This window comes from Pleurodeles waltl, chromosome 7, assembly GCF_031143425.1.
Source record: "Pleurodeles waltl isolate 20211129_DDA chromosome 7, aPleWal1.hap1.20221129, whole genome shotgun sequence".
NCBI lineage: Eukaryota > Metazoa > Chordata > Amphibia > Caudata > Salamandridae > Pleurodeles > Pleurodeles waltl.
The window spans coordinates 1,142,131,464-1,142,203,552 of NC_090446.1; positions in this window are offsets into that span (position 1 = coordinate 1,142,131,464).

Below are 72,089 nucleotides of genomic sequence, written 5' to 3' on the forward strand. Positions count from 1 at the left end.
GGGCAGGGTGGGATCCAAATTCTTCAACAATGTTAGGCTGAATGGGCACACGGGCACTACATTTGCATGCCACACACACTAGATCCTTGACACTGCAGCCCTGCCGTTCTTAGAGACCCCAATAACTCACCTTGGGGGACATCAGCACTCCCAAACAATGAAGCCGATGTTCCTACAGTGAAATGTCTATCCTGGAACATCAGAGGCAGTAACGATGCATGAAAAACCAGACAGTTGCCGCCTACTTCAATTGAAATCACAAAGACAAACGTCTGCTCCAGAAAGTACATCTAATGGCTCAAACTAGGTCCAGCATACAAGGGGACTGGATGTTTGAAGCCCATGTTGCCCCATATTCAGCATATGCCTGTGGGATGGTGGGTGTGATATGAAAAGGGATTCCATGGCACACTAGTGTGGTGAACTGCAACAGAGGCGGCTGATATGTTATTGTGAAGGGAATGCTATAAGAGTAGACAACCATAGTTAACTCTGCGTATGGACCTAACTCAGACGACCTGGGGTTCTTTTCTGCATTACTGAGCTGTATACTCAGCCTTGGCCCTGGATTAGACTCAACACAGGATAGATCTAGCAATACTAGATGACCACACCCACATGCTGCGCTGCACTTCACTTACACATGTCTGACAACGACCTGGTGGACGTGTGGCAACTCAGAAATATACCTGGGTTAAACCCGCACAACACGCTTGGTCTTGCATTGACTACTGGCTGGTCACTAGAGATATGAGCTGCAGAACCATAAAAGTAGAACCCCTTCCTAGAATGCTCTTGGGTCATGCTCAGCTAATACTGGAGCTGACAAGTGGTGGGGAGTGCATTCACCTAGAGGCTCCTGCCATGAACACTGCAAGACCACTTATTCCACAAAGAAATCAGTACTGAAACCCTAGAATACGCTTCCCACAACACTCAATCTGTCCCTTCACCAGGCACACTCTGGGCTAGGATGCTTTCAAAGTGGTGACACGGGGGGCTATCTGACTAAACAGATGGGAGTTTTAAAGGCACTGCAACCTCAGCTGACTTCTTTGGAGAGGAAAATCCACGCTCTAGAACTACAGCACTATGCATTGGCAGTTGGGTGGTTACTAACTAGTGTGAAGGCCAAAATCTACGAGTAGAATGAATTAGCCAACATGGAAACTAGGTACCTCATAAGAGAAGCCACAGCTCACAGATATGGGGAGGGTGATAAAGCTGGGAAGACCTTAGCCAGGATGATTTGCAGGCCTTGGGTCAGCAAATACGTCAGTCAGATAACAGGCGACCACGGTCGAATACACACCAACAATGACGACATATAACACACCTTCTACAGCTCTCTCTATCAGACCATTGTCATGACCACCCTGGAACAACTACACATCTCCCTCAACACTATACAGAGAGTATGGCTGGACGACGCACACAGCAAATACCTGGACGTGCCCTTCACAGTTGAGGATATAGAACAGGTAATCAACAGCATGCCTGTAGACAAAACGCCTGGGTCCGACAGACTGCTAATCTCGTTTTATAAAGAGTATGTCCATATCCTTACACCCCACCTCCTTGGGGTGTACGAGGAGACTCTTGATCTTGGCCACCTCCCTACTTCACTCAGAGAGGTCATAATAGTCACAATTCTGAAACCCGACAAGCCCCATGAATGCTGTAACTCATACAGGCTGCTCTCCATGAATAATGTAGACAATTAAATCCTTGTCAAATTGATTGCCAATAGGATGGCTCAATTGCACCCACACATTGTGTGACCCAATCAGTCAGAGTTCATACCACGGCCCTCTACAGATCACAATTTACATACCACTCTGCAGTCCTGCACTCCCTGGATCCCCAGCCACAAGCCGCAGCAGTATTTCAGGATGTCACAAAGACGTTTGATTTGCTTGAATGGGAATACCTTTTTTGGATCTTGGAGAGAACTGGCATCAGCCACATCCTCTTAAAATGGATCCAACTGCTCTATGTCGGGCCCACTGTGCCTATCAGCATAAATTGAGTGGTGACTCCCTTATTCCCCATCACGAGGGGCACTCAGCAGGGATGCCCCCTATTGCAGTTACTATCTGCAGTAGCTGTGGTGCCTCTGGCGGGCTACCACAGGCAGCACTATGCGCAGTGCAGCCTAAACTACACAACTAGATGATTAATTGTATCCATGTATGCTGATATCACGCTGTGTGTATGGGACCCTGCGACTCTTATCTTGTCTGTACTCAGGAAGTTTGTCTGATTTGGAGGCCTATCAGGAATAACAATAAACTGGGCTAAGTTGGTGTATTCCCCCTTACCCAAGCCACTGGCAAAGCCTCTTTTGACTTCCCACTGAGCTAGACTGACACAGCTACCAAATACTTTAATGAATGGATTAGCTGAGACATAGACGATCTCTGTCACGAGAACTACAGAGCGGTAATGACATGCCGCTTTCCCTGGCTGTCAGAATCACTATGCTAAAATGGTGGTCCTCCCAAAGCTCTTGTATCTTTTCGTAAACATATCTATCCCATTGACCTGCCAATTCTTCAAATGCATACATTCCAATCTAATTAGTCTGGCTTGGCCCGGTAAGCAGCCCAGAGTCTCGTGAGAGGTACTGATATTACAATTTGAGCAGGACTGGTTGGGTGCACCCAATCTGAAGCTATACTATTACTGTGCCCAAGCCCAGTTCGCCCAATATTGGTATAACGCCACATCGTTCCAGCCCCATGTGGCTGCAGAACATGATAATGCAACTCTCTGCCCACTAAATACCGTTGTCCGCCTGCCAGAAAAGCAGCCTAGGGGTGAGGTGGATACAGTGCACAGAACAGTATGGTCCTGGGACTGCTTACAGCAGTGAGCTCACCTGGATCACATGTATGCTGATGCACCCCTACAATAAATAACCCAAGACAGCCACTGACAGAAGGCCATGGTGTCAGTGCCCAACTGTAATAAAGGTCATCTTACTACCACGGGGAAGCTATTCCCAGGCAGTTTATTCCTTACCACACAAGCAGTGGGAGAAGTTCCGAGTGCATGCCCTAAACATTATACTGCAGACGTAGACCCCCGCAGGGACCCTGTGTGTACACCCCGGGTGAGGTACCTCTGACAATAAGACCTAGACACTGAGCTTACGGATGATATGTCTGTATTGCTGCTCGCTGATTAGTGCACTCTTGCCCAAATACAGGCCGCAACCGATACACTTTAAATACCTACACAGGATATATCACACTGCTCTTTCATTGGGCAAAATGGAGCTGGTGGAAGACACCAGCTTCAGGAGGTGTTGCGAGCTTGACACAGACTTTATGCCTCTGGCCTTGCAGTGTTTGAGGGAGGCTGCATTCAGGGTGATGAAGCTTGATTCAGTGGACCATATAACAAATCATCAGTTGCCCAGGACCCCATTAATAGCACTACTGGGATATGTCAGAGATATCCTTAAAGGGGTGCACCACTTCACTGCCCTGCTCCTGTTCGTGGCCAAACACCCAGTAATGACGCACTGGCGAAGGCGACCTGCCCCCAGTTCAAGGATTGGATACAGGACACCGACTACTGCCATGAACAACTGGAAAATTATTGAGAGCGCATGCCACCCAGCTGAGACCAAAAGATACTTGGGGCCCGTTGGTTACTTATCTGGCCCCTCATGGTCACTTGACACGTCAGACCACCCCTGCAGAGGTGAGCCCAGGGGCAGATCCGGAGGGCCACTTGGCTGCCCCACTGGCGCTCCCAGCCACAGAGCTGACTTCTCGACAACAACCTGATGGAACAACATTGAATTGTAGACACGCTGACAGTCAACCTTGAGGGGAGGAAAATATCAGAGATAGGATATACTGAGCTGGGAGAACATCCCACTGCTTTCACTTGAGTGGAGGTGGTGGATGCCCAGAGGCAGCGCCACATTATACTCATGCTCCACTGTGATTTGCCGTACCTCACTGAGACCTTGAAATTATGCTCTGTATGTCGGTGCACCCTTACATATCCTTTATTATCTATCATTATGGTATAATTGGGAGTATTTGCAATACTGTTTGTTCCTTAAAAATGCAAATAAAAAAATGACCTTCCCTATTGAGAAAATGTTTTAAGACCAGTAACAGGACCAACTCAGACTCGCATATTTCTAGAGTTGATACATTCATAGGTTGCATGATAGACACAAAAGTACACTTTGGCAGGTTTATTTTCAACATTGCACAGTCACAGCCTCACACAAAAGATACGTTTACATGTCGCCACATGAAATAGATTTGTTTTAGAAACTGGCTCTCTATTTGGCAGAGGTATGCACCCTGTCCGAGTAGGGACCATAACCCTAGTCAGGGTAAGTCACATACACAACCTAAATTAACCTGCCCTCACCCTCTGGTAGGTTAGCACAGGGCTGTCAGGCTTAACTTAAGAAGCAATGTGTAAAGTATTTGTGCAACACTAAAATTAGAGTAACACAGTGAAATCACCACAAAAAGGACTCCACACCAGTTTAGAACAATACAAAATATAAAGAATATATTTATGAGTAAAACAAGACCAAAACAACAAAAATCCAAGAAGTAGAACTTGAGATATGAATTTGTAAAGAATAAGTGCAAGGTCATGCAGTAGCACTGAAAGGTTACTTGAGGTCGTCCTAGACCAGGGTAAATCCAAAGTTCAGGCTGACCGCGATCAAGGGCAAGCCGGCTACAGGGCCCACACAGGGCCCGCAGAAAAGTAATTTGGATGAAGGGTTGTGTCGACGTTAAGAAGACAATGCAAAGGCGAAGCGTTGTTTCAAACAATGCAGTCAGGGGATGTCTTGTCATCGATCCTTCCAGTCATTGCAGCGATGACCTCGAAGTGCAGCATAAAACTCCCTGCAATGAAGGTGATGGGACATTGTTGAGCCGTGCAGCTTGCAATGAGAAGACCAAGCACTGAAGCTGGTGAAGATGTGTCAATCCGAAGCAGCTCAGTCATCGAAGCAAAGTCCTTATCCTCAGCGGCAGTGGCAATGTGTCGGAAATCGAGGAGGGATTAGGCTGATTTGATCAGTGCAACTGCATCGATGCATCAATATTTTTTAGGAAAACAGCTGCAGAGTCAACTTCAAATGCCAAGGGATGGAGCAGCACCTCCTGGCAGGGCAGGTCTCGCAGTTGGCAGAATCTAGTAACTGAGGCAGGCTTATAGGAAGTTTTGATGGCCCTGAGACTTCAGAACAGGGGCAAGCCAGCAAGCCCTTGTAGTCACTTAGGTTCTTTAGAGGATGTAGACTGATAGATCAAGTCCTTATCTCTCCCAGGAAAGAGGCAGCAGGCTAACACAGCAAAACATATTAGCAGAGTGGCAGTTCCTCCTGGCAGCACAGTGGTCCTTCTTCCTGGCAGAAAGTCCTTAGATCCAGAAGTGTAGTACTTTGGTGGGGTTTGGGGTCGAGTGCATATACCCAGATGTGCCTTTGAAGTGAGGGAGACTTCAAAGAGAGGCCTTTGAAGTGCACAAAGTCCTTGCCCTTCCTTGCCTTGCTCTAAACATGCGCTGGGGAGTTATGGAGATCTCTTTGTGGGGACAGGCACCGCCCTACTTAGGTGCAAGTGTCAGCTCCTCCCTCCCATCTAGTTCAGGAAAGCCCATCAGCCTGGTGACGGGCCCTCAGGATGTGAATGTCACTCCCTAGCTCCCTTTGTGTGTGACTGTCTGGAGGAAATGCACAAAACCCAGTTGTCACCCACCCCAAATGAGTATTCAGAAGTAGGCAGAGGCACAAAATGATTAAGGTGAGAAAATATAAACTTCCTAAAAGTATCATTTTCAGACTTACAGTTGAAAATCCAACCTCACTATGAATTGTGTTTTTAAATTGCGAGTCCAGAGACACCAAACTCCAACTTTCGATCAGAAATTACACTTTAAACTGTATCAAGATAATCCCAACGTTTACCTATGGGAGATTTCGGCCTTGCAGTAGTGAAAAACGAATTTAAGAGTTTTTCATTATCTGGACATGTAAAACTTAAAAGTAGATTCCCAACTTTTATGTATTAAAAAGGATGGTTTAGGTCTGGTAAGTAGTTGAACTTGCCTGGTCGGAATGCCAGTTTAAGGCGGTCATTCTGACAGCGGCGGGCGGCGGTTGCCGCCCGCCATGCGGTTACCGCCGAATGACCGCACCGCGGTCAAAAGACCACGGCGGTCATTCGAACTTTCCCGCTGGGCCGGCGGGCGACCGCCAAAAGGCCGTCCGCCGGCCCAGCGGGAAAGCCCCTGCAACGAGGAAGCCGGCTCCGAATGGAGCCAGCGGAGTTGCAGGGGTGCGACGGGTGCAGTGGCACCCGTCGCGATTTTGCAGACAGTGAAAATCTTTGCGGGGCCCTGTTAGGGGGCCCCTGCACTGCCCATGCCAGTGGCATGGGCAGTGCAGGGGCCCCCAGGGGCCCCACGACACCCGTTCCCGCCATCCTGGTTCTGGCGGTGGACACCGCCAGAAACAGGCTGGCGGGAAGGGGGTCGGAATCCCCATGGCGGTGCTGCAAGCAGCGCCGCCATGGCGGATTCCCTGGGCCAGGGGAAAACCGCCGGGAAACCGCCAGTTCCCCTTTTCTGACCGCAGCTTTACCGCCGCGGTCAGAATAGCCCAGGAAGCACCGCCAGCCTGTTGGCGGTGCTTCCGCCGCCCTCCGCCATGGCGGTCATTGACCACCAGGGTCGGAATGACCCCCTAAAACTGCACACACAGGCTCTGCCTTTGGCAGGCCTGAGATGTTTAAAGGGCTACTGTAGTGGGTGGCACAATTGGTATAACATGGCCCACTAGTAGCATTTAATTCACAAGCCCTGGGGACATGTATGCACTTTGATACAGACTTGTGAGTAAACTAAATATGCCAAAAGTGGCTAAACCAATGGTAACACGTTCCAGGGAAAGAGCACATGCAGTTCAGCACTAGTTAGCAGCGGTAAAGTACCAACAGTCCTAAAGTCAACAAAACCAGGTTCAGCAAAAAGTAAAGGGAAAAGGCAAAAAGTCCAAAAGGGCCAGGTCTATGGCCTATGATCTCAAACGATGGTAGGAAAAGGCAAATGTGTTGAAATGCATTTGCCTTTTCCCATTAAAACGTTTTGGAAAACAAGGGCTTGCTTTGTAAAGAGGGTGGGGTAGGGACTAAGAAGTGACTACAGATTTAAAAAGCACTACTTTTTAATAAGTCTGCATTCGAAAAATAACTGTTATTGTTTGAAAGTCATTGGGCATTTTCAAACGTAATCATGATAGTATTAAATCTGGTTGAACAAGTGTGCATTTAAAAAAAACTGTACACTTTAAAACGGATGTACTGAATAGTCATACATATTTTGTGTACATTACAACAACATGGTGCTGAAGATGATCCTCCCCTTTCCCTCTGATGATCAGGGCAGGAGGAAGGCAAACAGAGTCTGTATTGGAACATTTATGTAAAATAATGCTTTTCAGGACAGATAACACTGGGGCTGTCTCAATCAGCACAACCACAGCATAGACGCAATGAGGTGCTAGGTCTTGCACTTGGCTGCCATTGAGCCTTCCTGTTGCAATAATCAGAAACAAAAAAGGAAAGACCTTGCCTAGAAACCCCCTCATCTGAACAATAGAAACAATAAACCCCCCATGGGTCTTACCACCTACCAAACCTGCAATGAACAATAAAGACCACAGCACACAATGTACAGAGCAGTGATACATAAATAGTAACATCCAAAGTGTGTAGAATTCGTTGGTGAATAAGGCACATTAATGTCCCATGTTCCTAATAGTAAATCTTTTTATTTGGAAACGCAGTTTGCTTCAATGAGAGGAAACGTCCATCAAACACAGCCAACATGTGTTTTGTCACACAGGTGACTTTTTCAGGGCTAGAGAGTGGGTTGAAATGTAAGAAATTCCAAATTTGAGACGTAGTATGCAAAATAGGAAACTGTAATAGGCAGGTAATTACACCTACCAAACCTGCACTGCTAAGAAAAAAACAAGTAATCAGTAGCCCCTTTCTAACATGGCCCCCATTCACTTTCTAAGGGGAGCCCTGTCTTCATTCTTTCTCAATTCAGTGTCTGGTCTCAAGACACAGGAATCTAGGTAACACACTGTCACTGTCTGGGGAAGCTGTCCTAAACTATCATCCTGTCTTCAAATGTCAAGGATGAACATAAAATCCTCCAACTCAGCATATGCATAATCTCCTTTACAATGTTGCATTATTTACACTGCATATAATCTCATGTTTATTATGATCATGAGGTTACTGTTTCTTTTGTGCGCAGTCTAAATCTCTTGATATTCCTTTATATATGTGGTCAGCCATCACTTTAGCTTCCAACCTCTGAGCAGATCAGCTGTTCTCCCTCAAGTGGTGGCCTCGCAGTAAACTAGGTGCAGACAAACAGTTCGTCTGATTCTAGTGCTTACCAAAAGTACCAAATATAGCATCTGTCTTCCATGCAAATAATGTTGTTTCTTTCTATAGGTTTGCAAGCTTTGTGAAAAAGCCTTCACAATATTCCTAGAAAACATGCATGAAAAACTGACTGACTTAAAACTTCAAATTGCCGACTGTCCTTTTTCTTTCTAATGACTCTTCTTCTTTTTCATGCTCTGCATGCCTCCTGTCTATGAGAACAGCATACTCTAACTCACATTCATGTTTGTCTTAATCCATCCGATTTTATCTCTGCTAATTGTGAACACTTAATTTCAAAGATCATAACGCCCCCATAACAGTTCAGGCTGTCCACCCCAGTGTCGAGCCCTTTTTTGATATTTAACGTACTTGCTCTTACCCATGCATAACTTTTTTTCCCCACATAAGGTATCCATGTCAGATTTGTGTCCTTTTTACGCAACATCATGGGGATTCTTAAAGTACCCAGAGTTTGTGGATTTCCCGAGAGACAACCAAGAAAAAAGCCAAAATATAGCTAGGAAGTGTGTATTTTTTCTGAAAATGGCTTCAGCAAAGGTTTGCTAAAGTAATCATCTTTCCTGCTTTCAGAAACAAGCAGAGCTGCATCAAACACACACACACACACACCCGCCACCCACCCTTTCCCCCGTACATTTCTGAAAAAACAACATTCTGAAATCATCATGGGGTCATTTGTGTGAATTCTTCAAGTTTCTCTCAAAGAAACCATTTGTTGAAAGTGAAAAATATTGAAAAGGACTAGTAAAAATAGCCATCTGTAACAACGGTATCATGTGTAATTCTTGTCACAATGACTGATTCCCTGTTACGTCCACTAGACCCTTCTGGTCACAGGGATATATAGGATTTAAAGGTTCTCTTCAAGAACCTGGGGTGCCCAGAACCAACAACTAAGCTGCACTTACACAAATTTTTTTAATTGTGCACCAAGTATAGAGTAATTCATATGGTAAAATATAACAAGGAAAAATGTGTATGAAGGAAAGCTATGTATTTTTGAAATGTACATCAGACATTGAGTTTGGGAGCAGTGGCTATTTGTACAACCCTGAATTTTCAGACTCAGAGGGCATTTTGAAAAATGTCTTCCATGTTTTCACACTGGCTTACATTCGGAAGCCACAAACACAGAGAAATACAATAGGTAATAACAAATGTTTTACAATTATTTGTTCCTACTAATTTCCTCATAAAAAAGGTACTCCACTTGTTTTACTGTGTGACTGGGACAGTGTCTACAACACTAAACACTCATAAATGCAACCCGAGCACATCATATTTCACCCAAAACAATCAATGCTTTTTTTTACAATATGGGTAGCTGGGAATTTTGGGCCCTAGCTCAGCAGGCACTGAGAAAAACCTACATAACCAGATATCACTACAAAATAGACTCCTAAATGGCACCCAGAGTGGTGTCACTTTTGTGGGTCTAACAAGGTTTCCTTAGTCACAAGCACTTTCAAACTCTAAGGTTTGAGAAAGTACATATATTTTCCTCACATTTCTGTGAGAGAAAGTTCTGGAATCTGTGGGGAGTCACAAATTTCCTGCCACCCAGCGTTCCCTCAAGTCACCCGATAAAAATTGTACCTCACTTGTGTAGATGAGCATAGCGCTCACAACGGGAAAGGGCTCAAAACACAACATGGACGCATCAATTTTTCCACTCAAAAATGGCCCTATTTTTTCTTTTTACAATTTAGTTAGTTGTGGCGTTTGGGCCCTAGCTCAGCCGGCACATAGGCAAACCTACCCAACCTACACATTTCTGAAAACTAGACATCTAGGGGAGACCAGGGTGGCATGAATCTATGGTGAGCCACAAGCTTCTACCAAACAGCGTTCCCACAAGTCTCCCCATAAAAATATTACCTCACTTGTATGGGTGAGACTGGGGCCTGCAAAAGGAAAGGCCAGAAAACACAGCATGGGCATATCAAATCTTTCCACTGCAAATCAACCCTTTTTGTGCAGTCTGGTCTAGCTGTAGATTTTGGACCCTATCTTAACCGGCATCCATGGAAACCTGCACATTTCCCAGGGGAGTTGAGGGCAACGTGACTTGCATGGCTCTAGCCAAGAGGTTTTTTTAATCCAGAAACCATTACAAACCTCAAACTTTGCCTAAAAACACACATTTTTCACACATTTCTGTGACAAAAAGTTCTGGAATCTGTGGAGAGCCACACATTTCCTACCTGCTAGTATTCCCCCAGGTCTCCAGACAGAAATGGCACCTCACTTTTGTAGATGAGCCCACCCACAACACAACATGAATACATCACTTTCCTGCAATAAAAACGGATCCTTTTTTGCAATTTGGGTATCTGTGGATTTTGGGCCTTAGTTCAGCAAGCACCTAGGCAAACCTACCAAACCTGCATATTTATGGAAACTAGACACATCTGTGGCTATCACCAGGGTTTTTTTTTACCCAGCAGTCCTTGCAAATGTCTGTCTAAAAACATATATTTCTCACACATTTCTATGATGGAAAGTTCTGAAATCTGGGTGGTGACACAAAGTTTCTACCAACCATCGTTCACACATGCCTCCCATTACAATGGTGCCCCACTTGTGAAGGTGGGCCAAAAATCCAAGACTGAAAGGCCCTAGAAACTCTAAGTGGAGAGATCAGCAATAGAGGTAGTTGTAGTCTTTGGGGACACGCTCCCCCAGCACCTCTGGTACTCTGCCAACCATAGGCATTTTTGAAAAGTAGACATCCGAGAGATTCCAGGGCGATGTTAACTGCGTCTATCTCTCAACAAACCCATTCCTGTTTTGGGCATTATTCCCAGCCACACAAGTGAAACAATGATCCCCTTGGAGAGAGGAATAGGCCTAACTTGCCTAAATATTTAATACAGTATGTAGACACAATTTATTATCTATTCACTATGTCAATGTAGCAGAATCAAGATTAATAATATATATTGTAGATGTTCTGACAAGAAACTATGCAGTGAAAAGTGACATGAGTGAAAAAAGTGAGCCAGTGCTTTTAACAGGGGCACAACTAGACCTGCACTTCAGGGGGGCCACAATTCAAGCGACAGTTACGTGGCTACCACTTCACGCAATGAGAGCAGACGTGTCCTCAGAGCCAGTATGACAGCACACCTTGCCAATATGTCTGGCTTTAATGCGCTAACTCATGCAAACAGCATTTGTGCATGTCTGTATTTTCATGCTTCAGCACATTAATGCACATTTATGCCAGATCTATTGGCTTTACCAATAATCTCCACTCAGACACTAAGCAAATATGGAGCTTCGAGAGTTCCACCAGACCTGTGAGCATCAGATGTCAGCAAGATATTTGGTACATATAACGTCTTGTGCCTGCGTGCATATCTCACACATAGAAAAGAAAGCACAGAAGCATTTGAAAGGTGTCTTTTCATACGAAAAGCAACATCAGAACTAGAAGATGTGTATGGCGACTTCCTAATAAACACAAGAAAGTGTCCCCACAGACACTGAAAAGTAGACTATTAGGAACCATATTAAGGGTGTGAAATGTGTACTGAGATAAAGAAATGTATATGGGGCTTCTATCAGAATGTCAGAACAAGAGGGGTTCACAAAGAGTTCAAAAGGAAGGGTATTTACAGAGTGAAATATGTGAGCTAACTAAACAATGTAAAATGTATGTTTATATTTATGTAGCACAGACTTAGCTGGGGAGTATCGAAGCACTGTAAATTTTTGGGAGTGAGACTGCATGCATCAAGTGAGGGTTTGAATCTTTGAATTATCTAATTACACACAATTACACTATTAGAACAGATTAAATGATTTGCCCAGAGCTACACAATTTCCAGGTTAGTGCCACTGTGGATTCAAAACGAGATCCTCAAGCTTAGACACTACACCACATGTTCTTCCTTAGTTGATGTAAAAAACATTCAGAAAAAGGTTAAGAGTTGAAAATGCTCCAAAAGTTCACTTTCACCAATCCTTGTGAACAGTTTCATCATTTACTGATACTTTCCCATTGGAATCATGCTGTGCTCCCCGTGCTGTCCAGTGAGCAGGCCAAATGCAAATTATTGTGGTATCTAGTTATTATATGGGTGTTGTACCTTGATTATGTTATCTCTCATTAAGGTTCAGGTGTGTCTATATTCATATGCACTACGGGTTAAACTGTAACATGATATATAATAATATTAACATTTACGTATTTAGCAACAATGTAATGGTTTCTTAACAGTGATGCATTGCTATTGTACTTATCAGAGTGGAACAGAAATCATGGTCAAGATGATACGTTTTTTCGCTGTGGCATTTTCTATCATTTAAAATATTATACATAGGGTTTCTGAATCTTTTTTCAGTTTTTGGCCCTGCATTCCTTTTTACAAATGGCTATGTGCTGCTGTGATACTAAAGCACCAAGATTGCAAATTACAACTATAAAGCCAGTTACTTCTTTTGAGCTACAGTTTAAATACATTTAAAAAATGCAAACACATGCCTATGCCAAACTAGCACTCAGTCAAATTTTCTTTTTCTCTGAAAGAAAGGGGGTTAACTAAAGATGCAAAAAGTTTAATGTTCACAAGCTTCACCAAAAATTCATTATAGTAAATAATGTTGTCGGCCATGTTTATGAAGAAGCTGAAGCTCTGAAAAAATTGGAATACATCTTTTTACTGTGAGCATCAACAGCACAAGATAGTGCTGCAGGCTTAGATTGGGAGATATGAGGATAACCAGAAGGAGGCCTGGCCATATACCTATGTGTGTGAGAAGGTGTGAGCATGCCCATGGACCTGCTGCCCCCTCACACTGGATGCTGTAGCTCCAGCTGGTGGACAATATCTGCACCACCAACAAGTGTGGAGATCATGTCCTCCAGCTGAACAGATGCCAAATGATCTCTTGCAGGAAGATGGAAGTAATAGGTAGCAGTCAACAGGGGTGTTTTTACACCTTTGACCTTTTGTCTGCTGATGGAACTATGATTGGAGCTTTGGGCTGCTGAAGGAATCCCTCCATCCATACCCTTAAAGTTGACCTGCTCTCAGATACTTTACGCTTCATCCATCCATCCACTCAGTTTGGAGTTTGTCTGCTGCAATCAAGCCTGGGGAGGTGATAGCGGAAGAACTGACAGCTGGATCGCCAGTGTATGACAGCATTGTGCATGAAGGCCCAAAAAAGTAGGGCACTGCCATTGATAGCAGTACTCAGAGTGACAGCAGCAGGAACTGACAGTATATGATGGCAGCAGCACTCACTTACAGTCACAAGAGCACGGTTGTAGGGCATGAGAGCATTAAGACATACAGGCACTGAAAGCAAGACTCTGACAGCAGCAAGGCCAAAGGATATGACAAACCTAGGAGTTGTGGTAACAGCAAGACTAACAGCTTCAGAAGTTTCAGGTTATGTCAGAAGCATCTCTAACACCATCTTCAGTAACCAAGTGTGACTACACACATACTATCAGAATGCCACTGGAATAAGAGTGGTGGCAGCACTCCTACTTTCACCAATATACCAATGAGCAGGAGAGCAAAAGACACATAACTAATATTAATAAAGGGGGCTCCATGTTGGGGCCACTGGCATTTAGGCAGGGGCCAGCAGAGGAGGGATTGTGGTGCCCAATAGGAGTTCTTGTCATTGTGTGCAAAGATTCAAACTTTTGGCATGAGCCCATCAAAGCCTGAACAAAATGAGATCCCTACAATGTCAGGTGAACTCTAGATTTGGCTCTAATTATTATCCCATGGAGGGCATGACATAAGTCAGGGGTACACACAGGTAGACAAAGTCCATCCACTATTTTCAGAGGACGGACGCTGTCACCCTGCCAAGAAGCTGGGCCCTGATTAAATATTCTGAACTGGTCCCAGTGGCATTTTCAGGGACAGGGACACATTCAGCAGCGCCTACATGTTGTCTGCCATGAGGGAACTTTGTTATTTTAAATTCCAGCTGACCCAAAACAAAGTACCTAGATGCAGATACAATGGAGGGGAAACCAAGGCACACAACTTGTTATCAATTCATAGGTACTTAAGAGAGACGTGGTTTTGACTTTGTTCAATCTCTGTATACAAGAGACTTGCATACACTATAAGAATGTCAAGTGTGTTTGTCTGTCCCAATATTTACACAAATAACAATATAAATACCACTATTTTACTTTTTTCATTTATAGCGCTACTCATACCAATGCAGGGTGTCAGAGCTCTTTACAAGACATGGACAAAATACATTGACAGTAAATCATGCAAGTGTGTAAATCAATGTACAGGAGCTGCTGCATAGGACAGTGAATGTTACAAGGTGTAGGGGTTGCATGTCTTTCACAGCTCACTGTGCTATATTAGAAGGATTACCATTTCTGAACTGCAAGTAACAAAAGATATCTGTGTTAAAAGCAGAAACCCACTTACCTATCTATGTAAAATTAAAATCTGCCATCTGCATGTTACATGATCTGCTTTACAGGAGACACATTAACCCTCTATGCTACTTTAATTTAAAACTGGAACTAGACAAAACACAGATTTCTTCAGCACATGCGATAATGTCCAGAGTTATCTTACTATATTATTATTGCCTGAGATTTACTGGGTACATAAAGTAGAGGTGGGGGAACTCACAAGTTAACAGGGAGAGCAGAGATGAGCCAAGAGTCTGGTTTGGCTTGTAGGACTTGCGCATTAGCCAATCCCTGAAAATGTATACTATGAAAATCACACAACAAACATCACTTAAAATATGATACTGACTGTTCAACCTTTAAAAAAAGCTTTTTTCTTTAACATGTGGTAGATTTGACATTAATATGGCACATTATGTCACTGCACTAGAAGTACTTTTGAAAAGTTATTGTAAACCCTGTACTTGGCCCGATTATTATACAGCAACATTATAGTCTATTAAAACAGACACAACAGGTTTTTGTACAACTAGTAATCTGAAGTCACATATTTGAAAGGGCGTTTCTACTGGATAATGAAGAAAAAGGCATTTTGGGGGAAATAAAAAGGTTGCCTAAGATCACACAATTTAAGCGGGTATGATGGGATTTATTCAGGTTTGACTTTGTACAAATCAGCCAGTAGATGGGTATATTTTTGTCTTTCTGTATGGTCATGCTTTGGTTTTATGTCTCTGTGCATTTTTCTATAGTTTTATATAGTGCAAACTCAACCCTGCTGTATAGAAGTGCTTTTTGTGAGGACCAATTACATTACGCAAGGTCCTATTCATTATTTATAGGCAGGGGGAGATTAAGTGATTTGTCTAGACTCACAGGATGTAGAGCAATGCCGAGACTCAAACCTGGTTTCTCAGCACCAAAGTCAGTGGCTCTTGACGCAAGGCCACAACCTGGGTTGAGTGAGGGTGGAAAGCAGAAGCCACATGGAAATTTGGCACTTTATGGGCTCGAGATTCCAACAGGACTTCGAGCTGAGCCAGAGCCAAGCTTCAGACTCGAGCTTGGCTTGAGCTTTAGGTGGCTTGCCCACCTCTAACACAAAGATCTCTGCACCAAGTGACTTAATCACATGGGATATTTTAAAATGCAGACTTTGCAACCAATTAAGCAGAACAGAATTACTGCCACATTTCTCTTTGTCGCCAATTTCTTTGTGGCAGAGTTTTTTAAAAATAAATGTATAGGTTGAGGCCCGACGCAAAATCTCATTTGTTAAATTTCGTAATGGACTCAAATATACTCATGATAGGCCTGCTAAACACGTACATGAAGTGTTAAGATTTGATGTCAATTCTTGTGATGTCACTTCCTGTGAGGTCCTGGGTTGTGATCACAAGTTCTATGATGTCACTTTCACCTTGCCTAACTTTGTCAATCCTCCCACCTTTTTTAAGGACTTATGCCTTGATGCAGGGGTAGTGAAGCACCAGTCTGCAGGAGGCTGGGGTTGGATGCAAAAGCAAATATATTTTGGCTGTCCACAGGTGCTTCTTTAACAGGATCTGGGGGATATTCATGAGATGCTACTAGCGCCAGGGGACCAGGATATGGCTGTATTACCCAAACCTATCTTACAAAGTGTGCCAGAAGGTGCCAGTTTTGGTTGTCCTTGTATTGTTTAGGGCCTATCCCACTGGTTGACCAAAGTGGGCTTCCTTTTGTTTGAGGGAGTTCACCTTGCTCAGTACTAAGTAGGGTTCCTAGTAGACATCTGTTGAGACCAAATCACATTTTCATGGGGATGGTGCTTGATGGACCAGCCCAGTGGGTAACTATGATTCTGAGAAATTTCAGGCAGAAAATGTTATATCTAGCATTGTATTGATATGGATGTTCAATGCACATGATACAAATATTTTGAGGTGGGTCAAAATCAAGAAATTATGATTCAGTGTCATTTGGAAAATAAATACAGCCTGAGAATGTTTAATTCTCAAAAACACGTTTGGTAGGCTTAAGCTACTTCACTGCTTTGATGGGTGGGTGTGGAATGGGACTGGTTTACTGTATTTACACAGATGTCATTACCACTAAACCTTGGTGGGTCCTTCACCTATGTAAAATGTGAACTCTTGTCTCTGGGATCAAGCTTGAGCTCTAAAATCTCCTCTTAAGGCATATATTCAAAAGAAGAATGTGGACTGTGTCTTAGCAGAAGGCGCATTATTGCACAGAACTGCAGTTGCCGTTTGAAGGTGGCATAGGGGAGTAGAAGATAGGGTGGGCACCTGCTGATTGCAACAGCGGATCAGGTTGAAGTACAAAAAGGACCAAAGGCTGCACAGCCAAGATGCATTTCAAACGTGCCTTTGAAATGTGCTTGCCTTTAAGTTGTAACTGGGTACCCTTTTTCTCTGTGTTTTCCAACCACCAACTGCCACTCGCAAAGATGGTAAGAAGGCCCAAAGGGTAAGCCAAACAGGGGCAAAGTGGTCCAGGGTACACCATGGTGCTGTGGCTGAAAGCTTTGGTGTGTGAATTGTCGGTGGCTGTTCATGCACAGTGCCATGTTGATCCACTTAGCCAGTCTAGTATATGTTCACCCAGGGCAAGAGGCACACACAGCATTCTGTGAGAGGCCAGCAGCACCCTGAAGCTATAGACAAGGTGAAGTGAAATGCTGCACCCCACGTATGCAGGAGTCCCACCCTACGCAAACTAAGCTACATAGCAAACAAATGGTAGAGGAGCACAGCGATGTGCTGCTCTCCTCTGCTGCCTATTTACAGACTGTTACATTAACTGAGTGGCAAAGGCAGAGAGGAAACGTTTACTCAGAGGCTGCCAGCTTGACCATTTAAAAATCCCTCTCCAAACTTTTAACTGGTGGGGCCACTCACCATCAACCACCGAAACAACCTAACTGCCCAGAACCCCTGTTTACCGATATGCATGTTCTTAGTTTTTAGCCAGTATTTGTAATTATTAGGAAAAAAATAACAAGCGCTTCCCTGGAGAATGCAAGATGCTGTTGGTGAAAAATTCTGGAGTGCCTTATGGACACTGTACTATTAAAACAGCTTTTTAAAAAAAAATGAAAAAAAGGTTCGCCTATTTTTTGCATTTATATAGTGCTTGCTACCATTTGTCATGGGTAATAGGTGCTACATAAATGGAATTGCATACAATATAATCAGGACCGTAGGATTTATGTGATAGAGCAGATGCAGCATTTTTCGCATCATTATGGATCTCCTGCACTTGCCACATGATTCATCATCTGCTGCATAATCTGCAGATTTTTCCAAAAATAAAATTTTTTCTAGCTCTAATGAATCAAAAGTTACTAAATACACAGCAACACGTGTCGCTGCCCAGTGGAAGGCCCTTTGTAAAGGTTGACTGGTCACTTTTCTGTTGCTTGTGGCTTTGTTTGAGTGTTAAACTGGTACCTGTGCCCAGACACTGTTAACAAGTGTAACATGCATTTGCAATACAATGGGTCTCGCGTTTGCTCGAGTTAGAGCTATTAGCGTTGTAAATTCCTAACTGGACTTTTCTTCCCACATAAATTGAAAATGTAAAGTAAAACAGTTGACATAAGCAAGTCAGTTCAAAGTGTCACGGCTGCCATGAGCATGAGTGCAAAGGAGAGACACCAAAGGAAAACGAAGTTTGCCCGCACTCAAACATATCAGCAAAGGTACAAATATCTATATAACAGGGTCGGTACCGAAGACGGTAACAAAACCGCCCCAATGCAGGACAAACGTAAAGCATTTACCAATGTCATCAACGGATTTTTGAAAGGCAAGCCAATGAATGAGTGAAAGTGATGGGCTTATTATAAATTACTGGTGCCCTCGACCCCTCCCTAGAAGACACTTTCCAGCAGCATCAGAAGCTGAACATGTCTCTTTTAGAAAACAAAATGTTTTTCTCCGACGCCCACTTCCCAAACAATACTCTGCTTGGGCTTTCCCTGAGACAAGCACCCACGAAGCTCCAGCCCGGCTACAGTACATGGCGGGGTGGGCTGAAGTCCTTTTAGATCATTGGGTATTGCGTGCCTGGCTTTTAACAATATATACAATCTAGGGGCTGATATTTGATACAGCATCAACAAAAAGACTCAAAATCAATACAATGTGTACATCATTTCCATCAACATCACTCCACTAGTGTTAAGCAGACGTTTCAACCCCAAGGTTATTTTTTAAGGGGTCATCATCAGGAACAACGTGGTAGCCACCTACACCAAATGAATAATAGTATTCTCAAATATATAAGCATCCTGTCCATCGAATGGAGAATGTATGTCAGACATAAAATGAATAATGAAAAACATACCAAAAACAGGTCAATGACTGTGCAGATTTGAGGTTATGGTCTCGGAGAAGGTAATCTACATGGGCGTAGGAAGTGTGGGGGATGCAGGTGATGTATCCCCCCCAGATTTTGGAGGGTGGGGGACACGGGGGACGAAGGTGGGGGGGACAAGGGGACAAAACAATTTCCCCTTTTACATCTATTATTCAGAGGGCCATTCGCGCACAAAAGTGCTACTTATAATAGCCCTGTACCGATCATCTTTCAATCTGATGGTAACAGAATGAAGGGGAGTCAGGAGGCCCCCTGCGCCCTCTGCCCTTTTGTTTGTCCTGTTCACAGCTGTGGGCATTAAGGGTGCTCATAAGAACAAAGGGCACAAGGAGGAGAAAAGAGTTTTGGATGATTACTGTCTGCATCACCTGCCGCCTTGAAGAGGAGCACTGCAGGAGGCCTTTAAGAGGAGCTGCAGGACAATGAGGAAGATCTCAAGAGGAAAACAGAGTCACACTCAGCCTGACACCTGCAGGCTAGAAAGGAGACTCTGAAACACAATATTTGTATTTGACTAAGATCACACCAGTTGGTGAAACAGTGAAGTCGAGATTGGGCCCAGATTTTACCTTTTCACACAACAATTTAGCTATTAGAAGAGTATATTTTTCTCAGATTTTATCTAGGTAATGAAGGGCTTGATTATAGCATGGCTAACAGGGGGAGGCCATATTTCATTTTGGGCCATTATGCCTAGCATTATTATTTATGTTGTTGTTATCATTACATACTTCAGCATATTGAAGTATATTGGGGGTCATTCCGACCCTGGCGGTCAAAGACCGCCAGGGCCGCGGATGACGGAAGCACCGCCAACAGGCTGGCGGTGCTTCCTAGCCCATTCTGACCACGGCGGTAAAGCCGCGGTCAGAAAACCGGGGCCGGCGGTTTCCTGCCGGTTTACCCCCGGCTGCGCGAATCCGCCAGGGCAGCGCTGCAAGCAGCGCTGCCTTGGGGATTCTGACCCCCTTCCCGCCAGCCTGTTTCTGGCAGTTTTCACCGCCAGGAAGAGGCTGGCGGGAACGGGTGTCCTGGGGCCCCCTAACAGGGCCCCAGCATGCTTTTCACTGTCTGCCTAGCAGACAGTGAAAAGCGCGACGGGTGCAACTGCACCCGTCGCACGCCTGCAACACCGCCGGCTCCATTCGGAGCCGGCTTCAGTGTTGCAGGCCTCTTTCCCGCTGGGACGGCGGGTGCTACCCAAGGTAGCGCCCGCCGGCCCAGCGGGAAAGTTGGAATGGCACCAGCGGTCTTTTGACCGCGGTGCGGCCAAATGGCGGTTCCCGCCAGGCGGGCGGCAACCGCCGCCCGCCGGGGTCAGAATGACCCCCATTATCTTTTCTCTATCTTTTCTTCACTGTACTCTGAAACAATCTACCCTATGCCACTGCACCCTACACCACTTTTCTCCACTCTGTGCTACTCTACGCCACTGCAATCCGTGCTGTACCACTCCACTCTACATCACTCTACTCTGCAGCACTCTACACTACGCCACTGCAATCTATGCTATTCTACTCTAACCATTGTACACTACACCCCTGCACTCTGCCAGTGCACTCTTCACCACTTTACTCAAAAACAATGCACTCTATGCCACTGCACTCAATTCCAATCTACTCTGCACCACAGCACTCTATTCCACTGCTTTCAATGCCACTGTACTCTGCGCCACAGCACTCTAGGCAACTGCACTCTATGCCACTCTACAATACACCACTGTACTCTGCGACCCTCTAATCTGCAACATTGCACTCTGCCACTGAACTCCACGCCACTCTACTCTGCACCACTGCATTCAATGCCACTGTACTCTGTCCACTGCACTCTTCTGCACCGCAACACTCTAATCTACTCTACTCTACACCACTCCACTGTAGGCACTTCACTCTACTTTGAAATCATCTCTATGACACTGCAATCTACGCAACTCCACTCTATTCTATGCCAGTCTAATCTACCCTGCACCACTCCAATGTACCCTATGCCACTCCAATCTGCTCTGCACCGCTCTATGCTACTGCACTCTACATCACTATGCTCCACTCTGCAACAATCTACTCTTCACCACTATACTGTACTCTGCAGAAATCTACTCTATGCCACGGCACTCTATGCAGCTCTATTCTACTCTGCACCACTGTACTCTAAACCACTCTTCTCTACAAAACTCTACATCACTGCACTCTACACCAATGCATTCTATGCCACTCTACTCTACACCACAGCCCTTTATGACACTCTACTCTGCACTCTGCCACTGAACTATACTCCTCTCTACTCTGCACCACGGCACTCTACTCTGCACCGCTCAACTATATGCCACTCTACTGCAATCTACACCAATGTACTATATGCCACTACACTCTATGCCACTCTACTCTGCATAACTGCACTCCACCACTGCACTCTACACCAGTCTACTCTACCTTGCACCACTCCACTCTACCATGCACTGCATCACTCTATGACACATCACTCTGAACCACTTCAATCTATGCTGTGCCACTCCACTCTGCGCCCCTCGACTCTTCATCACTCTACGCTACTACAATGTATGCTAAACCACTGCAGTCTTCGTCAATGCACTCTACACCACTTTACTCAAAACCAACGCACTCTATACCAATCTACTTTGCACCACTGTACTCTATGCCACCTCACTCTAGACCATCCAACTCCACTCTACGACACTTCACTCTGACATTCTACTCCATGATACTAGACTCTGACACTCTATTCCATTAAACTCCCACACTTTCTCCACTCTGTAACTCCCTACACAACTCCTTATACGCCACTCCATTCCACTTTACTCCAGTCTATGCCACTCCACACCACTCTATGCCACTTTAATCTACGATAATCTACTCAACGCCACTGCACAACCCTCTATGCCACTCCACTATAGAACAATGTACTATGCTCAACAACACTCTACCCAACTTTCTCTATGCTAGTTCACGTTACTTTACTTCACTCTACTCCAGTTCACTCTTATTTATGCCTTTGCACTCTACGACACTCTGCCACTCCACTCTCTGACACTCTATTACACTGTGACACTACTCCACTCTACTACTACTTTATCGCATTGGCGCTTGATTAGAGATTCAGATCTCCATTGATTGCCTTGTCACTCATATGAGACGTGAGTCAGATTTATCTTTGCCGTTTTGGTTACAAGCACTCTGTAACCCTTTTAACTCAAGCTTAACGAAGGCTTAGGATGATCCTGATACTTTTCTAGGAGATCGAAATATCATCGGCCAAAGTGCCTTGACTTGAATTTGTGATATTGTACATAAGTTGGCATAAGCCTAGGTACTATGAGCTAATGACTTCTTGATTCACTATTTGAGTCATTTATGTAAAAGTGGGTGTATAAAAGCTTGTAAATCATTATTGTGGATGCTAACCTTGTAGGAAAGTAGCCTCTTTCTAGCTTGGTTACCCCCACATTTGGCCTGTTTGCCAGTGTGTGTTGAGTGTGTCTACTGGGATCCTGCTAATCAGGACCCCAGTAGTTATGCTCTCTCCCTTAAATTATGGTTGTTGCATACTGGTAACCCAGTATTTCACCCAAGATTGGCATACTGGTGCCCCCTTATAAGTCCCTATTATATGGTACTTGGGTACCCAGAGCATTGGGGTTCCAGGAGATCCCTATGGGCTGCAGCATTTCTTTTGCCACCCATAGGGAGTCCATGCAAAGGCTTCTGCAGGACTGCCATTGCAGCCTGCGTGAAAAGGTGCATGCACCCTTTCACTGCCAGTTACACTGCACCAGGTCACTTATAAGTCACCTCTATAGCAGGCGCTCCAGCCCTGAGGGCAGGGTGCAGAGTACTTGTGTGTGAGGGCACCCCTGCACTAGCAGAGGTGCCCCCACGACCTCCAGGACCATTTTCCCAGACTTCAGGAGTGCGGGAATGCCATTTTACACGTGTACTGGAAATAGGTCACTCCCTATTCCCAGCTACATAATGGTAACTCCGAACATCAGTATGTTTGATATCAAACGTGTTGGAATCATACCCCAAGGCTTTTGCAAGCATTGGTTGTATGATTTCATGCGCTCTGGGGGCTCCTTAGAGGACCCCCAGTATTGCCATTCAAGCCTTCAGAGGTTTTCCAGGCAGCCCCAGCTGCTGCCACCTCTCAGACAGGTGTCTGCCCTCCTGTTGCTTGAGAAGCTCAAGCCCAGGAAGGCAGAACAAAGGATTTCCTTTGGGGGAGGGGAGTTACACCCTCTCCCTTTGGAAATAGGTTTGAAAGGGGTAGCTTCCTTCCCCAGGCCACTGGAAATGCTTTGAAGGGCACATTTGGTGCCCTCCTTACATAATCCAGTCTACACCGGTTCAGGTACCCCCAGTCCCTGCTCTGGCACGAAACTGGACAAAGGAAAGGGGAGTGACCACTCCCCTGTCCATCCCCACCCCAGGTGTGGTGCTCAGAGCTCCTCCAGAGGGTCCCTGAGTTTTACCATTTTGGATTCCAAGTTGGCAGCGAACTCTGGGAGCATCTGAGTGGCCAGTGCCAGCAGGTGGTGTCAGAGCCGTCCCCTGATAGGCGCTTACCTGTTTAGCTGACCAATCCCCCTTTCAGGGCTATTTAGGGTCTCTCCTTTGGGAGGTTCTTCAGATTCAGATTGCAAGACTCCAGCAGGAATCCTCTGCATCCTTTACTTCACCTTCTCACCGAAGAAACTGCATCCGGACCCTCCAAGAACTCCACAAACTGCAACAAAGAAGCAAAGACGACTTCTGCAACATTGTATCTTCAGCTCTTGCCAGCAGATGCAACTGTTTCCCGGTTGTGCATCCTCAGAGGACAGCCTGTCTTCAGCCTGCACTAGAAGAATTAAGGAATCTCCCTTGGAGTGAAGGAGTCACTCCCCTGCTTCAGCAGGCACCTCTCTGCAATGACGACCATCTGGGTGGGCCCCCTCTCCTGACGAATTGCATGGATTCTGCATCACGGGTGGTGGACTGTAGAGGTCCCCAACTTTGGTGGAGGTAAGAGCTTGCCTTCCCACGTGAGACATACCACTGTGCACCACGTGTTTTTCAGTTGCCAAGGCTTGTTGGCATCCTTCTACGAAATCCTTTGTGCACAATGTAGCTCCGGCCCCCAGCACTCCTTCCTGAGATGCACAGCTTCCTGAGTGGTTCTCTGGCGGCGTGGGATCCTTTGTTTTTGTGCTGCGTGGGCCTCCTTTTGCAACTCCTTTGTCCCTGTGCTGGGGACTCCTGTGTACGTTGGCTGGAATTCTGTGGGCTCTCTGAGCTGCTGAGAGCCCCCTCTGGCTCCCTCTCCTGGGTAGAGTCCACCAGGTCCCTCCTGGTCCCGGCAGTGCCATTTTCCGCTAACCATGAGCTTTCCTGTGCCAAGGCTTGTTGGTGGAATCCAGCGACTGCAAACATCCATCCGGTGTGGGATATCATCTGCACCAACCACGAACCCGCATCCATCTTCTTGGGTTCAGTACTGACTGTTGTTCTTCCCCAGTGGTTCTTCTTTTGCACCTTGATTCGGGTTAGCAGGGGCTCCTGTCCTCCCTGGACTCTCCTGTGCTTCTTGGACTTAGTCCCATTCTTCCACAGGTCTTTAGGTCCAGGAATCCACCCTTTGCGTCTTGAAGTATCTTCTGGTTCTTGCATTATCTTCTTTCTCGTGTTTTTGTGTGTTCTAGGAAAGTTACTGTGATTTATTCCTGCTTTCCTGGGCTCTGAGATGGGTTTTATTACTTACCTTTGGTGTTTTCTAATACTCCCAGAGCCCCTCTACACACCACACTTGCCTAGGTGGGAAACCGACATTCGCATTCCACTTTCTTAGTACATAGTTTGTGTTTCCCCTAGGTCCATTTCTAACCATTGTGATTTTCACTAATTGCACTGTTTTCTAACTGTTTTATTGCTATTGCTGCATACTAGTGTATATAATTGGTGTATTACCTTCTAAGGGAGTATAGTCTCTATGGTATTTTTGGCATTTGTGTCACTAAAATAAAGTACCTTTATTTTTGTAACATTGAGTATTTTCTTTCATGTGTGTGAGTACTGTGTGACTACAGTGGTATTGCATGGGTTTTACTTGTCTCCTAGATAAGCCTTGACTACAGCCACCACTAGAGAGCCTGGCGTCTAGACACTACCTACGTTTCACTAGTAAGGGATAACTGGACGTTGTATAAGGTGTAAGTACCATAGGTACCCACTACAAACCAGGCCAGCCTCCTCCAAACCACTGTACTATACAAGTTACTTTTTAAATTTTTCTTGTAATTGGCGACATTGGGTCATCCAGATAACTTGTGTAATGCCCGAATACCAGTCTTTCTCGATTTCCCCTGTTGATGTTTTCCCACTACATTTGATCTTTTATAGTTTGATTGAATAAATGCATGAAACATTCCATTTGCATACTATTTTAATATCATTGTTTATGGGAGTGGTGTTGCATTTTTTTCAAGCGACCCCTGTTCCTTTTAAGTTAAGTTTACTGCTCCATTCTAGGACGCTCTACTCACTCCATGATACTACGCCACACCAGTCGATGACACATCATTCTCCTTTATGCCATTAACTTTGAGCCATGCTGAATAGTAGTCTCACTAGTGTACAGCATGGCTAAAACACATTGGCAAAGGCAATAGAACTTGCATAGGCGAAACCTATTGGCTTTGCCAATGCTTGTTTATAAGGTATGAACTTTAAAGTGACTTGCAATATCCTTATGTACACAGGGGGTATTTTACCCCGTATAATAAATGGTCATACCATCAACTTTCCCACAAACCACTTAAAACCTTAGTGCATAACTTCTGTGATTCCAAGCTATTAAAGTAGAGCAGAAGAAAGAAAAGCAATAGTCAATTTTATGGTTTAAACAGCTGCATTAATTATGCTCTGTGACCTGATCTGCCTTTTACCTTGGCTGCTAGCTCTGGCAGAAGGCACTGTAATGTCAGAACTCGACTGTAATAACCCTATCATTGTCATTTTCTGATGTCTTTTCTTTATAATCAGTGTATGTCTTTTCTTTACATGCTGTGACTTGGTGCATCACAAACAGCCGTTTCTAAAGAAATTAGTGACTGCAGTTTATACAGAGATTAGAGAATCCATGTTTATATAGCCTGTAACTCCAAGAGCTTCTTCAGTTGAAATGCTCCTAGTTATGACTGATGTGGAGCTGAGCTTCCCAAGATCACATACAGGAGTAGAAGTGTTATTAGAACTATGGTTTCCGAGCACAGTTTACAACTGTTGTACCTAATCGCTTTTGATCTCTCCAGTGCGGTTCCAATTGGCATGAGGCGAAGGGCATGATGGGTGTGGGGCGCAAAGGGTATATTCTTCCTTTTTACCCTCCTACCTTGATTTGCTTGGTGCATGAAGATGCAAGGTTAATCAACATGTTATTTTCACATTTGAGCTTATTACTTTGTGAATGTAAATAACAATAAAAGATACTTTCAGACTGTGAAAACATGCCTTCCTTTCTCCCTATTTCACTTCCAATATATATCATTGTGTATATTTATCGGAGCCTGCAGTTCATAAACAACGAGCAATTTGTATAGGGTTGATTGAAAGTCCCCAAGGCTGTCCCTGTCCCCCCCCAGAAATGTATTGTCTCCTACGCCCCTGGTAATCTATAGGAAAAAACATGAAAAGGTGCAAGATAGACAGTCCACCCGGAAAAAGCTTAATAGCTACAATGCAATGTAACCTGTATTGCTGTATTCACATTATACGAGAGCACAAAAGTAAGGAAAAACTCCGCCAAGGTTACAACCACCGTCAAAAGATCGGCGATGAAGGCGCATAGGTATATTTAGAAGACGAAATAATCCAAAAATAATTATGTCAGCCAACGTGTATTAGCAATTTATGGGCACATCCTGCCATCCAGTGGCTTAGGAATGGCACTTACTTGTGTCAGTGGTTGAATGTAGTCAAAGGAGAACAGCGGTCTGACCGCGCAGGAGCTGTCATCTAAGCTATCTACTGCTGGCCACCACAGCTTGCATTCCACGGTTCAAACATCGAAACAGAGATGCGAATCTAAAATTCCATAAACTGGAAATTGTTTCAGCATATAAAGGCTTATCTATGAAGCAAAAAAGGGGAGCAATAGTTCAGAGAAAATTCGAGAACTACTGTAAAGAGTGAAAAAATATTTAATGAGAAAAACAATACTTAATGATTGTACATGGAGAATAGAAAAACACCTAAAACAGCTTACATAACAAATATGGGAATTCACTGCCAAGATGTTCAGATATTTACAATCAAAATAGAGACCATCATTATGTGCAAATGGAATGGAGTGCCAGACGCCCGAGAGATAACTTATCATATCGGAATTACAACCCTCCACATAAATCTCACCTTGCGTGAGAGTCAACTTTATCTGTCAATAGGAGGAAGACTATAGCGTTTTCTATTAACCCAGATTAAAATTCATTGTCAGGATATTCGCATAATACACCCTGAGTATGAGGCATAAAATGCAACATGAAATGACATGCAATAGGTCTGGGAAATAATTAAAAAGAGTCATAATCTAGTGAGTAAAAAAGCTGGTTTCCAGGTTTCCACATTAGCCAGGCCTTTAGTAATGGAGTCCACTTTATCCACTGAAGTTTTTTGAGGGCCAGCAACAGTGCCGGCTTTACGGCAGTGCGACTGGTACGGGCAAGGCCACACTGTGCGCTGACCTGGAGGGGTGGGTGGGATGTTTTTAGCAATAACTTACGATTTACGCCCAGCTTTTAGGCAGCAACAAAAATGTCAAGATAACTCTTGTGATTTATGTACCTGCTAGAGAAAGAGGTGGAGTTTTGTCCAGTGGAAGTTTTGACTCCTCACCATAAAATAGAGCAGAGGGTTAATATGCTTGCTGCAAAGAACAAATATGTATTTTATGTGAATAGCTGAGAGGATTAGTAAAGCCAGCCTTTACCAGTACTTCAAAACAAATAAAATGTATGTGAGAGAAGGGCCATGATGAGATGAGGGGCCTTTTTGCTGGTTGGTAGTGTGGGGATCCAAGGAGGGGGTCATTTGGACGGGGGGATGCCAAAAAAGATTGATGCACCGGGCGCCACCAGCGCTAAAGCTGGTCCTGGTCAGCAAGTTTAGTTTTGTCCCCATCTCTAGGGCAGAGTTTTGTTTCTTCAATTACTTGCCATCTATATTCCTCCGAAGTATGTTGACGCAAGTGAAAATGCTCAACTAGTGGTGCTGCAGTGACTGAGCAGTTGATTCAGCTTCTGTGCTGTGAAATGTGGCTTTTGATATTCTGTGTCATCTGCCAAACATATATTAAGTCACAAGGACACCATATTGCATAATTGATATCTTGTGAACTACAATTGATTAAAGTGTTCAAATCAAATTTAACGTTCTTATGAGTACATATCTTAGTAAAGATACTGTATTTGCAGTCCAGTTTCCATACTTGAAGTGGCCAGTGACTGGTAGTAAGCCCATCGTGATGGAAGAGTCACTTTTGCTGGATTAGGAAGGGAAACCCACACTAAGGGATCCTTCAGGTTATACCCCCGTTTTAACGAGAATCAGGGTACTTAATTTGTGGATATCTGATCTTTGATCCAACCCTAATGTTTTAGAATGATCTTGATCTCATTGCTGGCGGTCTTAAAGGCACTGACACTAATAATACGATTTGTCTTATTTTCTCCTTTCATGGGTTCAAGTAACTCTTCCCGAGGATTGTATTGGCCCCTTTAGCATGCTTATTTAACCAATCACTTAGGATATCCCCTTTCCAGAAGCCTGGTTATGAGTAAAACATATTCTCGAAATTAATTAGCTTTTTTGGATTAGTTCCGTCAAATTCTCAAAGAATGAACAAAAGAGCAAATTACTCAAGTGGGGAAGAGTTTTTATCGGTACAAGTTAGGAAGGTTAATGCATGGTGAGAGGAATCTTGTGGATTCCTGCTAATTTCAAAGTTTCATCACAGAAATGTAAGGAAAATGTGGGATTTTAAGTACAGTTTGAAGTTTACACAGGACTGTGAGTGAGAAAATGTGGTATGCACGCAAGTAACACGACCCTGAAATCCTCTGAGTGTCTACCTCGAAAAATGCCTGTGGCTGGTAGGTTTCCATGGGTGGTGGTGGAGCACAGCCCCAAAGACAACAGCTACCCTTATCACTGATATCTCCAAGTAGTGTTTTCTGCCCCACTTGTCACAGGTGCGAGGCCCACCCACAAAAGTGAAGTACTATTTTTATTAGAAAACGTGGGAGAATGCTAGGTGGTAGAAAATTTATGGATTGCCAAAGGTTCAAGAAATTTCCATCACAAATTGTAAATAAATGCATGATAGTAGCTATTTATGCAAAGTTTGAAGTTTGCAGGCCATTCTGGGAAAGTGACTGGGATCAATACAAGCTACAACACCATGCACCTGTCTGGTTGTTTGTGAGAGGTTGTTACTGTTTCTTGGAAGTGTAACCACTTCTTAGACAAGCTGGTTTTGACACCTCCGGAAGTGTTAGCTTCAAGAGGCAAATACTAATAACAATATCAGAATATTGAACTCAAGACTACTGAAGGTGAGCTGCAAAGTCACGTCAAGACACTAACTAGTTTATAGTCAATTCACATGTCTTTCATACACCACACACAAAGACTTTCATACCGCCAGCCATGGGCTAATCAAACACAGCAGTATATCCACATCAATATATCGCTACCATTCTAGGGCCCATCACATTCATATCCCACAGGACAAAACAACCAAACAAACTACCTCTCACCCAGTCATCAACCAACTTTCATACAAACACACCACTAGCAAACCTACATACATATATGGCCAAACATGTTGTCAGTTGGTGCCTCAATAAGCTTCACACCATCAAAATTGGAAAGAAACATAAAGTAAGCGTTTACTACCGTCAAACATCTGCGTCCTTCGATGTTCTGGGATATACTGAATGTGTGCCAAGTAAACATTTACTAAGGCCTCGCATGAGAGCCAAATGAGGCTCAGGAAGACGTATCTTTCATTAGTTTTTAGCACACTCACTGTGCTAAATCCAACTCCTTTCAGTTTGTGGATGTGAGTTGTGGGTGTCCAAAGATGCCTCAAGTCCTAGATTCCTCAAACTGAGTTAGCATTTCCACCTTTGAAACAAAGGTAAACATGCTAGGGAAAACTGTCCTATGTCCCATAAAGAGCATGCCCAAAATTATTAAGGATGTTGAAGAATTCAGGAGGTGGCTCTGAAGTGTAGGTGCAGGTCATTCCAGGCTTTAAGAGCAAGGTAAGAGAAGGTACAAGCAGAACAATATTTTAGAAAGGCATTGCTGGAAAAGGGAGACTCTCTTCTTTCTAGTGATGCCACCCTCAAAACTTGGGAGAGTGCCTAGGATCTAAAATCCCTCCTCGCCACATCTGGTAGGGGAAAACCTAGGGAGCAAGCACTGGAGGTTCCATTTAAACCCTACACAGCATTGGCTGTACTGAATAGGTTGTGTAGGCATTGGCCAGGGTCAGGCGGCTGCATTGAAAGGGTTACAACTCAAACTCCTCCATGCTAACAGTACCTTATCTCCTGTAGATCATCTATTAATACAGCTAATCACAGCATGTACTGACATGTTTCAACTAAATATAACACCTTTGCCCTATTAATTTCACATAAAGAAGGAAATGCATGGAATCGTTTCCTTAAGAGCACAAGACTAATGCCAATAACCAACAGTAACCACAAAACATACTCACACTGGTTTACAGAGTAGCGTGCTGCCCAGTATATAGCACTACAACGCCTCTTCAGGGGGTAGTAAGTGTTATATAAATGCAATTACAATAAAATACCATATATAACCCTTGTTACCCACACTAATCCCATAACATGTAGCAGTCAGGTAGTTGATTGTAGTTCACAGAGGCTGCACAAAATGTCCCTTTAACTGCTTGACACTCTTACACTCACATAAGGCAAAACTGCTATGGGTCATGTCCATCACCCCCGTCTACAGAAATAAATGGCCCATTACACCCATGCCAGTCCTCAGCAATAAACCACACATTACCAACTGAACAGGAGGTCTATAAGAAATGTGTTACTTATCTGTAACTCCAGTTCTCCAACACTGAAGTCTTTCATATATTGACATGCTTGAATCAGAACAGTAAGCAGTGTACATTGTAAATGATATCAAAAGTGGGAAGCAGGCTCACCTTTATGAAAACTGAGTTTTGATAGCTGTCTGCCCCACTGCTGTGTCAGTTTCTGCATTCATGGCATGGCAGTAGTGCTTCATCAATGTGTGCCTCCACTTATAGATGGCTACACAGCAGATATCTCACAAGGCCATATCACCACAGAGTGCTTCAGTTGACACCATGCTCCTGGTAAGATACACCCTCACTCTTCCCTTCAGCAGACGCTTGGCCTTGGTGTGACAGAAGGCAAAGCATGCTGAGAGCTAGTGTGCTATCTTCTGCTCGGAGTGGGGGCAGTCCTTTGTGAACCAGATAAAATGTTTCTTGATGGTGAAAGCTTGCATTTATCCTACTCACTGACATTAGTGCTAGGAAAAGCGTTGTCTTCAGTGAAACAAATGCCAATTGTGCCTTGTGTATTGCTTCAAAGGACGGTTGCATTCATTGAACTCCCAAAGAACTGCTGGGAGAGCAAAGTAGATGACAATACATTTCTTGTTCTATATCTTGATGATGCATCCAGAGGGACTCTAATAGAAGAATATTTGAGTCCATTACTGGTAATACTCATCCAATGTGGCAGCATTTGATGAGACTGTATTTGAAGCGGCTAAAACCTTTTGTCATTACATCAGAAACAGAAACGCATTGACTAGGCGTTGTAGGTTTTTGTTGCTGCAGGTTCACATACCTGTGCTAGAAGATTTCTGCAGTCCTGCGGAACATCCAAGTGGCGGAACTCTATGTGGCCAGGAACCATGCTGTCTCCTTCAGCAACATGGGGTCTTGGTGTAGATCTCTCTGTGGTGTCTGGAGAGGAGTCTGGAGTGCAGAGATGGCTGGATGTGCCTCCAGCCACATAAGTTTGCTGTACTAGTACTGGTGTGACCACACCAGAACAACGAGGCTAAGATTGCAATGATCCATCTCGGACTTCTTCAACACCGTGGGAATCAGAGGAAACGGAGTAAATGTGCAAGCAAAGACCATGGACCAACTGATCGCTAGGGGATTTCCCATGGTCTCTCGATACCAAAATCTGCTTCCAAAGTACTAGTATTTTTTGTTCTCCAGTGTGGTGAAGAGATCGACCAAGGGTTGACCCCATTGTCAAAATATATAATCAATTTGACCCTGTTGCAGTTCCCACTTGGGGCAGTCTGATAGTTGTCAATTGAGTGCATCAGCCTGATCGTTTTGATGACCTGGTAGATGTTCCACAGCAATGTCTATCTTGTCGGAAATGGCCCAGTCCCAAAGTAAATGAGCCTCTTCTGAGAGAAGGTGGGATCATGTTCCTATGGCTATATAGAACATTGAAGTTAAATTGTCTGTGCTTATGTAAACTGCTTGGTTTACCAGTCTAGAAAGGAATGCTTGTAGGCCTGGAAGAATGCCCAGTTTCTAGCACATTGGTGTGCAGGATTTTTGCTGCATCTGACCAGAAACCTTTCTTTGAAATTTTTTGGAGGTAAGCTCCCCAGGTAACAGGTTGGAAAGAAAGACCTGTCATAAGATTCCTATTTGCTTCCATTGCATGTCCAGTTCTTGCTGAACAGATCTCACCTGGACTCTACAAAAGGAATTAGGCCTGAACATAATTTAGGCGTAATAGGGACTTGTACTGTCTGACCATGACTGAATGTTTTGCAGATGGACTGTTTGTCATGGTTTGGAGCTTTATTGTTCTTTCCGCAGATGGAAATGCCTTTCCTGATTGAGTATTGTATGCAAAAACTGGATCTTCCTGTGGCGCACCAAAAATAATTTTCCCCTATTCAGCATGAGACCCAAGTTCTGTACGAGACTGATGTAGACATTTGTAGAAGCCTTTGCCTCTTCGTGTTACAGAGCTTTGACCAGACAGTCGCTTGAGTATGGGTGCACCTGGTGACCCTGTCGCCTGAGGAAGGTTGCGACTGGTGTGAGGCACTGACTTAAACCTGAAGTAGAGCACCTTGAACTGATAATGTTGTCCTCCCACTGAAAATTGAAGGAATTTTCTGGTGGATAGGTATATGGAGGTTTGCATCCTGAACCTCCAGGAAAATTAGGAAATCCTTGTCCTAGACTATCAGGAGGACCTCCTGAAGTGTGATCATGAGTAAAGACTGTTTCTTCAGACACATGGTCAGTTGTCCCAGGCCCAGCTCCCCAAATGCTGCAGCATCGCTCTTGCTCCTGTTTTGCCTTGCTTTTTACCCCGTTTTTTGACTGCCTTTGCCTTGCTTCTCCCTTATTCTCACTGCTTTCTCCTTTTTTCTCCCAATTGTAAGTGCCTTCTCCTTGTTTTTTCCATATTCTCACTGCTTTCTCCTTGCTTTTCCCCCATTTTTTGTGCCTTCTTCTTGCTTTCCTCTCATTTTTATTTCTTTATTCTTGCTTTTTTCCCATTTTTGTTTGCCTTCTCCTTGCTTTCCCTCAAACTCATTGCTTTCTTATTCCTTTTTCTCCTGTTTATTGTGTACCTTCTCTTGGCTGTTCCCTCATTTTCACTGCTCTCTCCTTGGTTTTTACCCTTTTCTCATGCCTTCCCCTTGTCTTTCTCTCATTTCTCCATTTTTGCTCCTTGCTTTTCACCCCAATTTTTGTGCAGCCTGCCATACAGCTCCAGACCATCATCTCACTTCTGGAATTCCGAAGGGCCTTCAAGACCTGGCTGTTCGAATGACTCTCCGGGACCTGCAAGTGTCTGAATACACTGTTGGGGGATTAGATGCACTTTGCAAATCCTGATTGATTGTCTGTGGTCCGGTATTGATCTCCACTGTCCCATCATTTTCTATTTCAAAAAGAACCTAGAGTAAACTTCGAGGTTGTCTTGGGATTTGGGACTTTCCCTATCACTCCCTTGAGCCTCCCTGTTGTAGTTCAATCAGCTCGAGATGATGTTCCTCTTTGGGTGGACAGACAGGTAGTTTCTGAATGAAATCCAAGGTGTGACCCGTGCAAACAGTTTGTCTCACCCATTTGTCGAAACTTACAGACTCCCAACGGGGGATGAAAATGGCAAATTCTGGTTGCTACAAATGAGGTGAATGTGCAATTATACAAACACTGCTGTTCAGGCCTATGGCCATCTTAACTCTATTTACTGCTATTTGAATGTACTTGGAATTACCAGCATAACAGCAGGGAACGATTGAAGAATGTGAATATTTGAAAGATTCATTGTTAGAGAACTGAAGAGATTTGCCACATAATGCTGGCTAAGAGAATTAATCAGATTGTTGACTGATGGAGGCTGAGACGGAGCACCAACACCGCAATCATTAAGTTATTAAGTCATATTCAGATGGATTGATGGATTTCATACATAGATTTAAATAAAGGTTAGAGGGGTTGCTATCTTGCTTTGTCCTGATGAAGACTCCTCCAAGAATGATGCTGTAGGTGGTTGAACCATCAAGGTGTTTATATATATTAAATGTATATTTAAAATGTAAAGCTTAAATCCTAAACTCAAATTAGAGCCTGTGTATTGCGAATTTTAAGTGCTCTACAGTCAAACTTTTATCTTATTACAGTCACAACACAATTATTGTCACTAATCGCTAGCACTGCACCGTTCTATGGAGCACCTATTTCTTTGAGCAAAGATTTGGATAACATTGTCATAACAGTGATTCAATTACTGTCTATCCAACCCAGTGCAGTAACCAGCTAAGTGGAATATGATCGCAAAAAAAACACCAAAAGGGTCCTGCAAAGCTGCTAAAAAATGGAGCTTCCATAAAACTATTAACTGTGAGCAACTCTTTAACACTTCTTCATCCATGACACTGTTAACCTCACCTCAGTGGTCATCATGCATGTCATGGAAACACTTCCACGCAGTATCAAAACAAAGACAACACATTGTATAGTGTGCAAACAAAGTTCTTCAGCGCCCCATGCAGAGGTTTTAAGTACAATATAAATATTGAAGTACAGTACCATACAAGTACTTGTGCAGATAAGACTATCAAACACTTCAGGTAAACAGGGAAACTGTGCTCCAGTTTGGCTTTCTCTTTGAAAAATACTTGCTTTCATGGATGTTATGCTAATTCAAATTAATCAAAATTACCAATTCCTATAATGCACCAGGTTGTTATAGAAATCTCACTACTGTAATAGTACCATCTGGTGGCCCTATGTGGAGAGTGTGTATCCTATGCAGAAATGTGCAGAGTCCAGCAGCAACATAAAATAATGGATGGTCGCGGTTGGTGGCGGTCCGGCGACGCCATTATGACCCTGGCGGAGCAGCCACAGTCAAACCACTGACACCACCAGGCTGCTGTCAGCCTGCAGCCTGGCGATCCCGGCGGTTGTAATCCCCCAGGGCAGCGCTGCAAGCAGTGCTGCCCTGGGGATTACAAGTCCCCATCCACCAGCCTGTCCATGGCGGTAAACACTGCCATCTAAAGGCTGGCGGAATGAGGGACTCGGGGGGGCCCCCATGCACAGCCCCATCGCGCATTCCACCTCGTGAATTATGGGCAGTGGAATGCGCAATGGGTGCTGCTGCACCCACTGCACTGCCACATTGTCGTCGGCTCCATTAGGAGCCAGCTGCAATGTAAAGGCCCAGCGGGAAAGCCATAATAGGGCCGGAGAGGTTCAGGCAGCACAGGTGGCATGATAACAAGATGGCATTGGCGGGCAGAATAAGGGCCTAAATCTTGTTGTTTCCAGTAGGAAACACACAAGCCAATACCATTTCTGCACAGACAAGGAAATGCATATTTTCATGTACTGGAACACTTTGCAGGCCATTTCATTTGTGCTGAGTCGAATCTTTAAGTGAGTAGTGGCTTCGTATTCCAAATTAACTAGCAGAATTTCCTTTTCTGCACAACAGTTAGGGTTCCGTAGGGTACAGCCATAATCACGGCAAAATGTGATTCAATAATTACTCGCTGTGTGAAAGAGGAAAAATATTTGAAATCGCTAATAGTCACGACCACATTATCATCATGACAAAACAAGGGGCTAGATGTTGCAATGGCCATTCCATTTGTTTGAATATGCCCACTCATACAGGGGGACAATGAAATTGAGCAAAGAAAAAACATAGCACACTCCCACACAGACTGTACAAACACCTGAACCTAATTCATGACAAAATAATTCTTTGCAGACCTAGCCATCGAGAAACAAAAACACAACAAAACGAGGTGTGTGAACAAAAGAACAAATCAAGGAAAAGTGTTTATTGGTACAAAAAAGCAGCAAAAAACGACAGGAACGCGTTTTCAAATAACTCGTTGTTAAGTAACAAACAATACAACATTGAAATGTTCAGAGCTCCATTGAAGACAATGTAGCAGCAGTGGCCTACAGAAACTGGCATAGGCCCGCTGCTCTCAGCATTTCAATTATCTAATGAACAGCATCTGCCTTTCTCTCTCTCTCTCCTGCCTCTCCAAAATATATGAAGTGTGGCAGGGGAAAGCTAAAGGCTGAGGCTGTGCTTCAGGACACATCAGAGCCTCCCCTCCTCCCATAGCTCACAGAGTCATTGCAGCCTTGGAAGGAGAGAGGGAGGATGCTGCTCAGCTCTGAGGTGTCCCTGACTCGACTGAATGAGAAAAGGCGGCTTAGCCCAGCCAAGGGAGAACAGTGGGTGAGGTCAGCTCCCTTTTACAGCTATTGCTGTAAATGTTCAACAGCTAACAGTCCGTCAATATATATCACTACTCTTTTTGCTACTTTGCGCTATGCAAATTAACATTCTATTAATTTTGCATTTATGGTGCAGTTTCATTACCCACTGCACTTATTCACTCCTTGTTCTTTCTGTGGGACATCTAAATTTACCCACAACATCCTCCTCCACCATATGTACAGTTACCAGGTGAGCCACCCATACCCTGGAAGGAATGGTTCAGAGCCCTCAATGTGTTTATTGATGGTCTAGAACAGTGGTCCCTAACCTTTTGACTTCTGTGGACCTCCACTTTATCATTACTGGAACCCGGGGAACCCCACTGAATCATTATTGGAATCCCTGGATCCCACCACTGAGTCATTACTGAAAGCTTAGGACGTTATCTGTTAATATTATTTAATTTTCTAAGCAGTCATGGACACCCTGAGGAGCCGGGACACAGGTTGGGAACCACTCGTCTAGAATTTAAATGTGGGCAATATAAATGGCTTCTAGAACATTACCTAGGCCTTGAAGGTCAGGAAATCTTTGCACACCAGCATGTATGCCGGAGGATGGAGAGGAGGAAATAGATGAGTATGACAAAGCAGTTAGAAGATTGAAAAAGATTTATGCAAAACTTCCATTCTAATTGTAAGGAGGCATAAATTGTTCTCAAGAAGGCAGTCTTCAAGGAGCGTGGCCAGACTGCCAAAGATGGCTTCTTCAGCCCAGTGAGGCTCTGCTCAAAGCCTCTTTAAACTGATACAATCCAGCAGCATGAATTATCCCAGTGCGACCAAGAGGATTGCACATGCTCTTACCACAGCAGAGGGAGCGCGTTCATATAACAGAGGCTCTGGGGGAGAACGGGGTGCCCATGGCCATTGGTTGGGCCAATATGTCCTGGGTGCCTTGCAAGAAAGGGACGGCAGAGAGAGGTTGTGGTGGGCCACCCTACTGACGGTACTGAGACGGCTGGTGTGGCGGTGGTCATTCCTGTGGCGTATACTGCCACTCCACCCAGGAGCAGCATCTGGACAGGCTTCTTGACCAAAGGGCCCGGGACAGCCACAGCCAGTGAAGCTGGGTGGACTGGACAGCTGAGGACTGGGCGTACCATAGAGGACATAGGACCACAGAAGGGGATGAGCTGGTGATCTCGCCCAGCCTGGGAGAGACGGAATCCAGTGGGTGCTTTGCCCTAGTATGTGGCTGCACGTGTCCTCCTTACCTTGGGGAAGGGGTGGAGGGTCACACAGCTGACAGTATCGGAAGGTCCCTGCAGTGTAAGCCGTTGCAGGGGCTTCATAGATGAAGGGAACTGACAAGCCTGCTTTCCTGCTGGCCCTGGGGGAGAAGGAACTGGGTCGCCTTTCGAGACAGTCAATCACTGGGCAGAGAACATCACGGTGCGCACCAGGCTGGAGAACAGAAGGTGGCGCTGATCTGCCGGGGAGGCCAGGGAATGCAGTTGCGGGCCCCAAGAGAACCTCGTTTTTTTTACTTCCTGGAGCACCACCTCTCCCCCAGAACTGTTGAAGATAAGGTGGTTTGGCAAATGAGGAGTGACAATGCATTAAACTCCATGTCAGCATGTGTTTCTCACAAGAGGGAGCTGAGCCCTAGGGATGCGGGGACCAATATCAGGAAACACCCACTAAATACCTATTCCTCTCACTGCCAGGTTTTTGCTTCATTGTTTCATTCCTTGTGTGCGGAGTGTGGCCCAGGGGGTGGATAGCCTCTTGGAAGAATACGGCTCATCGCCATGGTGAATGGCAGTGGGGCGGCAGCCTCTTCCCAAGGGAAGATCAACAAACTCACAACAGTGGGCCTGAGGAGGGTGACTCCAAACCTGGAGGGATTGGTCAAGGGGCAGCTCTGTCAAGAAGACGATCTTGTTACCTCAGCAGCAATTCTACAAGCCATACAGGAATCCAGTGAGGCTCTGCAAGGGCAAATTCAGGGGTTGGATACTTAGGTATCTCTCCTCTGCCACAGTCTACAAAAGGTGACTGAGAATGACAAAAGTGGAGCATCATATCTCCTCAGCAGAAGATGAACTACGCTCCCTCAAGACAGCCTTTTCTAAGCTCAGGGAGCTCACGCTCCAACTGGAGTGACGGACTGAAGATGCAGAGGGGAGGCCATGGAGAAATAATCTGTGTTTGGTGGGGTGCCACAGAGTCTAGAAGGGTAAAAGCCAGACCAATTCTTCATGAGATGGATCAAATCCTGGGTCCCAGGTATGGATTTATCATCCTGCTTTGTTATTGAAAGGTCCCTAGCCCCCGTCCTCCTCCTGGGGCTCCCCTGAGGCCAGTGATTCTTCAGCTCCTTAACTACAATGACAGGGATGCAACCCTTAAGGCCCCACAAGCTCAAAAGACTGTCCTCCTTGATTCTTCCTAAATTATGCTATTTCCAGACAATACACTGAGAGTTCAACATGAGAGGTGGACATTTACAGGGGTCAAACCTAAACTTTGAGCAATTTAGGTAAAATACATGTTATTCGTCAAGGTTGCTCTGAAAGTAATCCACACGGACAAGATGTAATTTTTTTGGATCCTGAGGAAGCATGGAAATACCCACTGCTGAGAACTGAGGGACCAAGTCAGCTTACTATAAGGGGTTCCTCCGCCATGACCTAGGAGGCGGAAGTGCAGTGGAAGAACCAAATCAACCCCAGGCAGCTTACTCGCTGACCATGAATTGTCACGGTCCGAAGGCGATCATTCCACTTCTGCTCATTGTACAGTGCTGGTGAGAGGCAGCTTGTGAATGGCTTCTGAGCTGAATAATTTGGAGTGACTACCACCCACCTTGTTCCCAGGATTTGCTATTGCTGTACCCACTTCTGCAAACATGAGAAGTTGGGGGGAGGGTGTTCTGGTGAGGTTATCTTCTGTAGGCTCCCGGAAGACAGACTGGAAGTTGCTGCATGTTCATATGACTGCTGGGGCATAATGTTAGGGTAGTTGGCAACTGCACAGTTTGGATTATGTTGTGGGTAGTAGTGAGTTGGGGTGACAAATACTTCCTTTTCAGAAGTGTAAGGCAGGGGGCTGGGGAAAGGGGGTGCCTGTTGCACTCCTTTATAATAGTTATACAGGTTCACATTCCATTAAACTGGGGAGTTCTGCTTCCCTTGACATATGATGACACAATTCCAGAGAAGGTATGCCCCAGACTTGGTGCTATTGCAGGAGACGCGTCTGGCAGCAACTGACATCCACTGCCTGAACAGAGGGCAATATAGGTGTTGGCTGACTTGGGGTTTGCACAGGAATCCCATGAGGCAGCAGTCTTGGCCAGGAAAATCCCTTCTTTTAAGATGCCCAGACTATGGCACGGCCCCCCAGGTAGATTTGTGGGGGTGTTGGGTTCCAGGGGCAGAGACTTTGTAGAGTTTGCATATGCCCCCCCAAGACTCGAGCAGTCCATGCTGGATGCCTTTGGTGCACCGGTACTACAGCAGCAGGGGTACTACAACATCCAGCATTCTCAAGGCCCCAGGAGGCGGTCCCTTCAACCTCATCCAGCTGTCCCTTCTTGTTTGGCGCTGTATAGTGTGACTCTTGGTCCCACAGCATGCGTTCAGTGGTATTACAGTGGCAGGGGGGACTACAACACCCTGCATACTCAGGGCCCCAGGAGACAGTTCCTGCAACCTCATCTAGCTGTCCCTCATTGTTTGGCACTATATAGCAGGACTCTCAGTCCTACAAAGAGGGTTCAGCATTACTACAGCGAGAGTGAGGACTGCAACACCCAGCATTCTCAGTGCCCCAGGAGGAAGTTCCTGCAACCTCCTCCAGCTGTCCCTCCTTGTTTGGCTCTATATAGTGTGACTCTCAGTCCCGCACCATGGGTTCAGCGGTACTACAGCTGCAGAGGTAACTACAACACCCAGCATTCGCACGGCCCCTGGAGGCAGTCCCTGTAACCTCATCCAGCTGTCCCTCATTGTTTGGCACTGTATAGTGCGACTCAGTCACGCAGCATGGGCTCAGCAGTACTACAGCGACAGAGGGGACTACAACATCCAGCATTCTCAGGGCACCATGGGGTGGTCCCTGCAACCTCATCCAGCTGTCCCTCATTGTTTGGCATTATATAGCGCAACTCTCAGTCCCCCAGTGCAAGTTCAGTGCTACTACAGTGGCAGGGGTGACTACAACATCCAGAATTCCCAGGGCCCCAGGAGGTTGTCTCTGCAACCTCATTCAGCTATCCCTCATTTTTATGCACTATGTAACACCACTCTCAGTCCTGCACCACTGGTTCAGCATTCTGCAGCACACATAGAAGGAGGAAAACTCCATTACTGATTGTTTATGATCAGGAAGGTGTACCTTTCACACATAAAAATCATCCCTGTAGTGCAGGCACCTTTGCACCATGGTGCAAGTGTGCCTGCGTTAGTGCTAGGCAGCCAATTATAAGCCAGCATAGAGGAAAGTACAGGGATGCGTTATATTGCTTTAAATACGACGTATCCTTTAAATGTCCTAATGGCGCAGAGTGGCGCAGCAAGCTGGCTTGCAGCGCCACCCTGCATAATTTTATTTTAAATATGGGCCCCAGCATTCTCAAGGCCCTAGGAGGCGGTCCCTGCAACCTCATCCAGATGTCTCTCATTGGTTGGCTACATATACCGCAACTCACAGTCCCACATCGTGGGACACACCCGGGCAAAGTCAGGGCCAACGGCAGGCCCGTCCTGTGCCCACCAGCGCCAGGAAGAGGCAGGGCAGGGCAAGACCCTTTGGCCCTGTTGTCATTCACCACTGTGATTAGCAAGGGCACTTATAAGCTTTTGGTCCCCGTTACCAAATGTTAAAGCACCTGATTACTGATATCGGGGTTTCAAAATATTTCTATCACTTGTTAACCACAATGTTCGATACCCGTTGACGACCGGGGCTCAAATTGAAGTGATTATTTTAACTCAGCACTTTGAGACACGGGGCAGTTCTTTCGATCCTCGTTCTGAACTGTGAAGTCTAAGTGGAGATCCCATAGGGGCTTTTTGGGCAAGCTAAAGGCTCGGGGGACAGATAATAATCTTTCTTTGCCTTGTGAGTCAAAAAGGGCTACAACCATCATGGCTAGACGAGCAGGTTAATGTGTATTTAATTCGATGCCTAGCTGTTTAAACTGCTGGCATTTGAAGAACTCTAGTAGTAATTGCGGCATATAGTTCCCCTGCCCCTTAATTGACCCTTTGTATACTTTTTTGAATTAAGCTTTACCTGAGCAAGTGTTAAAACCATGGTGAAACAGAAGGCTAATGATAAAGTTGCTGGGCCGGGGGAGCTAGAAAACTTCCTAGACACTCAGGAGAGAACTGCACCCTAGATGAGATTGATGAACTGATAGAAGAAGTGGGGGGTTTACTTGCTCCAAAAGAAAAAGGGGACCAATTAGGGAAGGTAGGGAAGGGGAATATACAGAAGGGCATTAGATCATATTTTCAGTAAGGTGGAGGAAGAACATGCCCCAGGAGAGAAAAGTAAGTGTAAACACACTAGTACCCCGCCTCCCTTAGTGAGTACTTTGGAAGCTCCTCTGCAGGATTCCATTGGAAAGCAATTGCTAACATTCACCTCCTATATGGCTACTATTGAGTGCTCTAAGTGTTTCGAAGTACTGGGGAATCAGGAAACCTACAAATCCTACAAACTGAATTCTTAGGGATTGATCAGTCTAAGGCTGTCACAAGTGAGGAAAAAGATGACACTTCTTCTCAGCTAAATTACCTAAGATATAAAGCCTGAGTGACTGTATGACAGATTGGCTAAGGCATTAACAAGAAACTGGATAGACTCTCGGCCTTGGCAGTAAACATTTATACCACGCTAATGTACAACAATAAAAAGGCACCCTCATCATATGCCAAACAATCCTCCTCTCAAGGCCCAAATTCACATGAGACCAAAGTAGGTCATTTAGGCACTAGCAACCATGTTGGAGCCGGGTTGACATCCCTTAACACTTGTGATAGAGGGGTAATGGAAGGACCAAGGTATACCTTCAATTCTCTAGGAAGGCAAAACACAAACACACCACCCATGCAAAGAGTTACCCTCATATAGTAATCTCAGGAAGAACATTAGAACTGGCCCCTTTAAATCTCTAAACAAGCCCAATACCATCTTTATGATTAACGTTCCCAAAATTTTGCAAAGGTCCACGGAATGCCATGGTTCACTATTATTCCATTGTCTCCATTTTCTAAGACTACAAAGAATCTACTGACATTTACAACTTTGTAGGGACCTTTGAATTTCATCAACCCTCTTCTTTTCTGTCCATAAAGAATTTTTACCCAATTGCCAACTCTTATGCGTCCTTCAATCTCCATATTATTTTCTCTTTTACTATTATTCCAAGTTCTTTCATGTGACTTTCCCACTACTTCTTTAATCCAGGCCAGAACTAGCTTGGTTCCAGGTAACCTGGCACGCATCATTTGAAATGGTGTACTGCCCGTCACACCATGCTCACTCGTTCTATATGCCCACACCATTTCCGCAACCATTCTCCCCACATCCTGCTTGCTCGCCACTGCCTTCTGGATAGTTCCTTTAACTGATCTATTAGCTCTCTCCACCATTCCATTTCCTTGTGGATTATACAACGAGGTGCGACTGTGTCTTACTCCTAACGCCTCCAAGAACGTCTTCATTTCATGTGAGGTCAACTGCATACCATTACCAGTTACCAAAACTGAGGGAACTTCTTCTTCACTAAACACATTCTCTAGACTAATTATTGTTGCTTCAGTGGTTATTTCTCTGATAAACTTTACAATCAACCATTCAGTATGGACGTCAATAATCACCATAGCATACCTCAAATCAGCTCTCACTTCATTCAAAGGTCCAATAAAGTCTAAGGATACCATGTGCCAAGCTTTCCCAGGATTGTGAATATGCCCCAAATCTGCTTGATTACCCACCTTCAACCTCTTTTCGCCTTCCTTACATACACTACACCTCTCTACACATCCATCCATTCCTGGCCACCACCAATCCATTCCTGGCCACCACCAATCTTCTCTTAATCTCTTCTTTGTCTTCGTTCTGCCCAAGTGACCTTCCTGCGCTGCTTCTATCAATCTGATCCTGAGACCTGAAGGAGGTACAAATGTTGCCGCCTCATGATTATCACATCATCGCTAAGTCACAGTTCCTCAACAATCTTAACATAGGGGCTAACCGAAATAGCCACTGCACGTTCCCTCCTTATGCCTAACAAAATCAAGTGTTTCACTTCTTTGAGTGTGACATCTAACTCCATTTCCTTAATCCACTCCTGCTCAGTGATGGCACATTTCCCTAGCCACTCAACACATCTTGTATTGAAGCGACAGCACCCTCCGCCTCTCTAGCTAGAGCAGAAGGACTATCTACCTCTTTCGACCCTAAGGACATCCCGGATAAACAGTCCACCTGGTAATTCCTCCACCCTTGAATGTATTCTAATGTAGAGCAATACTCTTGTAAATGAGCTGCAAGCCTAGCTAGTCTTGCTGATCCACTACTAGCCCCTCCAGGGAGAAGAATTCTTACCAAAGGCTTATGATCAGTTTGCAAAATACATTTTGTCCCTCACAAATAAGTCAGTAAATATTCAGCTCCCCATGCTGCTGCTAGTGCCTCTCTTTCAATTACTGAGTAATTTCTTTCCGAAGTGGTCAAAGTCCTGGATGCACATGCCACCGATTTCTCCTATTTGCCACACACTTGAGCGAGAACAGCTTCTATACCTGTAGCACTTGCATCCACTGTAAGAATCAATTTCAATTTAGTGTTGAATGGTGTCAGGATTCCCTCACAAGTATCCTCTCTTATGTGTTCAAAACATTTCTGTTGTATATCACACCAAACAAAGTTGGCACCTTTATTTAATAGCGACCTTTTAAGCATTCTGTTTTATCTGAAAAACCCTGCACAAATTTGGAGTAATATTCAATCAATCCTAGAAAAGATCTCAAATTGTCCTTGTCTTTTGGTGCTGGAGCTAACTTTATGGCATCCAAAAGATTGTTTTTGGTTTCACACCATCTGCTGTAATATTGAACCCAAGATATTCCACTTGACAAGCCAGCTTCATTTAATCTATGGAGAACTGTCTGAGTACCGTGTTATGCTGTTGTGCAGAATCTACAAAAATTAAACTATCATCCTGGAAGTATAAAATATTGCTCATTCCTTTGAATATCTCACTCATCATCCTTTGAAATATTTGCAGCTGAACATAATTGAAATGTTCCTTCATTTGTGATGAAGGCTGTTAGGGATTTAGAGTCTTCATGCAACCTTATATGATGGCAAGCGTTTTTTAAATACAATTTAGAAAAATATTTCTCCGCACCTAAGGCTAAAATCAACTTGTTTATATTCGGCAATGGATATGTATTCATCACCACATTTTGATTCAAAGATCTAAGGTCAGCACAAAACCTATACCTCCCATCAGCTTTCTCCATAATAACTATTGGAGATATCCATCTAGATGTTTCTATTGGCTCAACTACTCCAGAATCAATCTTTTCTTTTAACAACTCTTTCACCGCATCTCAAGCTACTAAAGAAACTCTCAATTTATGTTGGACCGGAGCTGCATTTGGCTTTAATACTATTTTATAGACATAGGCCCTCATTCCAACCCTGGCGGTCTTGGACCGCCAGGGTGGAGGGACAAGGAAGCACAGCCAACAGGCTGGCGGTGCTTCCAGGGCCATTCTGACCGCAGCTGTAAAGCCGCGGTCAGAAAAGGGTATCCGGCGGTTTCCCGCCGGATTTCCCCTGGCCCGGAGAATCCTCCATGGCGGCGCTGCTTGCAGCGCCTCCATGGGGATCCCGACCCCCTTCCCGCCAGCCAGTTTCTGGCAGTTTACACCGCCAGAAACAGGATGGCGGGAACGGGTGTCGTGGGGCCCCTGGGGGCCCCTGCACTGCCCATGCCACTGGCATGGGCAGTGCAGGGGCCCCCTAACAGGGCCCCATAAAGATTTTCACTGTCTGCTTTGCAGACAGTGAAAATCGCGACGGGTGCAACTGCACCCGTCGCACCCCTGCAACTCCGCCGGCTCCATTCGGAGCCGCATTCAATGTTGCAGGGTCTTTCCCGCTGGGCCGGCGGGTGCCCTTTCGGCGGTCGTCCGCCGGCCCAGCGGGAAAGTCGAAATGACCCCCGCGGTCTTTCGACGGGGTTACTTTGGCGGCAAAAGCTCCAATTTTTCTCAAAACACTTACTGTGCTTCTTGCAAAATATCTGAAAGTGCGATGTCTTCTACCACCATAACTTGATTAGAAGCTCTGGGGCTCACCACAATGTTAAGGTCATACTGACGCATCCAACCCAATATTGGTGGTCCACTCTCAGCTACATACATTTTCTATTTCTATGTACCCTATTAAATCAACCTTTTCCCCTTGGTACCCGCCTGGGTTGTTATCCTTTGGGAACGGCCTAGTATTAGTCCACAAAGCAGTAAATATTTCTTTAGAAATAATGGTATTCATAGAACCAGAGTCTATCATCAGTTCCACCGCCTTGTCACTAATCACAAAATCAGCTACAGGTCTTTTTTTCCTGCCCTGATTGACTTCTTTATCTCCCACACAAAGAATTCTATCAAGTGCCCTCCATTGCATCAAGTTCTTCATCCACAGTGACTACCCTAGTTTTATTCTCTTGTTTACACACATTTGTGAAGTGCCCTTTATGTTCACATTTTCAACAAGTTTTGTTAATAGCTATACTTTTAAGTATTCTACAGTATGAAAGTTGTTAATTTTCGCAATTGCTCCAACTTTCGATCCTGATTTGTCAAACCCTGAGATTGCGGACACTCTAATGTTACTATTTTCTTTTTCTATTTCTTTTGTGCAGTGCTCCGATTGTTCAACAATTCTTGGGGTATCAATAGCATCTTCAAGAGATGGATTCTTAGCTGCCCAGAGTCACTCTTGTATTTTCTTACTCTTACAATGCACATTGAATTGATCACGTACCAACTCAGTCATAACACCAAATTTATATTTCAACGATAATTCTCTTAATTTTGAGACAAAGTCATCAATAGATTCATCTTCAGTTTGTCATTGAGTATAAAATTGATATCTATTCATTACTATATTTATGTCCTTCACAAATCTAACTTCCAAGCGTTTCTTTGCTTCCAGATAAACATCCTAAAGTGGATCTTCATTAGTTACTGTAGCTACTGGTAAGTACTTACAAATGTGATGCCCTTCTTTGCCTAAAGCATTAAGAAGTAAGGCCTAAGAAGTAAGGCCTTTTTCACATTAAAGTATTGACCTCCTAAAGCTTCCACATATGTTTCACATATGTTTCAAACATAGTTATCCAATCCTCCCATTCTATAGATAATGTTCTAGGTTGGTCTAGAAATGTTGGTGGTGAGTTTATAATATTAAGCTGCATTGTACAGAGAACAATATATGGTACTGTGAACAAGAGAGAAATAAAATGTATATATTACAAGTAGTACTTATATTATACACATACTGTAGTGTACCTAGGTATATAAAATCAAAATCAAAATCAACAATCCGAGCTTTTGAGTTAAACACTGCCATTTCATAATCTAGAGTTAATAACTTTGCAAAATTATGCAAATTTAAATGGTGTGTGAATCACTGTTGATCTCGACGATAACATGCAAATTTAAATGGTGTGTGTATCACCGTTGATTTTGACAATGACACGCTTTTAAATCAAGTGCATTGTGCTTATCACTGTTTCCAGGGTAATATGCAATAACAATCATAATGAATGGCGTGCTTATCACTGTTACACTTCACGAAAAAATGGTGGCACGCACGACGTAGGAGCGTCCTTCCAGTGTGATGACGCCGGCACAAGATGGCGGCACGCAAACAACATTGGGAGCGTCAGGAACGAGATTACGTCCATCTGCACAACAACGCGATTTACACAGGCATCGAAACAGGAGAAAAATAAAATCCAAATATAGTACTATGGCAGATGATAAATACGATCACAATATCCGCTCTCCTTTCTCCATGACTTCCTCGTTCCTGGATCCATAACGGCTGCCATCATTGACAATGGGTTCGAAGCCACCTCAAATGGTTGCAAGGACAAGCAGACTGGCTCAGCTCATCGCCAAATCTTGTGACGCTTCAGTCAAGCAATTCACACCGGTAAGATGAAGAGTTTAAGTATGTATTTATTTAATATGTGCCCAGCAACCAGAGCGTAGCTGTCCCTCTAAGCTCCAATTACAAATCATAACAGGCCCATTATTAGGTAACTGATTAGACTCAAATTAAATGGCCTTCTTCCTCTAATAGAACAGACAGGATCAAAGGTCCACAAAGTCCCAATCCTTAACCAAACTACCTCTAATTTAATCCAGCATTCAGTTTTATCAGACAATGACTGACTACAGGGGGAATTGAGCGGTACTGTGAACCCTACAATACTAACTGGGGAAGAATCAATTAATCCCCGTGGTCCAGGTACCCTAGAAATACCAGATTATTCTGGAAGAAATGAGAAAACCTCCTGCAATTTCCCAAATACTGAAAATACATTAATTAGACCTAGTAAGCCCAAACCGTTGTATGACAGCACATAAAGTGGGGAGGGAGAAGATCCGGGATGATTTTGTCAATGGCCTATCGTGTAACGTGGCTGGTAGATCCAGAGTTGGGGGGGACTTCAAAGACCAACACCATAATATCTTACTGCAAGAGACATGGGTGACTAACCCAGTGTTTAGATCTGGTTTTGTTACTTTTAGCGTCAACGCCATTCCATCTCCAGCGGAAAGAGCCTCGGGTGGGTTACTAATCTGGCTGAAGATTGACCTATTTCCTGAAACCAACGTGGTCCCCTCAAATATTAGGGACTTTCCAGGTCTTTAAATTAAATAGTTCCCCAATTAGGGTACATATATTGCCATTGTAAATGTGCATATTAGATCCGTCCCCCCCGCAAAGATTCAGTCTGCTACTGTTGACTTTCTATTGGACATGTTGGGCCACCTTAATGGGAGCATCCAAAATATTATAGCTGGTGATAGTAATACGCGGCTCACCCTTGACCAGACTAAGCCAGGCCAGGTGACCCAAGTATTTGAACCAATATCAAGATCAAGGGCCATTCAGGATTATTTTACAAAGTTATCCTGTGCAGCACTACAGTTAGAGGAGCTGACCATAATGCACAATTAAAAAAATTGTTAATGGTAATACAAGGTCAGACTTGCCAAGGATTTGCTTATGGGTCTATAATTGCCAGGATACGCCTGCCAGTTATAGACCCATAAGCTTACTGGATAACAGCCAAAAAATCTTTTGCATGCAGGTCCTGTTGAGGCTTCAATTCTGGATATCTAATAATCAGATACTTAAAGATACACAGGTGGGTTTTAGGGACAAGGTCAGTACCATCGACCAGGACTTCAGCTTCTGAGTACTATGCTGGAAGAATATTACCCTGAAGCAGGACCATCTTTTTGTTGCTTTTATAGATCTGAGAGCGGCATTCAACCTTGTCCCAAGGGACAACTTATGGAGGATTCTGAAGCCTTTGAAGCCCCGAGTGACTTCCTTTGGATTTTGAAAGTTCTACATACTGGAACCTATGCCAAGGTGAGGTGGAACATGGGAGGAGACCAACAGCTAGGAGTCCCAAACAATGGGGAATCAGGCAGGGATGCGTGCTAGCACCCACACTCTTTAGCCTCTACATCAACAGAGCGGAAAAATGGTTAACAGTGCAAGCATGATGCCCCTAGGTCCGCAGGTGGCCCCGTACCCCTCCTTATGTTTGCCAGCGATCCTCTTCTCATTTCTAGAACCCCATCAACTTACAGTCAGAATTGGATTATTTTGCAGCCTTTTATACATCTAGGGGCCTTGACCTCAATCCATCAAAATCTACGTTCAATGCAATAAATCCTCACTGGTCCAGTAGAGGCAGGATGTCCATCAAGGACTCCTGGTTAGAACATGTCAAAAGTTTTGATTATTTAGGCGTAAGACTGGCAGATAGCCTGTCATGGGTGCTGCAAATGGGGAAGAGTAGAAACACTCTGCATCAGAGAGCTTCAGCAATAGGGAGGAAGCATAAGACCACCTCAGGGGCTCTGTGTCACCTGCCCTTGAATTATATGGAGCCACAGCAGTGGCAGTAGCAATCTAAGGTCAGGGATTTGGGGCTATGCGGACATATGGCCCCTCATTCGGACAGAAAACAAATTCATCAGAATTCTTCTTAATTTACCTCCAAGCACCTCTCTCATACCTCTAAGACTCGATCTAGCTTTAAATAGCATCCCTAGAACCGCTGTAATACTGCCTGCAGCTTTGGTCAACCCTGGAGTTGGCCACTTATAGGGAATTTCTAATAGAACTTATTGCCCGTGATAAACAAGTTCATACCCCTTGCCTAAAACAAGTTAAGAACCTGAGTGACATGGTCAAAATGGGTGTTGTGGAACTCTCCAGCAGGAATAGCTAAAGCTGACACTCTGAAGCTGAAAAGATCACACTAGGAAAGTATCATGACGTGGATCTGGAGTGATCCAATAGCTGGGAGCCTAACAGAGCAGTTTATGAGTCACATATGCCTTCCGAGGTTTGAATCATATGTATAGAATGTTTCCCCTTCAAGCTAAACGTCTATATGTACTGTTCAGATGTAGTGTGTTACTGCTACGGTCATTCACTTCTAAGTGGAACAAAACAGGCCGCTCCCCTAACCACTGCCCTCACTGTTGGCAGCGTTGGAATACCACTTTGTATGTTTTTGTCCCAGCTACTCACAGCCTCGAAAGAAATGGATTGTAGCAGTGAGGAGGCTGAAGGGTGTGATGCACTTCTGGGAGGCATTAAGAATTTTGAAAAGTGACCCGAAGGAATGGATTGTATTTGCAGTTTCTCGCTTTCTACTGTGGGCACGGAAAATTAGATTGAAAGATCTCCGCTCTAATGATCATTAAATCAGATATGCTAAGGGAAGACCCAAATCCAAAAATGGCATCCAACTAAGCTTCTCTTCACAGGGATTCACATAGAAAATTGTGCACTAACTTGTGGAACCATGTTTTGAGACTAGTGACAATGACTGTGATTGCATTCCCTCTCTATGCACTCAACTGAGTCTGATATTTGCATCGTTATGCTCTCATTTAGGCTTATTGTATTTTAAGAGGAATCTTAGAGACCCATTCAATTTGCACTGTATAAACTTGAGTTTAATTGTATGTTTATTGTTGACTGATGATCATATTTGATAACTGTATATTTTAATGTGTTTCAATTTCTTGTATGCAATACTTTTATGGCTCTTTAGTCGAAATAAAGTAATTATGTGTGTGGATGCCTTTGGACCTGTGCTGCTGGAAGTGGGGCTGGCAGACACATAGTGGGGGTGACTTCAATGCTGCCATGGATTCCACACAGGATAGGACTACTAGAAAGACATCTTCTCCAGGCCAGCAGTCACTCCTATTGCGCTTTGTGCATGTGATGGGCCTGGTATATGTGTGTGGAGCGAAACTTACCACTGAGCCGTAATACTCCTTTCTTTCAAGCACCCACACCTCCTTTTTGAGATTTGACTATAAATTTGTTCTGCAGGGTGAATGCCCGGGCAGTCATACAGTGCAATATTTACTGAGTGGTGTCTCTGATAATGCCCCCTTGCGAGTAACGTTCGGCGACTTCAGCGGAGATATGAGGGTGTTGTGGGAAATGTAAGATAAAAAAGACAGAACTCCACTTGGCAAGGTAAACCACAGGATTTAACTGCCACAGCAAGGAGAATAGCTATCCTCACAGGTAGACAGCTGGTCTCAATTTGCTGCTTCACAGCCAGCCACTTATATAGCAGTACGGAGTCCCAGGTTTACTTTGACGAGAACTGGGACTCTGTCCCTTCTGCGATGATGCTACGGTAGGCATTCAAAACAGCCCTTATAGAGTAAGCCCAGAACACAACTGCTCGGAAACGTTCTCTGGAAAAGGTGGTCCAAATAGATAAGGACATATCTGCTTGCAAAAAGTGATACCATGAGACTGGGGAGCATGTGGTTCTTTACAGCTTGACTGTTGTTGCCTTAACTAAGAAAGTGGCCAACCAACCGTACTAAGCAACCTAAAGGAAGATATACAAAGTGGGGGACAAGGTGGGGCATCTTTTGGCTTGGCTAAGCAGGAGAGAGCAAGAGGCCAGGTGGGTAGGGGAGATCAGAGATGTGGATGGGCACTGACTTGGACATGGCTGAAGCACTTACAGCTTTATTACTGGAAACTGTATGGGGAGCATCAGTTGGTACCAGAGGCAGATGCAGAGCTTTGAGAGACATTGGACAGTGAGGTTTCGCTCACAGAAATAACTGAAGCTATAGGTCAGATGCAGATAGGAAAGACACTAGGGGCCACGTGTAGCAAATTTGCGACCCCCTTGCAAGTCGCAGCATTCCCAGGGATAGTGACTGCTTTTAAATAAAGCAGTTTTTTGTGTGTGATGCAGCCCGTTTTCCTTAAAGGAAAACGAGATGCATTACAAATGAAAAAATTAAACGTGTCAGTTTTATTTTTTCGGAGCAGGCAGTGGTCCATAGATTTTCGCTGTTTGCGAGGCGCAAAAACCTTGCTACATCTGGCCCTAGGTCCCAATGAGATGCCTGTGGAATATTACAAGCGTGACCCCCCTCACTTACACCTAGCAATGATCATGGTGCTCCTTAAGCCCTGGAAGCTTGCAACAGAATGCTCGTCCTACAGACCGATCTCCTTGTTGAATACTTAGGTAAAGATCCTGGCCAAGATCCTGGGTAACCACCTAGCTGGTGTGATCTTTGCCCTGGTCCCTAGCAATCAAACCGGATTTATGCCTAGGCGGGTGACAAGGCAAAACCTTTTTTGACTTCTTGTCTGGCTTGACTATCTAAGGGACTCCTGAGAAGCTCAGGCCTTCGTGGCTCTCAATGCAGAAAAAACATTCGCCTCCATAGATTGGGTGTACCTCTGGCAGGTCCTGAGGTGATCTGGGCTCATTTGGTGTTCTGCTGCTGGATTGACATGCTGTACCCTGGCCCTGCAGACAGAGAGCGGTTCAATGGGGCTCTGTCAGAGGCCTTCCCGCTGGGGAGGGGGACAAGGCTGGGAAGTCTGTTGTCTCCTTGTTATTCGCCTTCTCTACTGAGCCATTAGTGATATGGCCCTGAATGATGTGGGACATAGTAGGCTTTCTGGTGGTCAAGCCACGGCCTGAAAAAATATTTCTCTATGCTGATGACATCTTGCTTTTCTAATCAAACCCTGCAAAATCCCTGCTAGTGGTAATGTCAGTTTTTTCAGAATTTCAAAAGGCATGCAGGGTACAGGACTAAATGGGACAAATCCAAGTTATTCATGTTGGGGGAAGAGTGGGGGAGCTTCCACTCCTGACAAAAATCCCAGTGGTTAAGATGGGCTTTTGGTACTTGGGAATAGAGGTTTTCCTGAACAGAGACCAATTCCTGGTCAGCAACTCAGAAAGGGTCTACTGTGAATTTCAGGCTGATGCAGCTCGATGGCAGGATAAGGATAAGCAAGGGCCCCCTTTTCCAAATGGTAACATTGCCCAAATTCCTCTACCACCTTCATAATACTCCTTACCAGATACCTGACTCCTTTTTGATAAAGTGGACAGCACCTTGTGCACAGTCCTTTGTGATACCCACCCCACGAAATAGACCTCCAGATGTTACAGAGAAACTGGCACAATGGGGTTGTTTCCCTGTCAGACCTAATGGCTCATTATTGGGCAGCTCACAATGAATAGGCTTTTGCAGGGGGGGATGATCCCGCTAGTTGGCTGGAGCTGTCCGTGATGGAGCCAAAGTCCTGTATACATTACTTATATGAAAAGACGCACAGAACACAGCTCTTGTGACTGTCATGGGCAACCCTGGAGGTGGGAGGCATGGGACCGGGCAGTGAGATATGTGGGTCGCAGCATACCCACACCATGATGACCCCCCTCTTTGGAGGGCTGATAAGTTGAATGAAATGAGCAAGTTGGTGGGGTACATAACATGGAACAAAAAAGACATTTCGACAGGGGACTTGGCTGGGCGGAAGGGATGAACTCCTTTGCTGACCTTCAGAAAAATACAACTTGGACCGCTCACAAACGTTTCCCTACGTTCAACTCACAAATGCTATCCAAGCAAAATCAATTGATGGGGAGGCCCTGGAGATCGGTAACCCCATTGAAAACAGGGCAATGACTGAGACAATAACGAACCAGGTGGTTTCCCTTACCTGTTGTATGCTCATTAATTAAAGACCTGATAATTTGACATGCCTAAGGGCCCAGTGGGAGTCTGAGTTGGGCAGGCTAGAGGACATGGCCTGGGAGAAAATTTTGACACACCCTCTGGAGATCGAAATTAAAAACAGGTTTCATACTCGTCCAGATAAAAATCCTGGACACCTAGCCTGCCACTTGCGTGTAGCTTAACTGATCTCTGGTCAGCGATTATGTTGCTACCCCCATTAGCACCACCTGTTGCTGCCCTGTGTGCTCTGAGCCTGCCTGACAATGTGTTTGAGGCCCTCCACCACCCACAGGCACCCACACGTACCTCATCCCTAGTGGCCTAGTGGTGGCCTTCTGACTTTCTCTGTTGCCTTTGTGCCTCTGTGTAATCTCTTTTCTCCTTGTTCTCCTTTATTTCCACATTTTTGCCTCCTTCTGCCCTCTTGCTGCGTCCCATGTTCTCTCCCTGCCGCTGCTGCCCCTGCAGCCCCACCCCCTCCTTGCGACATGCTTTCCTGACCTCCGCCACCCAGCTGACCGACCCCTCCTACCTCCCTGCCCTTCTTAATGGTATCCGCTGCATCCTGAAGGGGTGAATTCACTGAACTCAGTTCAGCAATTACGTCGCTCCCCCCGCACAGCACCACCTGTTGTTGCTGCCCTGCATGCTGTGAGCCTGCCTTGCTCTGTGTTCCCACCTGCGCCTCATCCCTGGTGGCCTATTGGTGGCCTTCTGACTTTCTCTGTCGCCTTTCTGCCTCTGTGTACTCTCGTTTCTCCCTCTTCTCCTTCATTTCCACTTTTTTGCGCCTTCAAGCCTCCTTTGTGCTTTCTGCCCTCTTGCCGCTTCCCGCGTTCTCTCCATGCCACTGCTGCCACTGTAGCCCTGCCCCCTCCTTGTGACGAGCATTCCTGCCCTCCCGCCATCCAGCTGCTCAACCCTTCCCACAGCTCTTCCTTTCTAAAGGCGGCCGCTGCACGGCCACGCAGCGGTGTGCACCGCTGGTGGGCCAAAGGCAAGCACGTCAGCGCCCGTCAATGCCAGAACCGCACCCATAGCCACGGACCCTAGTCCCCGCACCATCCATCGGTACAACGCCAGCACTCTGCATGCCCTCAGCACTGGAGGCTCTGCTGTATGCCACCATGCTTCCCCGAAGGAAACGCAAGGCCCTTTCTCCTACCGCAACTGCATCTTCACCTGCCTTCGCATGCCACAAGGCCCTACCCCGAACCCAGTCACACCTCAAATGCATACTTCTCATCCCCCTCTCCCTCGTCAAACCTGGAGTAGAAGTATGGGACCTCATCGACTCTATTGTCGCCTTCCTCACGGAGCCCTGGTTAACCTCTTAGCTGCTGGGCATTTTCCCCCCCCAGTGTTAAGCCCTTTTTTGGCTATTTGGGGTGGTTCGCGCTTAGGCCTTCATAACTTTTTGTCCACATAAGCTATCCACGCCAAATTTGCGTCCTTTTTTTTCCAACATCCTAGGAATTCTAATTGTACCCAGAGTTTGTGGTTTCCCCTGGAGGAGACTAGGAAATTAGCCAAAATACAGTGAAAATTTCGTTTTTTTAAAAAAAATGGGAAAAAAGGGCTGCCGAAGAAGGCTTGTGGTTTTTTCCCTGAAAATGGCATCAACAAAGGGTTGCTGGTGCTAAAATCACCATCTTCCCACCTTTCAGGAACGGGCAGACTTGAATCTGAAAACCACATTTTTCAACACAAATTTGGCATTTTACTGGGACATACCCCATTTTTACTATTTTTGGTGCTTTCAGCCTCCTTCCAGTTAGTGACAGGAATGGGTGTGAAACCAATGCTGGATCCCGGAAAGCTAAACATTTCTGAAAATTAGATAAAATTCAGAATTCAGCAAGGAGTCATTTGTGTAGATCCTACAAGGTTTTCCTACAGAAAATAACAGCTGACATACAAAAAATATTGAAATTGAGCTGAAAACAACAGCCATTTTTCTTTCTGTTTTACTCTGTAACTTTTTCCTGCGATGTCAGATTTTTGAAAGCAATATACTGTTATGTCTGCTGGACACTTCTGGTTGCGGGGATATATAGGACTTGTAGGTTCATCAAGAACCCTAGGTACCCAGAGCCAATAAATGAGCTGCACCCTGCAGTTGGTTTTCATTCTATACTGGGTATACAGCAATTCATTTGCTGAAATATGAAGAGTGAAAAATAGGTATCAAGAAAACCTTTGCAATTCCAAAATGGGCTCAAGATAAGGTGTTGAGGAGCAGTGGTAATTTGCACATCTCTGAATTCCGGGGTGCCCATACTAGCATGTGAATTGCAGGGCATTTCTCAAATAGACTTCTTTTTTACACACTCTCTTATATTTGGAAGGAAAAAATGTAGAGAAAGATAAGGGGCAATAACACTTGTTTTGCTATTCTATGTTCCCCCAAGTCTCCCAATACAAATGGTACCTCACTTGTGTGGGTAGGCCTAGCGCCTGCGACAGGAAATGCCCCAAAATACAACGTGGACACATCACATTTTCCCAAAGAAAACAGAGGTGTTTTTTACAAAGTGCCTACCTGTAGATTTTTGCCTCTAGCTCAGCCGGAACCTAGGGAAACCTACCAAACCTGTGCATTTTTTAAAACTAGAGACCTAGGGGAATCCAAGATGAGGTGACTTGTGGGGCTCTGACCAGGTTCTGTTACCCAGAATCCTTTGCAAACCTCAAAATGTGGCTAAAAAACACGTTTTCCTCACATTTCGGTGACAGAAAGTTCTGGAATCTGAGAGGAGCCACAAATTTCCTTCCACCCAGCGTTCCCCCCAAGTCTCCCGATAAAAATGATACCTCACTTGTGTGGGTAGGCCTAGCACCCGTGACAGGAAATGCCCCAAAACACAACGTGGACACATCCCATTTTTTGACAGAAAACAGAGCTGTTTTTTGCAAAGTGCCTACCTGTAGATTTTGGCCTCTAGCTCAGCCGGAACCTCGGGAAACCTACCAAACCTGTGCATTTTTTAAATCTAGAGACCTATGGGAATCCAAGATGGGGTGACTTGTGGGGCTATGACCAGGTTCTGTTACCCAGAATCCTTTGCAAACCTCAAAATGTGGCTAAAAAAACAAGTTTTCCTCACATTTCGGTGACAGAAAGTTCTGGAATCTGAGAGGAGCCACAAATTTCCTTCCACCCAGCGTTCCCCCAAGTCTCCCGATACAAATGATACCTCACTTGTGTGGGTAGGATTAGCGCCGCAACAGGAAAAGCCCCAAAACACAACGTGCACACATCCCATTTTTGACAGAAAACAGAGCTGTATTTTGCAAAGTGCCTACCTGTAGATTTTGCCCTCTAGCTCAGCCGGCACCTAGGGAAACCTACCAAACCTGTGCATTTTGTAAAACTAGAGACCTAGGGGAATCCAAGATGAGGTGACTTGTGGGGCTCTGACCAGGTTCTGTTACCCAGAATCCTTTGCAAACATCAAAATGTGGCTAAAGAAACAAGTTTTCCTCACATTTCGGTGACAGAAAGTTCTGGAATCTGAGAGAAGACACAAATTTCCTTCCACCCAGCGTTCCCCCAAGTCTCCCGATAAAAATGATACCTCACTTGTGTGGGTAGGACTAGCGCCCGCAACAGGAAAAGCCCCAAAACACAACGTGCACACATCGCATTTTTGACAGAAAACAGAGCTGTATTTTGCAAAGTGCCTACCTGTAGATTTTGCCCTCTAGCTCAGCCGGCACCTAGGGAAACCTACCAAACCTGTGCATTTTTGAAAACTAGAGACCTAGGGAAATCCAAGATGGGGTGACTTGTGGGGCTCTGACCAGGTTCTGTTACCCAGAATCCTTTGCAAACCTCAAAATGTGGCTAAAAAACACGTTTTCCTCACATTTCGGTGACAGAAAGTTCTGGAATCTGAGAGGAGCCACAAATTTCCTTCCACCCAGCGTTCCCCCAAGTCTCCCGATAAAAATGATACCTCACTTGTGTGGGTAGGCCTAGCACCCGTGACAGGAAATGCCCCAAAACACAACGTGGACACATTCCATTTTTTGACAGAAAACAGAGCTGTTTTTTGCAAAGTGCCTACCTGTAGATTTTGGCCTCTAGCTCAGCCGGAACCTCGGGAAACCTACCAAACCTGTGCATTTTTTAAATCTAGAGACCTATGGGAATCCAAGATGGGGTGACTTGTGGGGCTATGACCAGGTTCTGTTACCCAGAATCCTTTGCAAACCTCAAAATGTGGCTAAAAAAACAAGTTTTCCTCACATTTCGGTGACAGAAAGTTCTGGAATCTGAGAGGAGCCACAAATTTCCTTCCACCCAGCGTTCCCCCAAGTCTCCCGATACAAATGATACCTCACTTGTGTGGGTAGGACTAGCGCCCGCAACAGGAAAAGCCCCAAAACACAACGTGCACACATCCCATTTTTGACAGAAAACAGAGCTGTATTTTGCAAAGTGCCTACCTGTAGATTTTGCCCTCTAGCTCAGCCGGCACCTAGGGAAACCTACCAAACCTGTGCATTTTTTAAAACTAGAGACCTAGGGGAATCCAAGATGAGGTGACTTGTGGGGCTCTGACCAGGTTCTGTTACCCAGAATCCTTTGCAAACATCAAAATGTGGCTAAAAAAACAAGTTGTCCTCACATTTCGGTGACAAAAAGTTCTGGAATCTGAGAGAAGACACAAATTTCCTTCCACCCAGCGTTCCCCCAAGTCTCCCGATAAAAATGATACCTCACTTGTGTGGGTAGGACTAGCGCCCGCAACAGGAAAAGCCCCAAAACACAACGTGCACACATCCCATTTTTGACAGAAAACAGAGCTGTATTTTGCAAAGTGCCTACCTGTAGATTTTGGCCTCTAGCTCAGCCGGAACCTCGGGAAACCTACCAAACCTGTGCATTTTTTAAATCTAGAGACCTATGGGAATCCAAGATGGGGTGACTTGTGGGGCTATGACCAGGTTCTGTTACCCAGAATCCTTTGCAAACCTCAAAATGTGGCTAAAAAAACAAGTTTTCCTCACATTTCGGTGACAGAAAGTTCTGGAATCTGAGAGGAGCCACAAATTTCCTTCCACCCAGCGTTCCCCCAAGTCTCCCGATACAAATGATACCTCACTTGTGTGGGTAGGCCTAGCGCCCGCGACAGGAAAAGCCCCAAAACACAACGTGGACACATCCCATTTTTGACAGAAAACAGAGCTGTGTTTTGCAAAGTGCCTACCTGTAGATTTTGGCCTCTAGCTCAGCCGGCACCTAGGGAAACCTACCAAACTTGTGCATTTTTGAAAACTAGAGACCTAGGGGAATCCAAGATGGGATGACTTGTGGGGCTCTGACCAGGTTCTGTTACCCAGAATCCTTTGCAAACCTCAAAATGTGGCTAAAAAACAAGTTTTCCTCACAGTTCGGTGACAGAAAGTTCTGGAATCTGAGAGGAGCCACAAATTTCCTTCCACCCAGCGTTCCCCCAAGTCTCCCGATAAAAATGATACCTCACTTGTGTGGGTAGGCCTAGAGCCCGCGACAGGAAATGCCCCAAAACACAACGTGGACACATCCCATTTTTTGACAGAAAACAGAGCTGTTTTTTGCAAAGTGCCTACCTGTAGATTTTGGCCTCTAGCTCAGCCGGCACCTAGGGAAACCTACCAAACGTGTGCATTTTTGAAAACTAGAGACCTAGGGGAATCCAAGATGGGGTGACTTGTGGGGCTCTGACCAGGTTCTGTGACCCAGAATCCTTTGCAAACCTCAAAATGTGGCTAAAAAACACGTTTTCCTCACATTTCGGTGACAGAAAGTTCTGGAATCTGAGAGGAGCCACACATTTCCTTCCACCCAGCGTTCCCCCAAGTCTCCCGATAAAAATGATACCTCACTTGTGTGGGTAGGCCTAGCGCCCGCGACAGGAAATGCCCCAAAACACAACGTGGACACATCCAATTTTTTGACAGAAAACAGAGCTGTTTTTTGCAAAGTGCCTACCTGTAGATTGTGGCATCTAGCTCAGCCGGCACCTAGGGAAACCTACCAAACCTGTGCATTTTTGAAAACTAGAGACCTAGGGAAATCCAAGATGGGGTGACTTGTGGGGCGCTGACCAGGTTCTGTTACCCAGAATCCTTTGCAAACCTCAAAATGTGGCTACAAAACACGTTTTCCTCACATTTCGGTGACAGTAAGTTCTGGAATCTGAGAGGAGCCACAAATTTCCTTCCACCCAGCGTTCCCCCAAGTCTCCCGATAAAAATGATACCTCACTTGTGTGGGTAGGTCTAGCGCCCGCGACAGGAAATGCCGCAAAACACAACGTGGACACATCCCATTTTTTGACAGAAAACAGAGCTGTTTTTTGCAAAGTGCCTACCTGTAGATTTTGGCCTCTAGCTCAGCCGGAACCTCGGGAAACCTACCAAACCTGTGCATTTTTTAAATCTAGAGACCTATGGGAATCCAAGATGGGGTGACTTGTGGGGCTCTGACCAGGTTCTGTTACACAGAATCCTTTGCAAACCTCAAAATGTGGCTACAAAACACGTTTTCCTCACATTTCGGTGACAGAAAGTTCTGGAATCTGAGAGGAGCCACAAATTTCCTTCCACCCAGCGTTCCCCCAAGTCTCCCGATAAAAATGATACCTCACTTGTGTGGGTAGGCCTAGCGCCCTCGACAGGAATAGATCACACAAGGGTCAATGGTAGTCCTTGCATGAGGGCTACTGTTAACCCTGGAGTGATTCATTCCTGAAGCAGGCACTAGGCGCAGGCACACAAGCGGGGTTGTGTTTTTATCAGGACAAGTGGGGAAACACTGGGTGGTAGGAATTTTGAGGATCCCTGCACATTCCTGTAGTTTCTGTGATAAAAAAGAAAGGAAAAATAGTGGTTTTAATCAACGTTTCACTTTTGCAGGGTATTCTGGGTAAGAAAACTTTGTTAAATCCAAACACACCACATTTACGTGGGCTGCCTTGGGTGTCTAGTTTTCAGAAATGTCTGCGTTTGGTAGGTTTCCCTACATGGCTGCCGAGCCCAGGACCAAATACTTAGGTGACTGTCTTAAAAAACGAGGCTGTTTTGTGGTAGGTAATTTTAATGGCTCCCTGCAGATCCCTGGACTTCTGCTCATTGGAATGCAAGGAAAATGTGTTTTTAAGCACATTTTGTGATTTCAAGGGGATTCTGGGTGAAGGAAAACTAGTGAGAGCCACGCAAGTCCTGCACCCTTGGACTCCCCTGGTACTAGTTTGTTAAAGTTAACCCACCACTCACACTGGTTGGTTTTAGCACCTCCAGAAATTATGGTTTCAAAGCATGAATACTTATCAAAGTATCTGAATATTGAAACCAAGCCTTCTGAAGGTGGGCCATAAAGCCGCGTCCAGGCACCAACCTCTTTATGGCCCATTCACACGCCATTCACGCACAACAAACAACCCTTTCATATCGCCAGCCACGGGCCCAATCCAACCAATCACTGCACTCACATTAACTTACCGCTGCCAGACAAGGGCCCATCACATTCACACGCCACAGAACGGAATAAGTTTGACTACATTTTACCACCTGTCAAGTAACTGACTCCTTCTTCCTTAACATTACCAAATGCATGCGTAACAAACCTTTACTAATGACTCCTGTGACAGCCACCTGAGGCTCAGGAAGACATGTTTTTCATGCGCCTTTAACGCACTCTCTGTGCTAAATCCAACTCCTTCCAGTTTGTGGATGCAAGTTGGGGGTGTCCGAGTGTGCCGTACAAAGCGATTACTCGAACTCAGTGAGCACATCTACCTTTGAAACTAAGGGAGACATGCTGGGGATTTCTCATGATGTTACCTAAAGAGAAGGTCATAAGCTAACTGCCTCCTTCTTCCTTAACATTACCAAATGCATGCGTAACAAACCTTTACTAATGACTCCTGTGACAGCCACCTGAGGCTCAGGAAGACATGTTTTTTATGCGCTTTTAACACACTCTCTGTGCTAAATCCAACTCCTTCCAGTTTGTGAATGCAAGTTGGGGGTGTCCGAGTATGCCGTACAAAGCGATTCCTCAAACTGAGAGAGCATATCTACCTTTGAAACTAAGGGAGACATGCTGGGGATTTCTCATGATGTTCCCCAAATAGAAGGTCATAGGCTATGAAAAAGGGTAGTGTTTGGTACATAGGGGAGTCCATGAGAACGTAGCATATGTCCCAGCCAACATTATGTGCAGTGATGTGACTATAATGCACTTATACAGCAAACTGAACATCTACTAAGTTCTGATGGAGGATGAACATGAAAAGCAGGTCAAACACTGACCTATACAAGTCATTCTCCTTCAGTGCTGGGATGGCACCAATGGGTTTGAATCCATAGGTGTAGATGATGTACATCTGTACTACCTTTACTATCTGCCTTCTACCTGTGCAATAACCCTGTGAAGGCACTCCTACCATAAGCTTTCCTTACCCATTCATGTCTCTGTTCTCATCAGAGTCCTGGCTAATCCTGTATAATTGCCAAGTGAACCTATACTAGTTTGTGGATGCAAGTTGGGGGTTTCCAAGTAAGCCGTACAAAGTGATTCCTCGAACTGAGAGAGCATATCTAACGTTGAAAGTAAGGTAGACATGCTGGTGAAGAAAGGGTACTCCGTGACAATGTGGCATATGTTCTGTCCACTAGTATATGCAGTAGGGGGAATATAATGCATGTTAATTGAACAGAACACCGACCACGTTCTGACGGTGGATTTAGCTCTCAAGCAGTCCAAAAGGAAGTCCATAATGAAGTAAAATTCTGTGGCTCCTTGCCTAACGAAGCAGTGGCCCATGGATGTTCGGTATCCATGCACTGCCACTGAAAGGATTACCCAACGGCAGCTCAACCTCAGTCGATTTCCCAGAACTTTGCTTTAGTATGATACAACGTAAAGCAAGTAGGGATACAGAGGCCTGGTTGTGATGGACACTGGGGACAGTAATACCGACTCTCCTGCCGCTTTCCATGCTTCGAGCACACTTTACAGCGACGACATGGACGATCCTTTTTGGGTGTTTTAGGAATGCGATCAGCAAAGTGTCGCTCCTGCAGCCTTGCCACATCCTCCAGAACATATGAGGTGGAGGCTGCTGCTTCTTCTGTAACAGCAGTGAGGCTTTCAATTACAGACAACTGGAAGTCAAGGAAAGTCATGAGTCTTCCTGTGGTTGTCTGACGGTAAACAACATATGCATTATATGTTGCCATCTGAATCAGGAAGGTAAACAGTTTCTTGTACCAAGTGTGAGTTTTACGACACGCATTGTATGGTTGAAGAACCTGGTCGTTCTTGTCCACTCCGCCCATGTACTTATTGTAATCAAGTATACAGATGGGCTTGTGGACTTCGGCCATCTGACACCAAACCGTGATGGGAGAAGTGCTCTCATCATGAATTGTAGTGAGCACGTATACATCACGCCTATTAGGAACTTGACTGCGAGCAGTTCGTTAGAACGCAATGCAGTACTCTGGGATTTCTGGAGCTTCTTGCAAACAAGCTCCTGCGGGAATCCTTTGCGGTTACAACGAACTGTACCGCAGGCCACAGTGCCAGCTTTGTAGAGCTCACTGAACAGCTCTACTCCTGTATAGAAATTGTCCACATAAAGGTTATAACCTTTGTGAAGAAGTGGCTGGACAAGTTCCCATACAATCTTACCTGTGACCCCTAACGCGGGAGGGCAATCTACAGGGCTTAGGGTAGAATCCTTCCCTGTATACACTCTCAAGCTGTACACATAGCCAGAAGAGCTCTCACACAGCATGTACAGCTTTATGCCATAGCGAGCTCTTTTGCTCGCAATGTACTGTCTGAAAAGCAGCCGTCCTTTGTACAGGATCAAGGACTCATCGACTGCTATATTCTTTCAGGAGTATAGATCTCTGGAAACCTGGCAGACAAATGTTCCACGACAGGCCGAATTTTGAACAACCTGTCATGATCTGGATGGTCCCGGGGCAATGCAGCAGAATTATCATTGAAATTAAGCATGCGATGCAGTAGCAAAAAACGATCTGTTACCCAAACCGTGCGAGTCGTCCAGTAGGACTGCAAGGTGGGTTTCTGCACTAACCCCATTTTGAGCGTAAGGCCCAAAAATATCTTCAACTCCGCCAGCGAAGTGGGAGTCCACTGGCGTGCCCTAGAACAGGGCCCTAGAGTGCCTCCGCGCTCCCTCAGAAATTGGTCTGCACGCAAATTTGTTTGCTGCACAATTTTCTGAAGGAAGTCAACATCCAAAAATAGATAGATGTAGTCGACTGGCAAAAAGTTAGCTGTATCGACTTTACATCCAGTGTCACCAGTAAAAGGTGGAATTTGGGGCTGAACTAAACAGGGGGGCTGCCAAGAGAGCACTCTCTCTGTGCTTGCGGCCGCAAGCACGTGGTCTCTGGGTTCGGCTAACCCAATGTGGTCCCGCTGCCCAGAATGTGCTTGCGAAGGGACAGCACGGATGTCGTCATTGTCTCCTTCAGACTCACTGGAAGAGGTGTCGTCGGATGGGACTCCGCCGACTGAAAAATCACTCCCAGATTCTGCCCCATTGTCTTCTCCCTCAGATGCTGTCTCAGTGTCTGCTGTCTCAGTCTCTGAGCCTACATCAGAACTGTCCTCCATAACCCGAGTTAGGGCTTGATCAGCAGTCATCCAACGAGACGCCATCTCTGCTACTGGCTAAACTGTCCCTCTAAATTACTAGCCTACGTAGAAGGCAGATAGTCACAACATTTCTTGTGGGTATGTTTGTGTACAATAGGAAATGTCGTCACCTTACCTTCGCTTCTTCTCCAATTCTGCAGATTCTCTGAAAACACTGAAAAAAACAAAAAAATAATGTATTACTTCACCTTACCACACACCCAGTGCAACAGTCATTTTTGGTGCTCTGCCTCCCATTACCTCCTCTTCTAATTCCCTCAGTACTACCCAGCAAAAGTGCCAATCACACCTCCATAGTCCCCCTGGCATAACATTTGTTTTAAAGCGCAGGTAACGCTTGCCTTTACTAATCCACTCAGCTAAATACATATAAATGTATCTCCTTTGCAGCAGGACAATAAACCATCTGCGCTACTTTATGGCAACTGCCACTACAGAAAAGACATGCATGCATGCATATATATATATATTTTGTGAACAAGAATCTCACCGCACTCCAGGAGGTTCAAATTGGCATCTTTTATTGCAAGCAACAGCCACGTACGTGTTTCGACTCTCAAGGAGTCTTGATCACAGTAAATGAGTCCCTCTTTCCTCTCATTTTTTATACTTGCAATAAAACATGTCAATTTGAACCTCGTGGAGTGCGGTGAGATTCTTGTTCACAAAATATTTTCGAGGTTGCTCTCCTCCATCACCGAGCACCGGCAGTGGAGTGTGCAACAATCTTTTAACCAATTTGTGTTGCATATATATATATAATATATATATATATATATATGTTTAGAAACAAAGTGGTCGAAGGGTTGCTGGGCGGCGCACTCCACTGCCGGTGCCCAGTGACAGAGAAGACCAATCTCGAAATTATGTAATGCCGAAAAATTTCACTGCACTCCACAAGGTACAAATAAACGTGTATTTTATTGCAGTCAATAACCACCAACGCGTTTCGACTCACCAATGAGTCTTGATCACGGTCCTCGTGGAGTGCGGTGAAATTGTTCGCCATTAAATATATATATATATATATATATATATATATAACTTTTATGTATATGTGTGGTTTCCCTGGGGGGCCAATTGTGGCTCCCAGAAAACAACACACAAAAGAAAAACAAGCATTTACAATGCAATGGGTCCCGCATCTGCTCGAGTTAGAGCTATCAGCGTTATAAACTCCTAACCCAACTTTTCTTGCCACATAAATTGAAAATTGAAAGTTAAACACTTTCACATAAGAGAGCCGATTCACAGCGGCACGGCCACCATGAGCATCAGGTGAAGAGATACACAAAAGGAAAAGAAGTTCGCTTGCAGTTAAACGTAACAGCAAAAGTGCAATTAGCCATGTACCAGGGGCGATGGTTAAGGCGGTAACAAAACCTCCCCAAGGAGGGAAAAGGTAAACCATTTACCAATGTAATCAAAGGATTTTTTAAGGGCAAGCCCACGAACGAGTGGTAGTGATGGGCGTGAGGTGGGCGTTGTTAAAATCCCAGATACACACCAACACGTCAGAAAAGCAGCGCATGTGCGCTGCAATGCTCGACCTGAAAAAAAAAATAATATATATATATGTATAGAGAGAGAGAGAGAGAGAGAGAGAGAGAGAAAACAAGACACTCATTTTACAGAACTTTTTTTTGCCCTTGGCAAAGCACTCATGTATAAAAAAAAAAAGAAATTGCCCCATAGACGGTCACCCTAAGGGCTGACCACCAACAATGTTTTTTTTTTTTTCTTACAATGTTTACCCTGGGGGGGCGATGCCCCCCCTCCCCCCCCGGGAAAACTAGATATTTTTTTTACCCCGCCATTTTGTTTTTCATTTTTTTTTTTTTTTTTTTTTTTTTAAATGTGGGGGGCGCGATCACCCCCCAAAACAGTTCAGATTAATAAATAATGCCCCCGGGGGGGGGGCCCATTTACAAGGGGGCCGACCCCCCCAAAGAAGATTCCTGGTGCCTAGGGGCGTTTCCTGGCCATGGATCGCAGCCGCGCTGCGATCCATGGCCAGGAAACGGTGCCAGGGAGGCATCGATGGAAAGGGGAGAGCCTCCCCTTTCCATCGATGCCTCCCTGGCATCTGGGGAGGCCATTTTGGCCTTTTTTTCCCCACCGGAGCAGAAGAGAACGCTTACCTGATTCTCTTCTGCGCGCTGACGTCACAAAGGGGCGGGATGGGGACGCGGAAGTTGTTCCGCGTCTCCGATGGGAAAAAAATAAGTAAAAAAAAATCCTCCGGAGGATTTTTAACCCCCTCCCTGGTGTCGCCCACTGGTCGTGACCCGCACCAGGGAGGGAGTGTGGGCTTCGGGCAGTGGACGACGCCCGCATTGAAAGGGTTAACCCCCACCTCAGCTGCGGACAACGCCACCACCATCGAAGACAGCTACAAAATTATCCACAAAGACCATGTCAACTGCCCAGGAGGAGCCATCACCATCATCTACAGGAAAACACTCCACCTTACGACTATCACCGAGGCCCAAACCCAGACAACTGTTGCCGAACACCTACACTTCCAAACCCAGACCAACCCAAACACCTCTTGCACCCTCGTCTACAGACCTCCCGGGCCCTGCCCCCAGTTCAGCAAAGCCATTGCTGACCTCGTCGCCCCCCACGCCCTCGCCTCTACCAACTACATCCTCTTCTGCAACCTCAACTTTCGCCTCGAAAACCACAACGATCCAAACACCACATCCCTCCTAGACAACCTCGTCACCCTCGGACTCAAGCAACTGGTCAACCTCCCAACTCACTCAGCAGGATATACCCTTGACTCCATCTTCTCAGCAGGAAACAACATCTCCCCCTCTCATTCCTCTGAACACCTCTGGACAGACCACCACTGCTGCCACTTCAGGTTCCTCTAGACCACCATACGCCACCCCACCTCCCGCTCCGCTGCAGAAACTGGGGTAAAGTCACTGAAGCCCAGCTCACCAATGCATTCAGCTACTCCCTTCCACCGGAGTCCACGGACGCAAGTGACTCATCTCGCAAACTCCACCGCTGGATTGCCAACTGCACAACCACCGTGGCCGCCCTAAGAAAACCCGCTGGAAACCAGCACAGCAAGAAACCCAGCAGGTTCCCAACCAATCTCCAAGATTCTTAACATACCTGCAGACGACTCAAATGAAAATCGCGGAGCAGCAAAAACATAGCAGACTGCACAGCATACAAAGACGCAGTCACCAGGCACCACCAATGCATCAGAGCCTTCAGAAAGGCTTCAATCCAGGAATGCATCAGCGCCAAAGCTCACAAGAGCAGGTTTTACCATAGTTTTACCATAGTTTTTACCATAGTCAAGGAATTCACAAACCCTTGCACGGACACCAAAGACATCCCCCCCTCTCAAGATCTCTGCGACAACCTCACCACCATTTTCCACTGTAAAATCCAGGATATATAACAAGGGTTTGAGAGCCAAATCCCACCTTCACCGCCCACCAGCACCACCACGGACCCCACCCCCCCAGCCGACCCTGAGCCAATGGACCCCCATCTCCATGGAAGACACCCAAAAGCTCATGAACTCTATCCACTCAGGGGCACCCTTGGAACTGTGCCCACACCACATCTTCAACCAAGCCTGCGCCACCATCATCCCTGAGCTGTGGCAATCAACCACTCCATAGAAACCGCCACCTTTCCAAATGATTTGAAGCACTCAGAGATCATCCCACTGCTAAAGAAACTCTCTGCTGATGCTAGAGATATGAAAAACTACAGACCCATCTCTCTTCTCCCCTTCCAAGCCAAGGTAACTGAAAAGGCCATCAATGCGCAACTCGCAGAATTCCTCGAGTCATTCTACATCCTGGACCCTCCCAATCTGGTTTCAGGATCAACCACAGCACCGAAACTGCCCTCCTTGTAGCCACAAATGACATCCGCATCATACTGGACCATGGAGACACAGCTGCCCTCATCCTCCTTGACCTCTCTGCTGCTTTTGACACTGTATCCCACACCAGCCTACACAGCAGACTTCACAATGCCAGCATCTACAGCAAGGCCTTGGAGTGGATCCTCTCCTTCCTCACCGGAAGGACCCAGAGGGTCACACTCCAGCGATTCATCTCAGAACAAACATAAACCCACTGTAGAGTACCCCAGGGCTCCTCCCAGAGCCCAAACCTCTTCAATATCTACATGGCTCCGCTAGCCAAAATCGCCAGACAGTACGAGCTCAAGACCTGGCTCTTTGACTGATCAGCACCCCTATGACAGCGCCTTGAGACCCCATGGGTGATAAGCAGCACCATACAAATTGCTGATTGAGTGATTGCTTCACAAGATGTACTTTGTTCGCACTCATTTATTTAAGATGGGCAGGATTCTCAAGCTGAACTGCTTGAGGTACGGGAATGTGGATGGAGTCTTCTTCCACACATTGTGGGCTTGTCACCGTATACAGGGATATTGGACAGAGGTATCAGAAGTGCTGTCTAAAGTCCTGAAGGTGCTGGGTGAAGTGAACCTGACATGGAAGATACTCCAGTTTTGTTCCCTGGGGTTGGCACTGCAAAAAGGGATGTTGCAAAAAGACAGGGAGCTCACTGACACCCACCAAGCACATGTGAATCACTTGTATGACTCAATGTGTGGAGGTAAGAACGGGTTGCGTATGCAGCTAGGGGTCGCCCAAGAAAGTTCAAGAAGGTCTGGAGAAGATGGATTTCTTACTTTGGTCTTGGCAACCAAGAAGGAGAGGCCACTTAATTACACCGACTCCCTCCATGGGGGATCCTCCGAACTTTGATGGCTTGGCTAGTGTAGAAGGCTATGTACACTCCGCTTTGCTGAGGGGCCTAATGGCTGCTCCACATAGTCATTGCTAAGCCACCTCAATATACTGGGTCCTCTCTTTAACCTGATGTGTGTTGATTGGATGGCTGTACTGTAAACCTTGTGTACTTGTTATTTTGTGGGTGGTGGACCTGACGTGAATATTCCAAGTTGAAAAATCTAATAAAAACAATTTTCAATAAACAAAAAAAGAAAGCAATCTGCTACTGAAACAGTAGCTATGTATATTGCGTATTTGCATGTTCTGGCAGTCAAGTGTGACCGCTAAAAAGAGATGAGCTAGTTACCAGTTGTTACAACAAAAAGATTCAATAAGTGCTACTTATCTGCAACACTCTCGAGGAAGTGTTAGACATTGCCAGTTGTATTCAAGACTCAAGTCAGTTGGTTAAAGAACTTAACAAAAACACTGATGATACAATTCTTTTTAAAAGGAACAGAACCACTGCAAGTAAATCCATGGAGAAGAGAAGAAATTTGAATGGAAAAAATCTGTGTACTGATAGTGGAGCTAACTTCCACATTGCTTCTTTCAAATAGTGTACTGTTCCTGAAAAAGTCTGCACCAAATGTGGTGTCACGGGTCATTTTGCAAGAGTTTGCCACAAGAACGCAAAAAAAGTGTGAATGTACATATACACAGCAGAGACTAGCCTGATGGTACTGCCAATTTGCTTTTATGTGTTGGAGCACATAAAAATGATTTTCGGGGGGCGTGGCCAAGATGGCGGCGTGAGCGGACGCGTTGGTCCGTGCTCCGCCGCCTAGGCCCTGATTTGGCAGTTCGACCCCGTCTGGAGAGGCCCGGGGGGTCCCGACAGGACGCGTGGTGTTGTCGGGCGCCTGGGGCCCGTACATTGAAGGCGCCCCGAGATCGATGGTGGCGCGTGCGGGTCCGCCTATCCTGGGCCGGAGCTGGCGGCTGACGGTGGCGGCGGCCCGCGGCCCTTGCAGGGCGGTGGGCCCAGAGCTGGGAGGTGTGCCTGGAGGCAGTGGAGGAGCGGGGGGCCCCCTGCGGGGGTATAAGTTCCCCTGAACGACAGGCCAGAGGCAAGACCTCACTGGTGGGCGACGCCAGGGAGGGGAGAAGACGGGGCCAGCTGACTGGGCCCAGAGAGCTGGCCCTTAAGAGAGGACGACGGTGGGGCGAGGACCCCCTTAAGTGACTTCGCATAGAGACAGTGGTGACGCTGGGGGCCCCGGACGCTGGCTGGAGGTGTGGACGGCCTGTGGTGACCTTGCCTGGCACAGAAGAGAGTCGCATTTGGGAGTGACCCCGTGGAGCGCACTGTGGAGCGGAGGCCGACGGCTACTGGTGAGGGGCCCATCTTGGGGGAACGGAGTCCGGTGTTGGTGCGCTGAGGTCTGACTGAATTCCTGAGCTGCGGCTGCTAGAGGTCATAGATATGGCGACCTCCAAACCTAAACGAGACCGGTCGGTACGAGACATGCTGACGGGGGATGCCTGGTGCTGGGGGGGGGCCCTGAAGACCCGCTGGCCGCAAGGTCCCCTGAAGTGAGTAAGGAGTCATCGGAGGAGGACGCGGCCCCGGTTACGAAGGGCTTCCTCACCTCCCTGTTTGAGTCGCTCCGCGGGGACCTGCAGGAGCTCCGTAAAGATATATCGCAGGAGGTGAAGGAGATGCGGGTGGAGCTCTCGTCCCTGGGCGAGCGGATAACCCAGGTTGAGGATGGGGAGATGGCCCGTGGCGAGGAGGTTGCGGTTCTGCAGCAGGAGGTTCTGCGTCTGTGGGAGCAGCAGGACCTTCTCCAGATGACAGTGGAGGACCTGGAGAACCGCTCGCGAAGACTCAATATCTGCATTAGAGGAGTGCCGATTGGAGCGGAGAAGGATGACATTAGAGACTTTGTGGTGGCGTTGTTTCCTTCAGTACTGGACCTGGAAGCATCTCAGGAGATTGTCCTGGACAGAGTACATTGTGTGGGCCGCTCTGGAGGAGTTGGGGATCGCCCGACGGATATCCTGGCATGTGTCCATAACTACGGACTGAAAGAAAACATTTTGCAGTGGTCACGCAATACCCTGCAGGTCCACTTTAGAGGTCATCAATTGCAGTTATACCAGGACCTGT